A 67,295-nucleotide genomic window follows, 5' to 3' on the forward strand; every position below is an offset into this window, starting at 1 on the left:
ATTAAGTACCACAGGTAGGGCACTGCACTACATATTCAAAGGGATTCCAGTGAAACATTGTATTTGCATTTACCCTTAGATCCTAGGCAGTACCTCAAAAGGTCACCTAATGTACACAGGTTTCCTTACACCTCTTACGTGAGAGAAAGATCTCAAAGGATACATCCTGTTAATAATGGTTATCCATAGAAAGTGTGGTTAAGGTAGAATCTCCACATCTGAATTGTTTGAAAGTTTTAAATAATAAATACATGGTATTTTGTCATGAGTTGTAGAAGTTAGCAGCCTTTTTTTTACAGACTGAAACCAGAATTATAAAATCAAAGCCTTAATATCAAAGGATAATGATGCCTGGCCTAAGGAAAGTCTTCAAAGTCCTTTGTTTGCATTTGACCTATAAAAACTTTCAAAAACTATTTACCTTATTGCATAGTTTTAAATGAAACATCTATACTTTTTCACCTGGAGAGCACTTGCTTAGCATGGGTGAGATCCTGGGTTCAATTACCAGCACTATAGAAAAACAAGAGTTAATTTCTAAATTTTTCTTCATATACATAAATAGTGTAAAAGGATATAATTTTAGCACGTGAAAAATATTTTTTTTAATTAATTTTTATTGTAGGTTGTTCAAAACATTACATAGTTCTTGATATATCATATTTCACACTTTGATTCAAGTGGGATAAGCACTCCCATTTTTACCCCATATACAGATTGCAGAATCACTTCAGTTGCACAACCATTGATTTACATATTGCCATTTTGGTGTCTGTTGTATTCTGCTACGTGAAAAATATTGACATTTTAATATATTGTACATTTGAATCAAAATACAGTAGCAATCTGACAACTTTAATCATTCATTAAAGAACAAACTCTTCTTTAAAAGTTAAAAATTCTTCATCATTAATTTTCTCCTGTAGCTCTGACTGAGTCAGGGGTAAGTACAAGAAACAGAAACCACTCACGGCATTTTTAAGCAGAAAGAGATTTGTTATGATAATTGAATTCTTACAAAAAAACACCAGGCCTTCAGATTTAGCATTAAATTGTTTATGTGGGTTTTAAAAATGTAAACATTCAATACTACAGACTTTCCTTTTAGAACTGCTTTCATTGTGTCCCAGAAATTTTGGTATGTTGCGTCACCATTCTTGTTTTATTTCAGGATTTTTTAAGACGTCTCCTCTCATTTCTTCTAGGTGTACTCTGATACAATACTCTGATGATCCATTCGTCATTAACAGAATATTGTTCAATTTCCAAATGTTTATGTGGTTTCTGTAGTTCTTGATGTGAATTCTAATATCATATCATTATCATCTGATAAAAACAAGGAATTATATCAATATTTTTATATTCACTAAAACTTCTTTGGTAATCTAAAATATGGTCTCTTCCTTCAATGTTACACAAAATTATAAGAGGTTGTGAGGGGAAAGGGGGGTGAAAACAAGGGAGAGAATTGAACAACAGCAGAGGAGGTAGAGAGGGAAGATGGGAGGGGAGGGGAGGGGAGGGGGGATAGTAGGGGATAGGAATGGTAGCAGAACACAACAGTCACTAATATGCCATTATGTAAAAATGTGAGTGTGTAACCGATGTGATTCTGCAATTTTTATTTGGGGTAAAAATGGGAGTTCATAACCCAATCGAGTCAAATATATGAAAGATGATATATCATGAGCTCTGTAATGTTTTGAACAATCAATTTAAAAAAATAAAAATAAAATAAAATAAAATATGGTCTCTTTTGGTAAATATTCCTTGAGCTACTGAGAAGAAAGTGCGTTTTACTCAGCTTTTTCACTGCTGTGACTAAAAGACCTGACAAGAAAAATTTTAGAGAAGGAAAAGTTAATTTGGGGGCTCATGGTTTCAAGTCTCAATCTATAAACAGCTCCATTCCTTGGGGCTTAAGGTGAGATAGAACATTATGGTAAAAGAGTGTGGCAGATGGAAATGGCTCACATAATCAGGCAACAGAGGGAGAGACTACACTTGCCAGATACAAAATATATACCCCAAAACCATGCCCCCAATGCCCACTTCCTTTAACCACTTTCAAGTGTCACTCAATTAATCCAAACAGGTAATTAATTCACTAATTGAGCTAATGCTCTTATAACCCAATCATTTCTCCTCCAAACCGTGCATTGTCTCACACATGAGCTTTTGGGGGACACCTCAAAGCCAAACAATAACTTTCCACCTCTGGCCCACAAATGCTCATAATCATCTCACAATACAAAATATATTTAGTTCATTTCCAATAGTCCTTATAAACTCAACAGTTCCAGGATTGCCCAAAAGTTCAAGTCCAAAATGAGGCTCAAGGCAAGCTCACATCATGAGTTCCTATAAAAATCAGAAGCTATCTACAAGTATCCAATATATAAGGGTATAGAATAAACATTTTCATTTACAAAAATAGGAGCACAGAAAGAAGAGACGGGACCAAAGCAAGACTGAAATCCAGCTGGGCAAACAAGTCCTGTAGCTCTGTGTCTGGCATCTGGACATATGGCATCATGATGTTCCCTCCAAAGGGCTTGTGTAGCTCTGGCCCTGTGGCCTTGTAGGTTACAGCCCAAGCAGCCTTTCTGTTGGCTCTCTGCTCAATTCCTACAGCCTAGGATGATTTCCCACATTACAGGTATTTCTTAATCTTGGGGGTCCCCATTGCAGCTTCAACTTCCTCCTCATATCTTCATATTTTGCCCTCTCTGGAATCCCTGCAAGGACTCTGATCTTGCTGCGCTTTGCCTGGCCTCCCAGGTCTTCCTTTGAAATCTTGGTGGAAGCCTCCATGACCCCCTAACTCCTGCATCCTGCATTCCTGCAGAACAAGCACCACATGGTTGATGCCAAGGTCTGCCATGTTCTTGAGTAGTAGCCAAGCCTCCAGGTACCCTGAATTCAGTAGTCTCTGAGTTCCTGGATAGCTGAGCATATTGAAAACTTCCTAGGCCCTCTTATGCAAAAAGAGTACCTCATTGATCTCTTCTCAAGAAAACTTTTACTTTTACTTCCTTGAGTCTGAAATGGATATGATCATGCCAATTCCTGAGATGCCCTCAAGCCACTTTCTTATTGTCTCTGGGCAAAGACTTTAGCATTTCTTTAGTTGTAGTAATATCTTTAACAATTGCAACTTCCTTGGCCCTCATTTTCCTTCCACCTTTCAAGTACAAAGTTTTTCAAATTTTTCTGCTCTGCTTTCTGCTACTGAATATCACAATAAACTGGCTAAAAGCAGCCAGCAATATCCATGCCACCACCTGAATACTATGCTGTCTAGAAGTCTGTCACCTTTAAAATTAGCCTCACAGAAAGTCTCAGGACAAGGATAAATATGAAGACAATTTTTCAGCCAGAACATAACATAAATGGCCTCTACTCCAAATTTCAATGGAGTCCTCCTCTGAACCCTCAAGAGCACAGTCTGTATTGTGCACAGACCTGTTGGCATTCTGGCCTTCTGAGCTCCGGACCAGAATCAGTCATTAAGCTCCACTTATAAAAAATCAAAAGCATTTCCTGCTTGCACTGCTAAGCATCTCAAAATTCCTCCCACCAATTCCAAAAAGCTCAAAAAACTTCAGAACCACATGGTCAGGTTAGTTATACCAATGACCCTACTCCCAATACTAATTTTTGTTCTAGTCAGCTTTTCACTGCTGTGACTAAAAGACCTGACAAGAAAAATTTTAGAGGAGAAAAAGTTAATTTGGGGGCTCACGGTTTCTGTTAAAAGTTAATTTGGGGGCTCAATTTATAGACAATAGGCTCTCTATTCCTCAAGCCTCAAAATGAAGCAGAACATCATGATGAAAGAGTATGGTAAAGGGAAGTAGCTCACACGATGATCATGCAGCAGAGAGAAAGAGACTCCACTTGCAGATACAAAATATATACCCCAAAGCCATGTCCCCAATGCCTACCTCCTCCAGCCACACCATGCCTTCTTTCAATTGTCACTCAATTACTCCCATCAAGTGATTTTGTTTGTTTTAGTTTGTTCTCTTTTATTTATTTATTTGTATATGACAGTAGAATGCATTATAATTCTTATTACATATATAGAACACAATTTTTCACATCTCTGGTATTATACAGTATATTCACACCAATTCATGTCTTCATACATTTACTTTGTACAATAATGATCATCACATTTCACCATCATTAATAACCCCATTCCCCTTCCCTTCCCCTCCAACCTCTCTGCCCTATCTAGAGTTCGTCTATTCCTCCCATGCTCCCGCTCCCTATCCCACTATGAATCATCCTCCTTATATTAAAGAAAACATTCGGAATTTGGTGTTTTGGGATTGGCTAACTTCACTTAGCATTATCATCTCTAATTCCATCCATTTACCTGCAGATGCTATGATTTTATTCCCTTTTATTGCTGAGTAATATTCCATTGTGTATATATGCCACATTTTTTTTATCCATTCATCTATTGAAGGGCATCTAGGTTGGTTCCACAGTTTAGCTATTGTGAATTGTGCTGCTATAAAAATAGATGTGTTCTTTATATACCCTAATGATTAGTGCTCTACCTGATGTGTGAGGAGTAAATATTTGCTCCCAAGATTTAGGCTCTCTATTCACCTCACAGATTGTTTCTTTTGTTGAGAAGAAGCCTTTTAGTTTTAGTCTATCCCATTTATTGATTCTTGATTTTAATTCTTGCACCACAGAAGTCTTATTAAGGAAGTTGGGGCCTAATCCCACATGATGGAGATTAGGGCCTACTTTTTCTTCTATTAGACGCAGGGTCTCTGGTTGTATTTCTAAGACCTTGATCCATTTTGAGTTGAGTTTTGTGCATGGTGAGAGAGAGGGGTTTAATTTCATTCTGTTGCATATGGATTTCCAGTTTCCCCAGCACCATTTGTTGAAGAGGCTATCTTTCCTCCAATGCATATTCTTGGCAACTTTGTCTAATATAAGATAATTGTAGTTTTGTGGGTTAGACTCTGTGTCCTTTTCCTATACCATTGGTCTACCAGTCTATTTTGGTACCAGTAGCATGCTGTTTTTGTTACTATTGCTCTGTAGTATAGTTTAAGATCTGGTATAGTGATGCCACCTGCTTCACTCTTTCTGCTAAGGATTGCTTTAGCTATTCTGGGTCTCTTATTTTTCCAGATGAATTTCATGATTGCTTTTCCTATTTCTATGAGGAATGCCCTGGGGATTTTGACCAGAATTGCATTAAATATGTATAGTGCTTTTGGTAGTATGGTCATTTTAATAATACTAATTCTGCCTATCTAAGAGCAAGGTAGATCTTTCCATCTTCTAAAGTCTTCTTTGATTTCTTTCTTTAGGGTTCTGTAGTTCTCAGTGTATAGATCTCTCACCTCTTTCATTAAGTTGATTCCCAAGTTTTGTTTTGTTTTGTTTTTTTGAGGCTATTGTAAATAGAGTAGTTTTCCTCATTTCCGTCTCAGAGGATTTGTCACTGATATACAGAAATGCCTTTGATTTATGGGTGTTGATTTTATATCCTGCTTCTTTGCTGAATTCATTTACTAGTTCTAGAAGTTTTCTGGTGGACCTTTTAGGGTCTTCTAGGAATAGAAACATATCATCAGAAAATAGTGCCAATTTGAGTTCTTCTTTTCCTATATGTATCCCTTTAATTTATTTTGATTGTCTAATTGCTCTGGTCAGTGTTTCAAGAACTATGTTAAATAGAAGTGGTGCAAGAGGGCATCCCTGCCTTGTTCCCATTTTTAGTTCCCTTCAGTTTTTCTCCATTTTGAATGAGGTTGGCCTGGGGCCTAGCATAGATATCCTTTATGATGTTGAGATATGTTCCTGTTATCCCTAGTTTTTCTAGTGTTTTGAACATAAAGGGGTGCTGTATTTTGTCAAATGCTTTTTCTGCATCTATTGAGATAATCATATGATTTTTAAGACTTATTGATATGATAGACTACATTTATTGATCTGTATGTTGAACCAACCTTGCATCCCTGGGATGAATCCCACTTGATCGTGGTGCACAATCTTTTTGATATGGTTTTGTATTCGATTTGCCAGGATTTTATTGAGAATGTTTGCATCTATGTTCATTAGAGATATTGGTCACAAGTTTTCTTTTATTGATGTGTCTTTGCCTGGTTTTGGAATCAGGGTGATATTGCCCTCATAGAATGAGTTTGGAAGTGCTGCCTCTTTTTCTATTTCCTGAAATAAATTGAAGAGTATTGGTATTAGTTCTTCTTTAAAAGTCTTGTGAACTCAGCTGTGTATCCGTCCAGTCCTGGGCTTTTCTTGGGTGGTAGACTTTTGATGGAGTCTGCTATTTGACACTTGAAATTGATCTGTTTAAATTGTGCATATCATCCTGATTCAATTTGGGCAAATTATATGACTCTAGAAATTTGTCAATGCCTTCAATATTTTCTATTCTATTGGAGTACAAGTTTTCAAAATAATTTCTAATATCTTCTGTATTTCTGTAGTTTCTCTTGTGTTATTTCCTTTTTTATCATGTATGTTAGTGATTTGAGTTTTCTCTCTCCTTCTCTTCATTAGCATGGCTAAGGGTCTGTCAATATTATTTATTTTTTTCAAAGAACCAAATTTTTGTTCTGTCAATTTTTTCAATTGTTTCTTTTGTTTCAGTTTCATTGATTTCAGCTCTGATATTAATTATTACCTGTCTTCTGCTGCTTTTGGTGTTTATTTGTTCTTCTTTTTCTAGGGCTTTGAGATTTAGTGTTACGTCATTTATTTGTTAAATTTTTCTTCTTTTAATAAAACAAACTCCATGCAATGAACCTTCCTCTTGTAACTGCTTTCATAGTGTCCCAGAGATTTTGATATGTTGTATCTGTGTTCTCATTCTCCTCTAAAAATTTTTAATCTCCTCTTTGATGTCTTCTGTAGCCCATTGTTCATTCAGTAGCATATTATTAGTCTCAGATGTTAGAGTAAATTTTATTTCTTATTTTATCATTGATTGCTAATTTCATTCCATTATGATCTGATAGAATGCAGGGTAGTTAACTCTACTTTTTTATATTTGCTAAGAGTTGCTTTGTGGCATAGTATATGGTCTATTTTAAAGAAGGATCCATGTGCTGCTGAGAAGAAAGTATATTCTCTCATTGAAGGATGGAATATTCTATATATGTCAGTTAAGTCTAAGTTATTGGTTGTATTATTGAGTTCTATAGTTTCTTTTTTCAGCTTTTGTTTGGAAGGTCTATCTAGTGATGAAAGAGGTGTGTTAAACTCACCCAAAATTACTGTGTTGTGGTCAATTTGACTCTAGAACTTGAGAAGAGTTTGTTTGATGAACATAGATGCTTCATTGTTTGGGGCATATATATTTATAATTGTTGAGTCTTGTTGGTGTATGGTTCCCTTAAGCAGTATGTAGTGTCCTTCTTTATCCTTTTTGATTGACTTTAGTTTAAAGTCTACTTTATTTGATATGAGGATGGAAACCCCTGCTTGCTTCTGCAGTCCATGTGAGTGGTATGATTTTCCCCAACCCTTCACCTTCAGTCTGTGAATATCTTTTTATATGAGATGCTGAGGATGTTCTGTAGTGCACACTTTCTAGTTGTAAATTCTTTTTTTGTTTATCATGGAAGGTTTTTTATTTCATCCTCAAATCTAAAACTTAGTTGTTCTAAATATAAGATTCTTGATTGGCATTCATTTTCTTTCAGAGCTTAGTAAATGTTGTTCCACGATCTCCTAGCTTTGAGGGTCTGGGTTGGAAAATCTGCTGAGATACAAATTGATCTCCCCTTATGTGTGATCTGATTCCTCTCTCTTGCAGCTTTTAAGATTCTATCCTTATTCTGTATGCTAGGCATTTTTTTATAATGCTCTTTGGTGTAGATCTGTTGTAATTTTGTACATTTGGTGTCCTGTAAGCCTCTTGTATGTAGTTTTCCAATCCGTTCTTCATGCTTGGGAAATTTTCTGCTATTATCTCATTGAAGAGATTGTGCATTCATTTGGTTTGAAACTCTGTGTCTTCCTCTATCCCAGTAACTCTTAGATTTGGTCTCTTGATGCTGTCCCTAATTACTGGATGTTCTGTTCATGGTTTCTTACTATCTTCACTGTGTGATCAACCTTATTTTCCAGATTGTATACTTAGTCTTCATTATCTGACGTTCTTTTTTCCAAGTGATCTGGTCTGTTGATTATGCTTTCTATTGAGTTTTTTATTTGATTGATTGTATCCTTCATGTTAAGAATTTCTGACTGTTTTTTTTTCAGAGTCTCTGTCTCTCTCTTAAAGTAATCTTTTGCTACTTGTATTTGCTCTCTTATCTTATTGTTGGAGTGATCAATTTTGCCTGTATTTACTCATTTAGGTCATTCTTTAATTCATAGATCATTTTAATTATGAACCTTCTGAACTCCTCTGACATTTCATCAACTTTGCTGTCCATAGATTCTGTTATTATAGTGTCCTGGTTTGTTTGGGGCACTTTCTTCCCTTGTTTTTTCAAGTTGTCTATGTGTCTACCTTTCTTGGAGTGTGGATCTGAGATATTACAGTTTCTACCCTATATTCTTGTAGTACCCATGCAGATTGTCTGTACCTTACCTTGATGTTGGGCTTCCAGACCCTGCTGGTGTCCCTCAGTGAATGCTACTGCATCCTGGATCTGGGTCCTGTGTAAATTGGAGTGAGTAGATCTGGGCTGCTGGGCTTGACCTCCTATGGTGGTCTGCTGGTAGGAAGGGGCAGTCCTGGCAAGTCGCTAGGCTCTGGCAAGTGTCTGCCCTGCCAGGGGAGAGGTGGATCGGGCCTGCTGTGCACCTGGGCCCCACAGAGACTGGTGTGGGTGGATCTGGACCGCTGGGCTTGACCTCCCGAGGTAGTCTGCTGGTCAGAAGGGGCTTAAGTTTGTTCTCTTAATGTTGTTCCAAAGTTTATGTACATTCTGAGGATGATCTTTTATTTTTAACCACTTATGATTGTTCATGTTCATATATGCTATCTTCAAGGTCTGAAGCTCTGTTTTCTATGTAATCTAATCTGTTAGTTGAATTTTTATTTGATTTATTGAGTCTTTCATTTCTAGGAATTGTTTTTAATATTTTTAGTTGTAGATGGACACAATAACTTCATTTATTTATTTTTATGTGGTGTTGAGGATCGAACCAAGTGCCTCATATGTGCAAGGCAAGTGCTCTGCCACTAAACTACAACCTCAGCCCCATTTCCAGGAATTCTTATTGGTTTCATTAGATAATATCTATTTCTTTATTGAAATGGACTTTCACATCTTGTATTTGCTCTTAATACATTCCTTAGATCTTCTTTTAACTTGTTAATCATTTTAATCATCAATTTTTATAGTCTTTCTCTATAAAATTTTATCTCCTTCAGTGTCTGTAGGTTCTTTTGTTGTTGGATTGTAAATTGAGTTGGTGGGAAGACCTATTTACTTTTTTCCTCACATTTTCAGAGATGTTGGACTTGAACATCTGTTCAGATGGGATCCTCTTCCTCTTTTATGAGTGGTCCTTTGGTGACTAGTTCTCTATTTTGTAATGAGACCCGTGCTGTCTATATATCTTAGCTTTAATACAAAGGCTCAGTATAATTCAAGTGTTAATTTCAACCTTCGAACCTCTCAGTTTGACACTGCAGAACTGCTGATTTAATTCATTCTTGGAGAGTTGTTACAAAACTGTAGTCCCTCCAAGCCTCTGTCTTTGAGCTTCTCTGTTTTTGCTATAGGAGCAAATGTCCATGAGTGGGATATCAGGGCCTCCAACTGCTCTTATTTGTGGCCTGATTGTCAGTTTGGGGGGGTTGTCTCTCCAATTCTATGTATTAATATATCATTGAAGTTTGAGCAGGGTTAGTTTGTGCATGGAGCAAGATGCCTGCCTCTTGGATGGGTTGTGGGTATAGCTCAGGCATGGAGTTCCTACCTGTGAAGTCATAATATTTAGGTAGATTACCAGCACCTTTCAGAAAAGGTGGAAATTAAGATAACAGCAACAGCAGCAAACAATATACAGCATTAAAATAAATACCCAGTGCCTACTATGACATCAACAATATTAATTACTACAAAAGAGAAATATGAGGTCAGCAATAGACAACAACAACAATTTTTTTTTAAAATAACTGTGAACTAGATCTAGCCTTAAAGTAAACAACAGGCATCAACTATACCATACACAGTATAAATAACCACAACAGGCATTATACAAATTTAAATAATTCTAAAAGATGGTAAAATTATGAGTCATTAAGACAAAAGAAAATACACTAGGAAGACAAGAAAATTTAGAATATTCAAAATGTGAACAGAGATAAAGCAGAAGAGAGGTAGCAAGTAATTGCCACTTAAAAAGGAGAAAAATAGCCAGGTGTGGTGGCACACGCCTATAATCCCAGTGGCTTGGGAGGCTGAGACAGGAGGATCACAAGTTCAAAGCCAGCCTCAGCAAAAGCAAGGCACTAAGCAATTCAGTGAGACCCTGTCTCTAAAGAAAATACAAAATAGGGCTGGGGATGTGGCTCAGTGGTTGAGTGCAGCTGAGTTCAATCCTCACTTCCAAATATAAATAAGTGGATAGATAGATAGATAAAACAAATGGATTTTAAAAACCTAAAAGTGGAAAGAAAGAAAGTAAAAAAAAAATAAGAAGAAATGAGGGGATTGTCTCCCCTGAGGAATTCAAAATTACCAAGGATGGATGTTCACTGTCTATGCCATATTGTTCTCTTCTTTCTGTTTCTTTGTGGGCTATATATTACTTTGACATCAAAAGCTGGGATTTGTTAATCCCCTCCTCTTTTTGTGTTGCCAGCTGTAGTGGCTTAGAACTGAAGCTAGATGAAACAGCTTTGATCTTCCTTTCACACCAGTATAAGTTAGGACAAATGATAAGAACAATCAATTGAAGTTTTGTCATGATAGACTAGATCAATACATTCTTATGATAGGTCTGATGTAAATTGTAAATGGGAAGTTCTGGTGGCTGGGGTTTAGCACTGATCAGAACTTCAGAAACTTGTCAGGTGGTATATACTCCAGAGAAAAATATCAACATATCCTAGGGCTGGCGGATGCCAATCTCTACTGGGTATCTGGATCTCTGGGACATCCCAAGAATTCCACTTAAAGGATGGAGTAACAAACCACACATAGGATACACACAATTAGCCACCCATGAGTGTGGCCTTCCCAGGTTTGGTCTCTATTTTAATCAGATTTTTCACTGCTGGAACTAAAGGACCCGACCAACCCAATTATAGAGGAGGAAGAGTTTATTTGAAGACTCATAGTTTCACAGGTCTTAATCCATAGAAGGCTGCCTCCCTTCGTGGTGGGAAAGGGAAGCAGCTCACATTATAGTGATCAAAAAACAAAGAGAGACTCCACTCTCCAGATACAAATATATACCCAAAGCCATGCACTAATTTCCATCTCCTCCAGTCACACCCTACCACTTCAGTTACAACTCAGTTAATTCCTATCAGGGGATTAAATCACTGATTGAATTAAGACTCTTATAATCCAATCATTTCTCCTTTGAATCTTCTTGTATTGTATGGCAATGTTTGCTATTATCTCCCAGGTTCCTACAGCAGCAAGCTGCAGTGTGGCCTCTTAAAGATGTCTCCTGCCTCAGCTCTCCATTTGCCAATTGAGAAACATGGAGAACTTTACAAATACAAGTTTGCTGTGTAGCTTCCAATTCAGCTAAATTCAGACTAGTTTTCTGTTCAACAAATTTTCCTATAGTGTTTCTATCTCCCTGTTGTATTGTACCTCTTTCTGTGGCAAACTAATGCTGCTGCCAGTTCACCAGCTTGGCACCAATATACTCTGTTCAAAGCACTCAAGTTTCTGGGGCTCTATGACTCTCTGATTGTCTGATATTGAATTTCAGTGAATTCTCTCTGTCACCCACCTGAGAAGCAGTATTCCTGTTTCTTGAATCCCGAGCTCAGAGCAACTAGAAAGTGAATCCTGACTTCTAATTTGCCGTCTTTGATCTCTCCTCACCAAGTTATTTCTTACCGAAAAGAATTATAAAGGGTCTGGGGTTGTGGCTCAGCAGTAGAGTGTTCGCCTAGCATATACAAGGCCCTGGGTTCCATCCTCAGCACCACATAAAAAATAAATAAATTAAAAAAACAAAGGTACTGTGTACAGCTAAAAAGAAATAAATATTTTTAAAAAAAGAATTATAAAAACACAGAATGGTCCATCCTGTAGATTTTACAACTTCCCTCTTTAACTATTCTAATCAAAAAATGGTAATATTTATAGTAGGGCAGAAATTGCCTCTTTCACAATTATTTATTTACGAGAAGAAATTTTAGACATCAAGTTAAAAATCTATGGGGAACATATTGCTGTTTGCTTGCTTGCTTGTTTGTTTCCAAATGCTTGGAGAAGGCATGCAAGCACAAATATTTAAAGATCACTAAGCCTAAAGAAGAAAATCGTCTTTTTTCTTTTTTTTTCTTGGCACCAGGTATTAAACTCAGGGGCACTCAAACACTGAGCCACATGCCCAGCCCTATTTTGTATTTTCTTTAGAGACAGGGGTCTGAATTGCTTAGCACCTTGCTTTTGCTAAGACTGGCTTTAAACTCACAATCCTCCTACCTCAGCTTCTCAAGATGCTGGGATTACAAACATGCACTACCACACCTGGCTAGAAAGTCACCTTTGATTTTGGCAAGAACTCCAGGTGGATATACAACCTTTCCCCTGAAAGTTAATTATCTTTTTTTAATTGCTAAGGCATATAATGTCTCTGATCATTTGGTGTATTTTAGAAGTATTCAGAAGTAAATGTCTATGTACAGTTATATGTATAAGAAACATTCATCTCCAAACCACTTGGGGATTACCCTTGTGAAGCTATAGTATGATTTAGTAGATGGGTTAAGGGCCAAGATTTTTAATCTTTTTTAACAATCTCCAAAGTGATGCAGTAGTGCTGATCAACAGAGCACACTTGAGTAGGAAGAACTTAGATAACATTTTGAAAGGAGAGTTATTTCATATAAGAACTTTTCTAAATTTAAAAAAAAAGAAGAAGAAAGAAGACAATTTGATGATGCTAAGATTACCTAACTTAAGACAATCTCAAAAATCTATGTTTCTGAGCACTAAACTCTAACCAGTAAGCCAATAGCTTCAACTGATTTATTAGGGAGTGGAATTATTATTCCTCCTTAGAAGGGGGGAAAAAACCTACTACTATATAAACATACCAACCTTGAATTACATTCTCTTTTATACTTCAATAAAACAACACTGTTTAGGGGAATACCTCTTTAAAACATATGCTGCATTTTTCTCATGGCTAAGAATTCATGAGATTAGCATTATTCTCCACATTGCTTTTTAAAAACAATCCTACCACCAAGTGGACAATACAAAAATTAATTTATATGACATAATGTTCAGCTTTTTCTAGTTCCATTCTCCAACTTCACAGGTTAGTGAAGAATTATTAACTTCAGACTATTCTGAAGAGTCCCAATAGGACTAATAGAAGATGGAACATATCAAAAGATAAGCCATATAAAAAAGTATCTAGTATCATTCAAACTATGGCACCTGAACAGAAATAACACTGCTGATCTTAGAATGTATAATAGCAAATAAATGTTTCCTGCATGGACACCAATGACTAGAATAAAGGCTACAATTGTTTTCTGACATAGGAAATCATGCCAAGTATTAATTCACAACTTCAGAACATAAACGATGAAAGCAATATGCTTTTCACTGCTTTTATCTTGGGTTTTTGTGATTCTATGTCTACTTCAAAAGCAGAAAAACAAAAACAGGCAACATTTCAGGGAAATATAATACAGTGAGAGCACTAGTGCCTTCATACTGTAGTGTATGTTTGCCCCACCCCTTGCCTCTGGCACAGTCATGCAATGGAAGGTTAGCAGATGTAACACCTGGAGAAGACTAGAAAGAAGTAACTCAGATTGAAATTATCTTGCCCTTGATTTGCTTTTATTGTCACCAGGAGAAGATGCCCTAGATACTATGACAGGTACATGGAGCAGAGAGCTAAACTACCTCAAAAGTGCAGCCAACAGCAAGCTAAAACCCAACCTGTAGGCAAATGCAGCCAAGGTAACCTGAGTCACAAATGGGCCCTCCAATGAATCCAGGCACATGAGCAATACCTTTCTTATACCTCCAAGGCTTTCCTGATTGTTATATTACGTAGCATTGTTGTGGCAGTAGAGCTGATACAGTAAGATTAGACATATCTCAATGGTAAGATGTGTGCTCATCATGATGTATGGTTAGCTTAGCATAGTACATTCTACCCTTCAATGAACAGGGTATGTAATCAGGTAAAACCATCAGCTTAACACCTTCAGAGTTGAACCAGAAATAAAAGTACATTCAAAAACCATAGGAACCACACACACACACCCACACACACACAACATCAAAACAAAGAATTTGGTTGCCTCATTCAACTGGAAGGCTAGCTGACCTTGCCCTCACAATATTTTTGCATTGGCCTTCAAGTGAACCGTTCATGCAAATTCTGTTTGGGCACCCAAGATGAAAGAATGACTTCACTGAGTTTACAGGAACTAGTTATACTATATAATTGTTTTTGTGTTTCTAGACTATAAATGTTTGTACTTGAGACAGAATTTAATTCTGATGTTTACTTTCACCATAAAATACCTCTAGGTGCAAGGTTGTGGCAAAGAAACTATAACCTCTACCACTTCTAATTTTCAGAAGTAATATTTAGTCAGATTTTTGTCACTGTGACCAAAGGCCTGAAAAAATTAATTAGAAGAGGAAAAATTTATTTTGGCTCATAATTTCAGAGGTCTCAGTCCACAGACATCTGATTCCAGAGCTCTGGGCCTAAGGTGAGGCAGAACATCATGGCAAAAGGTATGATGGAAGAAAATAGCCCTAGATATGGCCATAGAAAGCAGAGAAGGCTCTGCTCACCAGGGACAAAATATAGACCTCAAAGTCATGCCCCCAGTGTCCTATCTCCTCTAGTCACACTCTGTCTATAGTTACCACCCAGTTAATCCATTTTAGTGGATTAATCCACTGATTAGATTATACCTGATAATTTAATCATTTCTCTTTTGAAAATTCTTGCATTGCAAATAAATGTGCTTTTGGGGGACATATAAAATGTAACAGGTACTAATATTTACTGAAAGAATCTGCCACTGATAATGGCCAACTGGCTTAGGTCAATTTGCAACACAGAATAATTCACAACTGGTAGAAGAATTATATTATATTAATGTGAATTATATCATATTAATTATATAATATATTAATGTGAATACCTTACATATTTGAAATAAATTTATTTCATCCACGTCAACTCCTTCAACTCTAAAGATAAGTAACTTGAAACCTAGGAAATCCTCAAATTTAAAGGAAATCCTCAAACTCACATCTGAGATTTAGTACAGATTTGAGTCAATTTTCCCGAACATATAAATAATTATTCACCCTCCCGTCAATTGATTTTTCATTCAATTTTGTTGGTCTTTTCAAAGAGTCAATATTTAGTTTCGTTAATTTTCTCTTGTTTTATATTCATCCCTGTGACCAAAATACCTGACAAGAGCAACTTAAAGAAGGAAAAATTTGTTTTAAGTTCATGGTTTCAAAGGTCTCAGTCTGTGATCAGCTGGCTTCTGGGCCTGAGATGAGGCAGAACATGGAGAAAGGGTATGGTGGAGGAAAGCTTCTCAACTCATGGCAATTGGAAAGCAGGGAGAAAGGAAGGGACCAGAGACAGATGTGGTGCCCAAGGCCATGCCCCCAGTGACCTACTTCCCCCAGTTATACCTGCCTACAGTTAGCACCCAGCAGTCCATTTAGCTATGAGAGGATTAATACAGAAAATGGATTTCTCTACTAATGAAGTCAGAGCCTTAACCATTATCTAAATGGTTAACCTCTGAACCATGCTGCATTGGAGATCATGATTTTAATACATGCACTTTGGGAGGAATATTCCAGAACCAAACCATAACACCCAACAAGTTATATGCTTTCAAAATATAATAGTGGGCCCAATGTGTGGCACACACCTGTAATCCCAACAACTTGGAACACTAAGGCAGGGGGATCACAAATTTGAAGCTAGTCTTCAACTTAGTGAGACTTCTCAAAATAAAATTAATACAAATAGGGCTGGGGATGTCACTCCACAACACATCACCCCAGGTTCAATACCCAGTACTGGAAAAAAAATTCCTATGTTGGAACAAAAATAGGATAAATATTCCCACTCCACAAAGGGATAAACAGGAAAGAAAGAAGGGGTACTAGGTCCCAAATAAGTTGAAAATTTAGTAGCAAGGCAAACTCCATGAGATTTTAAGGTTCAAAAATAATCATATATTGGGTTATTTGGCTCCATGCTCTGCCTTCTGAACATTCTAGGGTGGCAATATCACCTCTAAGACTCACTGGAGTAGTGGTCCTGCCTTCTAGACCCACTAGGGAGGAGATCCCACCTTCTAGATTCATTGGGACAGAGGTTCCACATTCCAGATTTGGAGCAACAGTCTTATACCAAGGACCCAATGAGGTAGTAATCCTACCTCCAAAACTCTTCTAGGCAAGGTTCTCCCATAGTTTCCCAGGGCTCCAGGCTGCTATCTATTCTGTTGGAATTGTGTTACTCAGCTTTCTAAAACACCTGATAAGAACAACTTAGAAAAGTAAAAGTTTATTTTGATCATGGTTTCAGAGGTTCAGTCCCTGATTGGCTGACTTCATTGCTCTCAGACCAAGATGAGGTAGAACATCATGGTGCAAGGGTAGCGGTGGAGGGAAACTGCTCAGCTCATGTCAGCCAGGAAGGGGGGGGGGTTACAGGGGAGGGTCCACAGGGAAGAATACAAATATTATTAGATTTCCTGATAATTGCCATCTGGCCAGAATGAGATGATACGTTAGTGTAGTTTTGATTAGTATTTCCCTGATTGCTACAGATGTTGAACATTTTTTCATATATTTGTTGTCCATTTGTATGTTTTGAGAAATGTCTGTTTAGTTTTTTTTTTAATATTTATTTTCTACTTGTACCCGATACCTTTATTTTGATTATTTGTTTTTATGTGGTGCTGAAGATCGAGCCCAGGGCCTTGCACATGCTAAGTAAACACTCTACCACTGAGCCACAACCTCAGCCCAAGAAATGTCTGTTTAGTTTTTTGACCATTTATTGATTGGGTTATTTTTTCTTTTGGTGTTAATTTTTTCTGTTCTTTATATCCTCTAGATATTAATCCCCTATCAGAGGAACAGGTACTAAAGATCCACTTCCATTTCTCAGGCTGTCTCCTCATGCTCATTTCCTATTGTTTTGCAGAAACATCTTAATTTGATGCCATTTCACTTATTGATTCTTAATTTTATATTTGGGCTTTAGGAGTCATGTTAAGAAAGTTAATGCCTGGGCCAATATGTTGGAGTGTTGACCCTATGTTTTCCTCTAGCAGTTGCTGAGTTTCTGACATAATTCCTAGGTCTTTGATCTGCTTTGAGATGACTTTTATTCAGAATGAGAGAAAGAGGTCTTTTTATTATTCTGCATATGGATAATCAGTTTTACCAGCACCATTTCTTAAAAAGGCTATCTTTTCTCCAACATATGTTTTTGGCATCATTGTATAGTATCATATAACTATCTATATGGGTTTGTCTCTGTCTATTCTATTCTTTTCTATTCTATTCCATTGGTCTGTGTCTGTTTTGGTGTCAATACCATGCTGCTTTTGTTAGAATAGCTTTGTAGTATAATTTGAGGTCTGGTATTGTGATGCCTCCAGCATTGCTCTTCTTGATCAGGATTGCTTTGGTAATTCTGGGTCTTTTATTCCTCCAAATAAATTTTAGAACTGTTATTTTTTTTCTATTTCTGAAGAATGTCATTGGTATTTTGATGTGGATTGCATTGAATCTGTATAATGTTTTTGGTAGTATGATCATTTTTGACACTATTAGTTTTGCCAATCTAAAAACATGGGAGGTATTTCCATCTTCTAAGATCCTGTTTAATTTTTTTCTTCAGTGTTCTATTGTTTTCATTTTTGAGGTCCTTCACTTTTCCTCATTTTTTTAGGTTATTGTGAATGGCATACTTTTCTTAATTTGTTTTTCAGCACATTCATTATTAGAGTATAAGAACACCATTTATGCAGGTTGATCTTGTATCCTGCTACTTTACTAAATTTGTTTATCAGCTCTAGAAATCTTCTGGTGGAAGTTTTGGGGTTTTCTAAATAAAGATTATGACATCAGCAGAGATATTTTGACTTTTTTTTCCCTATTTATAGCCCTTTAATTTCCTTCTCTTGCCTAATTGCTCTGACTATGTCAAATAGTAGCGGCAAAAGTGAGCATCCTTGTCTTGTTTCCATTTTTAAAGGAAATGTTTTCAGTTTTTATCCATTCAGGATAATGTTGGTCTTGGGTTTGTCACACGTAGCCTTTACAATGTTGCGATAAGTTCCTTCTATCCCTAGTTTCTCTAGGGTTTTAAACATGAATGGTAATTGTACTTTGTCAAATGCTTTTTCTGCAAAGTACTTTTTCATGTGATTATTGTTCTTAGCTCTATTTATGTGACAAATTAAATTTATTGATTTGCATATGTTGAACCAACCGTGCATCCCTGGGATGAACCCCACTTAATCATGATGCACTATCTTAATTCATTTTTGTAAGTTTGTCTATACCTTGTTAAATACTTTTTGCATCTATGTTCCTTGAGGATATTGGCCTGAAGTTTTCTTTCCCTGATGTGTCTTTGTCTGGTTTTGATATTAGAGTGATAATGGCTTCATGGAATGAATTTGGCAGTGTTTTCTCCTTCTCTATTTCATGGACTAATTTGAGAAGGATGGTATTAATTATTCTTTAATGGCCTGGTAAAACTCACCTGAGAATTCACTCAGTCCTGGGCTTTTCTTGAATGGAAGTCTTTTGATAGTTATTTCAATTCCATTACTTGATATTGATCTGCTTAAGTTTTCTCTATCTTCATGGTTCATTTGGGGTAGGTCATATGTCTCTAGGAATTTGTCAATATTGTCAAGATTTTCTAGCTTATTAGATATAAATTTTCAAAATAGTTTCTAATGATCATCTGGATTCCAGTAGTACTTGTGGTGATATTTCCTTTTCATCTCTTATTTTGTTAATTTGGGTCTTCTCCCTCTTTTGGTTAGTTTGGCTAAAGGTTTATCCATCTTGTTTATCTTTTCCAAAACCCAACTCTTTGTTTCCTGGTCCTTTGTATTGTGTTTTATTCTCAATTTCATTGATTTTTGATTCTGATTTTAATTATTTTTTGTCTTCTAGTGGTTTTGGTGATAATTTGTTCTTCTTCTTTCTAGGTCCTTGAGGTACAATATTAGATTATTTATTTGGTATCTTTTTTTATTAATGTAGGAACTCGGGGCTATAAACTTTCCTCTTATAACTACCTTCACAGTGTCCCAGAAATGTTGATAGGTTATATTACTATTCTATTTTGTTTCTAAGAATTTTTATTTCTCCCGTGATTTCCTATGCTATCCATTTGTCACTCAAGAGAATATAATTGAATCTCAGGTATTAGAGAAGTTTTTGTTTTTTATCTTGTCATTGATTTCTAATTTCATTCCATTATGATCTGATAGTATACAAGGAATTATCTCTATTTTTTGTATTTGCTAAGATTTGCTTTGTGCTCCAAAATGTGATGTATTTTAGATAATGTTCTATGTGCTGTTGAGAAGAAAGTGAACTCAGTTGTCTATGGATAAGATATTCTGTAGATGTTTGTTAGGTCCATGATTAATAGTATTGTTTTGGTTTTGTTTTTGTTTTAGTTCTGAAGAATCTTTACTTAGCGTATGCCTGGATGACCTATCTAGTAGTAAGAATAATGTGTTAAAATCACCCAGTATTGTAGTAGTATGGTCTATTTGATTCTTTATATTGAGAATGGTTTATTTTATGTACATAGATGAACCACTGGTGCATAAATATTTACAATCATTATATATTGTTGTTGGATGATTCTTTAACCAGTATGCAGTGACCTTCTTTGTCTCTTCTGATTAATTCTGGCTTAAAGTCCACTTTTTCTGATACATGAGCAGCTAACCCTGCTTGCTCTTAGCTACCATATCATGGCTATGCTCTTGTAAAGTATCTTTTCCCATTTTTTACCTTCAGTCTGTGTATGTCTTTGTCTGTAAGGTAAGTATCTTGCAAACAACATATTGTTGGGTCTTGTTTTCCAATCCAATATGCCAGTCTATGTTTTTTGATTAAGGAGTTTAGACTGTTTTTATTCAATGTTATTATAGTGAGATGATTTTTTGTTTCCTGACATTTTATTTATAATGCTTAATTCAGACTTAATTATCCTTTGTTCTTCTAGTGAAATTCATCACTATGCTGGTTTTCATTTTTATTTTTTAAATATTTCTTGTAGGGAAGACCTACTAGCAATCTTATAGTTCTTGTTCATTTCAAAATATCTTAATAATTCTTTCATTTTTGAAGAATCATTTTGTCAGTACAAAATTCTTGGTTGACTATTTTTTCTTTCAGCACTTTGAATATGTCATCCAATTGCCTGCTGGCTTCCATGATTACTAATGAAAAATCAGCCATTCATGTAGGTGAAGATGCCACATATATAATGAGTCTGTTTTCTCTTGCTATTTTCAAGATTCTCCTCTGTCTTTTGACAGTTTGTACTATGTCTTCACGTGGGTCAGTTATCTTGCTCTCTCTCACTCTTGCTCTCTTTCAATTCCAGTGAAATGTATTAAGCCCATTTTAAATGAGACAGAGCTAAGAAATGCCTCTCTGCCATTTGTGTACAATTCACAAAACCTGCCCAGTGTAAATGCCCTGCTGTTTCTCCTCCGATGGGTACATCCCATGTTTCACTAATTTTCTATAGATCCATGTATAATTAGTTATACATGATAGTAGAATGCATTTTAACAGAGGTACACAAATGGAGCACAACTTCTCATTCCTCTGGCTGTATATGATGCAGAGTCACACCAGCAGTGTAATCATATATGTATATAGGGTAATAATGACTGTCTCATTGTACCGTCCGTCCCATCGGTAGAGCCCCTCCCCTCCCCTCTCTCCCCTCTGCACAATCTAAAGTTTCTTCATTCTTCTCTACCTGCCTCCCTACCATGGATTGGTATCTGCTTATCAGAGACAACATTTGGCCTTTAGCTTTTTGGGATTAGATTATTTCACTTAGCATGATATTCTCTAGTTCCAACCATTTATCTGCAAATACCAGATTTCATTTTTCTTTAAGGCTGAGTAATATTTCATTGTGTATATGTACCACATTTTTTTCCCTTTCATCTGTTGAAGGGCACCTAGTTTGGCTCCATAGCTTAGCTATTGTGAATTGAACTGCTATAAATATTAATGTGCTGCATCATTGTAGTATGCTGATTTTAAGTCCTTTGTATATAAATCAAGGAGTGGGATAGCTGGGGTCAAATAGTGGATCCATTCCAAGTTTTCTGAGGAATCTCCATACTGCTTTCCATAGTTTGCCCCAATTTGCAGTCCCACCAGCAACATATGTGTGTGCCTTTTCCCCCACATCCTTGTCAACACTTTTTATTGCTTATATTCTTGATAATTGCCATTCTGACTAGAGTGAGATGAAATCTTAGAGGAATTTTGATTTGCATTTCTCTAATTGCCTGGGTTGATGAACATTTTTTCATATATTTGTTGATTGATTGTATTTCTTCTTCTGTGAAGTGTCTATTCAGATCCTTAGCCCATTTATTGATTTGGATATTTGGGTTTTTTGTTTGTTTGTTTGTTTGTTTTTTGGCTTTTTGAGTTCTTTATATATCCTGGAAATTAGTGCTCTGAGGTACATGTGTAAAGATTTTCTCCCATTCTGTAGCCTCTCTCTTCATGTTATTATTTCCTTTGCTGAGAAGAAACTTTTAAATTTGAATCCATCCCATTTATTAATTCTTGATTTTATTTCTTGTACTTTAGAAGTCTTGTTAAGAAAGTCAGGACCTAAACCTACATGAAGAAGATTTGGGCCTGCTTTTTTCTTCTATTAGGTGCAGAGTCTCTGTTCTAGTGCCTACATCTTTGATCTACTTTGAGTTGATTTTTGTGCAAGATGAGAGATAGACATTTAAGTTCATTTTACTACATATGGATTTCCAGTTTATCCAGCATCATTTGTTGAATAGGCTATGTTTTCTCCAATATATGTTTTCGGCACCTTTGTCTAGTAGGAGATTACCATATTTATGTGGGCTTGTCCCTGTACCTTCTATTTTGATTCATTGGTCTACATATCTTTTTTGGTGCCAATACCATGCAGCTTTTGTTACCATTGCTCTGTAGTATAGTTTAAGATCTAGTATTGTGATGCCTCCTGCTTCACTCTTCTAAGGATTGTCTATTCTGAATCTCTTATTTTTCCAAATGAATTTCATGATTGCTTTTTGTAGTTCTATGAAGAATGTCATTGGGATTTTAAAGTTTTTCATCAACTTTGTGAAGTTTTCAACCATTATTTCTACCCTCTTTTTTCTTCTCTGTTACTCTCATTATACTTTTGTTGGTGCATTTTAGAGTATCCTATTGATTTCTGAAGTTCTGTTCATTCTTCTGCAATCCTTTGTTGTTTTATTTTTTTTTCTTTTTGGTTCCCCAGACTGGATACTATTGACATGTTTGTATTCAAGTTTCCTGATTCTTCTTCCCTGCCAGCTTTTCTAGTGGTTTTTTTTTTTCTGTTTTAGTATTTATATCTTAAACTCAGAAAATTTTATTTGTTTCATAATCTCCTATTTATGATATTCATAATAGACATTTTCATAATTTCTTTTATTCTCTATCACACATTAATTCTTTAGACAAGGTTTGATTTAGCTCTTTGGACATGTCTTAAATAGCTGATTTTACAGTCTTTGTCTAGTGAAGCCAACATCTTGGATCCTTAGGTATAGTTTCTATTGATTGCTTTTCTTTGCTTGAAAGAAAAATTTTGTTTCCATATGTGAGTCATATTTTTTGTTCTTAAAAACTGGACATTTAGGGGCTGGAATTGTGGCTCAGCGGTAAAGCGCTCGCTTGCCTAGCACAGGCAGGACCCGGGTTCAATTCTCAGCACCACATAAAAATAAAGGTATTGTATTGTGTCTATATACAAAAAAAAAATTTCTCTCTCTCTCTCTCTCTCTCTCTCTCTCTCTCTCTCTTTAAAAAAAAGCTGGACATTTAAAATAATAGAAGGTAGTAAATTTTGCCCTCAGATCCCCACTCTATATGCATGATTTGTTGCTGTCTATCTGATTATTTGTTTGTTTAGTGACTTTTCTGAAATAATTCTGTAAAGTCTGTATTTCTGTCATGTTCATGTCTCCAATTGGGTAGTTTATTGATGAGCTACTGAATTTCTTAAATACCTATAACTAGTAAGCCTCCCAGACTTTGCTGAGTGATTTTGTATAAGTGTTAATACATGCCTTTAAAACACCAAAAGTTTATAACTCCACTTTAGCATTCATTTCCTGCTTGCATATAATCTCAAGATAAACCATAAGTAAGAGCTTAGGGCCTTCTTAGTTCTTTCCTCAGCATGCTGACAGCCCTTCCACTTACATGGCCTTCTGGATTACTAGAGCCCCTCCAGACATCTCATGCTCCTCCTAGTTAGTTAGTCTATTGTTTACCCAACTCTTAACCATCACAGAGATCTCACACATCTAAAAAGTTAAAACACTTGCCTATAATTTTTTTTGACAATGTCCCCCTGTGGAGGAGAATGAGCTTTAAATCAGCCTTGTAAGTGGAGTTTTCTAGGGAACCATCAATTAGATCAGACCAAAACTATTCTTTAAGAATGAGGTTTTGAAAGAGTTACAGAACCATTCTACTCTCTGCAGTGGTTGTCAATCTGCTCTGCAATATGGATTATTGTTTTTTAAGGCTATTTCATGGCTAAAAGTGGTAAGCAGAAATAGAGAAAGTCAAATGGCATGGTTTTCAATATTCTTATATTTAGCCATTTTTCTTTAATTAAAAATCCCTAGCTTACTGCAAACCTTTTGTTAATTTCTAGAGTTCCAAAAAAGTTAATTCTGAGATCTTCTGACAGGTTTTCATTGCTCTTATGGAGGGGCAGTTTTATAGACCTCCTTACACCTCCATTTTTGCTGATATTCTCCCATAAACATTTTCAAGTGTCCTTGTCCCAAATCCAAATAATGGCAAAGTACAAAGGCACTGTTAGCAAGACACCAACATCATAGAAACGGAAACCTAGAATTGTGAGGTGATGAAGACATACTGAGAGTCAGTGTTTTCTGTGAAATTGCCCCATAAGGCCCATTCAGAATATGCAAAAATTTCTTACACCACTTCATCCTCATTTAATTAAACCTTCTTTTCCTTAAACACCAGCACCAAGATAAATGAGAGTAAGCTAATTTGGTCTTATTGATTTCCTGTTTTGTTTGCTCACTAGAATTACTGATTTATTTTAATTACTGGAGATTGTTTTCTATCTTTTCTTAATCAAATGTACCTTTACTCAGCTACAATTCTTCTACAGAGAAATGTGCTCTACATTCCAAACCACTAACTTATAAATTTTTGAAACTCAACAAATTTGTTAACTAAGAATTGGCTGAATGCAATTAATGGCTGAAACCAATAATGTAAAAACAGTAAGTGTAGGTGTAGGTGTGGGTTACAGGAGACCTTGGTAGGAAGTGAGACTTAAACTGGATGGAAGTGGAATTAGGAGAATATGGGAAAGATTATATAAACAAAATTTTCCAGTCTATAATTAGCATAATACAACCTCAGATAATTTAGCAGACTAGATTGCTATGATGGTAGCTCATGTGGAGAGGAGAAGGTTGCAGATAGGAAGACAACAGCAAATCTTGAACAACCAAGAATATTAATCTCAACCCCTAGGACAATGGTTTACAACTTTTTTTTTCTCCTCCAATACAGATGCAATCATTCCTATTCACAGCAGAAGTTCTCTATTCAAGAGATCCTCAAATACAGGAGTTAGTAAAAATGATATCAAAATCTTGTGTAGGGGAAAGGTTTGTGAGGGACACAAGAGATTTTTAAAAGCCCCACTCAAGATTATGAAATGACTTCCTTCACCAATCTACACGTCTTTCCACATCTCCCTCAATGGGAATGAAAATCAAGAAGAGACGTTAGAAAACAATCTCCTTTGAGAGAAATAAAGCAGAAAGTGGCATTCCCTCCATTGTCCAGAAACCCCACTCCTATGACACATTTCATCCAATTCATTTGCCTTAATTCCTCATGCCAGAAGAACTAATTTCAGCCCTTTCTCTTACCCTTCAGGACCCCAAGTGGGATGGAGAATCAAGGTCCCTGGGTTCCTGCATATGTTTCTGTGACCTCACAATATTTATCCCCTGAATATGAGTTATGTAACTAGCTGGGCCAAGAGAAGCTAGCACAAGGAACAAGATGGTACTTGTGGACCTTCTTGTGTAACTGAACAAAGGAAGAAGAAAGCTGTAGAAAGCTGCAGAGCAAGGAACAAAAGAAAAGACTAGAACAGGCCTGTTTGAACCTGAATATTTTACAAAAGAGAGCACAGCACATGAGAATGAAGATGACAAATGACTTTCTTCCCAGATCTCATTTCTCTCCTCTGTAAAAGCTCCTGAGTGGCCTTTTTGATTCCTCCTCAGTACAGCTAGTTTGCTCTCCTTCAAAGCTGTGCTCTGTGCTCCCTCTGCTGGCTCCAACTTAGCAATTAGATTTAAAATCAACTACAGTGTAATGCCTACACACCTCTCTTAAATTTAGCTAAGCTTCCTAGCAAAGATGAGAATTCTTTCCTTCTGCATTAACAAAAAAGAGAAAAGAAAAGAAATGGAGATAGGAAGGGAATTGTTAAATAAGTTATTGAATAAGTTATTGTACTTCATTCTATGAAATGCAGTCAGCTAAATTGTGTCTACCATTGTGTGAGGTACTAGGGGAAAAAAGATCAATCTTTGGTCTCGGCTCACAGGAACTTTACAAGCTAGAGAGAAGAAACTGACATATAACATCTCTCAGAATGTATACTTTTAGGAAATTTCTGTAACATATGCCTTAAGTTATAATTCAAGTATGTTCACTAAATGTATAACATGTATAAAGAGGCACCTCACACAGGGCCAGACCAGGCTTTCTTAAATGTGCTTATAATTAGATATATTTGGTTACATGACAATACAAACTCATAATGATCACAACAGCCATCCATTCAGGAACACCCACTGGAGGCCCATCACAATATGTTTTATACTTTGTACACTTTAGCTGTTTTATGAATTAGATTCAGAGATCCACCTAAAGAACAAATCAAAGTTTAGAGATGCCACATTTATATAACAATGTCAGAGTTCAAATCCAGGACAGCTTAACTCCAAAGTCACTTTGGTCCCTTCCCACTATACTACCTTGAATCATCCTGGTGCCACATACCATCTTTTTACATGAGGTTCTGGCTGCTGAGAGTGGGAGAGAAGCTTAATATAACAATCAACAGCAATATCTTGTGTCATGTTCACATTGAGGAAAGTCCTATGCACTCTATGGGAAGCCCAGACTTAAGGAAAGTATAAGGTAATGGAGCAGGGGCCACATGCAAAATAAATTAAATAGAGCAATAGGTTTTCTACATGCAAAATAAGCCAGTTTAAAAAACAATAGGGAACAAATTCCATTAATAAGAGCAGTCACAATAACCCGGAATAAACATATCAAAAACTTGTCAAGTCCTCATGAAAAGACTTATAGGGCTTTAACAGAAAGACTGTATGAAGAATAAATAGAAAGACAACCATATTCTTAGCTAGGAAGACTCTACTGTATATTTTTTCTCTCTACTCTGTTCATTTTAAAGCAATCTAAGTTACAATCACTGAATCACTGTGATATCAGCACAGACAGACATATAAGTCAACTTTAAAATGCAATTAACAAAGCATATGGAGGCATTTAGTTATGGTAATAGTGGCATTTCAAATTAGCAGGAAGAGAATAGAGTACTTCATAAGTGATATGAAATGAAACAATTCACTGTCCATTTATGAAGACACAAATTCCTACCTAACCAAAGTCACAAAAACAAATTTCTAGTGGGTTAAAGATTTAAATAGTAAAACAAAGACAAAAGTAATTGAAGAAAAATAAATGTTTTTAAACGAGGATAAGAAAAGAAGCCTTGCCTAGTAGAAAACTAAAGTCCAACATCATAATAAAACAGACTGACATGTTTGACTATGCAAGAAACAAAAACTTCTTCAAAAGAATAGACATCTAAAGAAAAAAGGAAAATCAAATGATAAACGTAAAAGGAAAACATCTGAAATATACATGATGGTCAAAGAAAACAACATACTATTAATTTAAGGAACAAAATTTTAAAAAATAGGTTTCATAAAAATATGTTTTAAACAAAATATATAAAAAGAAGCATAAACATAGATTACTGGCAGGGGTTATTTTATGGGATAATAAACATAAGATTTTACTCTCGATTTTTACAGTGATCACACAAATAAGAAAAAATGTAAAAACATATTTCCATTTTGAGCAGGGCACAGTGGCACATGCCTGTGATCCCAGTGGCTCGGGAGGCTGAGGCTGGAGGATGGGTAGTTCAAAACCAGCCTCAGGAAAGGTGAGGCACTAAGTGACCCTGTCTCTAATTAAAATACAAAATAGGGCAGGGATGTGGCTCCATGGCTGAGTGTCCCTGAGTTCAATCCCAGTACCCCACCCCACCCCAAAATATATATGTATATATATACATATATATATATATTTCCATTTTGAATGACAATAAGAAAAAAGAACAGTCACAGGAGTGTTTTGCTACTTTGTAAGAATCATCCTGAATAAGAGGGTGCTTTAAGATCTGCAGTTGACGAAGTATTTATAAACTCTAGTGATCTAAGAAGTCACATGATTCAAAAATTAGTGACCTTCCTTCAGAGAAACTGAACTATCTAAAGCAATGCTCTGTTAGTCAGCAAAAGTAATAATAAAGCACAAAAACACACTAAGAAAGAAGAAACCAGCTTCTCCTTCTCAGGAATCCTACTTCCCACCTTTCTTTCGGTTCCATCCTCAAGATTTTGACAAATTATCATGGGAATGGTGGAAATACCTGTGAAATTTTAAATGTCCTCCTTTGTTTTTTTTAATTCTGTTTTCCCTTTTACACAGAAAGAGAGAGAAAAAAAGAAAATGGATATGGGAGAGAGACAAACAGAGGAGGAAGAGAAGATGAAGAAAATTATTAGCTTTTAAAAACAGATTTTTGAAAGTCCCAGGAGAGTATGTGGAAAGAAAAGGTCTGAGCCAGCAGAAGCCAATGTTCATGGCAACAGTTGGGAAGAAAGTCTAGGGTTGGTTCAAGGTTCCCTACTATGACTCTCTAGAATTTCCACATGCAGGAGGAAGGCAAAGTCAGAAGGAAGCACTCCATTAGCTACCAAGGTCCCTCTAGGAAGCGAGGGGAGAAGGTTGCAGTGATGAGAAGACTCACAGTAAGCAGGACCCAAGGACTTGCTTCCCTATGAGGTAAGGTCCAAGAATAGCTCCTCATATGACAACCAAGTGACATAGCAGACAGGAGAGGTGGCAGCATAGTATGAGACCACCACAGCCTCAGAATGGCAGGAGGGAGCAGCGGAAAGTTTTCCTTATCCTGAGAGAGCCACAAAAGCGGCTGAGAGCACGTAAGGAGGCCTTGAGGTTCCAAATGGAGGGTGTGATTTGATGATCAGAGACAGAAAACATTAGCAGCAGATGCCACCTTACAAGGATGAAGGTCAGACATCAGAAGATCCTTCTCCCCACAGAGATGCCACCCTGGAGAAAGTAGGGAAGGAGAAAATCCTGAATCAACCTTGGTAAGCTGGTATTGGCTAGAGAAAGTCACAGGTATCAAACAGAGTATGGCAGGCAGGAAGGTAGGAAAGTGAAAAAGATGGAACAATATGCAATTGGAGGAGAGGATTAAAGGTGTGGAATGACCACTGTGCTGAAAGCTAAGCAGGGAGAAGAGAAAGAGCTTAAAAGTAAGAAAAATTTGTATTATAAATTAAATTTCATATTACTGTGGTCCTGCATATGTGGGTTCTGCCAAGTAAACCCAATACACATGCTTCACAGGATTGTTTTAATAATATAAGGTGACACCAAAGTAGTGAAGATCCCATGTATATCTCTCCAACTATCAGATGTTTTTGTTATTAACTACAGCTCGTGGTTTTTTTGTCCAATAGCTTTCAACTCTACTATTCACTAAAAAGAAGCTCACTGCAATGTGGCCAAGTTTATTCAAATTATTTTAATATAGTATACCAAAGCATTACCTCATACTTCATTTTCCAATATGACCAGTGTTTTTATTGGGTCACCTTACCTATAACAGACAATACCCCTAAACTGATGAGATTCAAAATTTCCTTTATAGAGGAGGACACATGATGCAACAGGACCTACCGTTCAGACCAGTTTTGTAGCTGTCTTGTCAAGTCCACTTCCTGTCAGGCATTCCAGAAGGACACTGTCTTTCCTTTAAGGTTTTATTACTAGGATCAAGAAAGTAATTCTCATTAATATACCCATCACAATCAGGAATGCAATAGTGTTTGTACAATTCACTTAAACTTGACAACTGTTCCCATTTTATAGATTAGGACACTGGATCTCAGAAAGGTTAAGTCACAGTAAAGGCACAGAGTAAATGGCAATTCATACACTTGAATCCAAGTTCATCTTATTTTGAAGGCTATGCTCTTTCTACTCTACCACAATATCTTGCGGATGAAATCATGTTATCTTAACTGATAACTTGAAAGTTTATAACTTGTCAAGGCACCCAAGGTATAGTGTATCAAAGGTCATTCTACCACTGCTAGGACCGCCATCTCCTACCAACTCTCCCATACACCTTTTCTCTGCCTCCCATCATGACTTATACCCATTCCCAAAACCCACCATTCTTCCTTCGAGCTTTTACAAAAGACTCTGCTTAGATTTCCTCTTTCCTCCCCACCTAGAGAAACCCACTCATCCACTATGTTGGGCAGTGACTCTGCTGCTCTCTCAAAGAATATTAGCAGCCTCCACCTCAGTCCTGCAATACTGTGCAATACTTTCTATCACAGAACACACATATGGCTGGAGAGTGGAATTTGTCTGCATGTTCCTCTAACGATTACTAGAATATAAACTCCTCGAAGTTAGGGTCTTCATCTTTGCATACTCGTGAACCTATGTAGTCTATATCAGTGCAGTAGAGGAGTTCAACCAATGTTTCTTGAATGAATTTTATTTTAAACCATGATCTAAGCCAGGTGTGGTGGCACACGCCTGTAATCCCAGCTACTTGGGAGGCTGAGGAAGGAGGATCGCAAGTTCAAAGCCAGCCTCAGCAATTTAGCAAGGCTCTGAGCAACTAGCAAAACCTGTCTCAAAATAAAAACTAAAAAGGGCAGGGGATGTGGCTCAGTGGTTAAGCGCCTCTGGGTTCAATCCCCAGTACCAAAAACAACAAAAAACATGGTTTACTTTTCCATATCCTAGACTGCAAATTAATCAAAAGTAAGGCTTTTGAAGTAAAATTAATTGTTTGGTTGTCGGATTTTTTTGTTCTTATTTTGTTTCTAGAAGGGATTGACCCCAGGGGCTCTTTACTACTGAACACATCCCAGGTCCTATTTATTTTCTGAGTCAGAGTCTCACTAAATTACCGAGGCTGACCTCGAAGTTGGAATAGTCCTGCCTCTGCCTCCCTAGTCGCTGGGACTACAGGCGCAGGCACCCAATAAGTGATTTTAAAGACCACCACGAAGGCTTCGCCCACAACACAACAGATTTCTCCAGAAACCTGGAAAGGGTCTCGCACTCGCCTCAGCTCAGCCCACAGATTGTCCCGCCTCCCTCCCTGCCAATCAATCACCCCACGCGCCTGCGCAGGCACCGCCTCCTCAGGGAGCCCCGCCCCAAAGCCTTAGCGGGCAGTTACGACCGGCTGGATCTTGTCCTTCACTGGCCCTCCCATTATGACGATTACCTACAGCTGCATTGCTAATGGGCGAGCGGTCCTAGCGGAGCTGGCCTTGACTGGAGGCTCCTATCAGGTACCTGCAGGTCCGCGCTTCCGCGGGGTTCGCTTCTGGAGGCTAAGGGCTGTGAAGCCCTTTCCTCAGGACGCGGCGCCGCGGGAGGGCCCAGAACTCTGGGGGCGCAAGAGGCCGGGACTCCCGGGCGGGAGCTGTAAGTGCGCCCCCCAGAGGTTGTGGTTGGCACTGCATGTGCCGCGTTTGGCACCATTATACCATTATTAACCATTATTTGTACCATTGTCCGATTAAGTAGACCTTAAAGATTTTCTTTCCCTTGTAGAGAAATGACCTGCAATTAAGCACACATTTAGTGAACATGTTGTAGTTGCCAAATTCCGGAGTAAAGAATGTGAGGGATGCATAGATAAAAATGAACATGACGTTGGCCCTGGAATCCTTATTTAACCTTTGTCTTCAGAGTGTAAAAGGTATTTCAGTGGAGGTAGGATGTGATTGTTCCTGTAGCACTCAGGATGGCTGTCTGTGTGCTGGCTACAGAGAAGATGGTTAGGCTACAGATGAGGCTGCTTGGCTGGTAAGCCTTATAAGAATTAGTCCTGTCCTGGTATAGAGCAGAGGGATGAGAACACCCTGCAGAGGGAATAGCATGGTGTTTGGGGATCCCCAAGAAACCCAGTGTAGCTAGAGCACAGGTTCCCAATGCTTATGGGCTGGAGATGAGGCCCTGATTGCCCGGTAGTATCAAGTATCAGTTCTTTGTCCCGAGTATATCTTGAATCCATCTTTTTTTTTTTTTTTTTTTAACCATGTCTTCATCCAGGCCCTGATAACTTCTCACCGAAGCTTGCTGAAAACGCCTCCTAACTAACCTCTCAGAATTCAGAGCCTAGTCCTCCTCAAAACTCACATTGCTGCTCAAGTGATCCTTCCTAAAAGCAAACGTGATGCTTCAAATCATTTGATGCTTCCTTGATTATATTCAGAATAAAGCTGATACTCCTTCATTTGGCAGTCAGAGTCCTCCCTGAATGGAAGAGCTTTTCCAAGACTGCCTCCTTCCCTTCTCTGGATGTTCCTGTTCTCTATCCTGAACTTCCTGCTGTTCTCCAATCTCATCAAAGTCTCCTTTTCTCTTTCCTGCTCCCTCTATGGAGAGACCACTTTCCTCCACTTTGAGACAATATAAGCTCTTCTGTGCTTTTGAGATGTTTCTTAATTCCTTCTTGAAGCCTTCTCTAGCCCAGACTAATTGACAACCCTAACTACCAAACTACTTAGGCTGAATGGAATTTTCTCTTATTTACCTACCTCTGCCATTGAACTTCAAGACAGGGACTATCTTCATCTCTGTCTTCCCAGTATACAATGCTGTGATTCATAGATTCTCAACACACTTTTTTTTAAAAAAATTAGAGCATTATAATTATACATAGTATTTGGGTTCATTTTGACAAAAATAATACATGCAAGGAATTTGATTTCAATCTCTATTCTCCTTCTTTTCCTCCCCCTATTCTCCTTCCTCTACTCTATTGATCTTCCTTTCACAACTTTTTTTTTTTTTTTTTTTTTTTTTTTTTTTGGTACTGGGGATTGAATTCAGGAGCACTCAACCACTGAGTATTTGTATTTTCTTTAGAGACAGTTGCTTAGCACCTCACCATTGCTGAGGCTGGCTTTGAACTTATGATTCTCCTGTCTCAGTCTCCCGAGAGACTGAATAATTTTTGATTGGTATTTTCTAAATATACATAAAGGTGAAATTCCCTTTGATACATTTATACATACATATGTATATATTATACATATTATATATATATATATATAAAACATGATTTTGTTAAACTCATTCCATATTTTGTTCCCTTTCCCCTTCTTTTCCTCCTCCCTCTCATTCTCCTTCTTCTACTCCTCTCATCTTCCCTGTATCTTTATGATATCCTGTACCATCCCTCACTCCTTATTTCCCTCATTTTGCTCTAGCTTTCACATACAAGAGGAAAGATTCAACTCTTGGTTTTCTGGCTTATTTCACTTAGCATGATTTTCTGCATTTCCTTCCATTTACTGGCAAATGCCATTTTCATCTTCTTTATGGCTGAGAAAAAACTCTATTGTATATATGTACCACATTTTCTTGATCCATTCATCTAGAGACAGGCATCTGGGCTGATTATACAATTTGGCTATTGTGAATTGTGCTGCTATAAATATTAAAGTTGATGTATTGGTATAATATGCTGATTTTAGTTCTTTTGTATAAATACCAAGGAGTGCAATAACTGGGTTATAGTGTGGTTCCATCTCTAATTTTTTGAGGAATCTCCACACTGCTTTCCCTATTGGTTGTACTAATTTACAGTCCCACCAAAAATGTATGACTATACCTTTCCCCACATCCTTGCCAGCATTTATTACTATTCATGTTCTTAATAATTGCCATTCTGACTGAAGTGAGATGAAATCTTAGTGTACTTTTGGTTTGCATTTCCCTGATTGCTAGAGATGTTGAACATTTTTTCATGTATCTGTTGGCTCTTTGTATTTCTTCTTTTGAGAAATTTCTGTTTAATTCTTTTGCCCATTTATTGATTGGGTTACTGGGTTTTGGCATTGAATATTTTGAGTTCTTTATGTATTCTGGATATTAAACCCCTGTCATAGGAACAGATGGTACAGATTTTTTCCCCCCATTTTGTAACTTTCTCTTCACTCTTTTAATTGTTTCTTTTGCTGTGCAGAAGTTTTTTTAATTTGATGGCATCCCACTTATTGATTCCTGGACTTATTTATTGTACTTTGGGTGTATTCTCAAAGACATTTATTAAGGAGGGAGAGAGGAATTTAAAGACTTTCAGAAGCAGGCAGGAAGGTAAGAATTTAGAAGAGAGCAGGGTTGTCTACAATTGCAGTTGAGGTGTGGAATTACTGCAGTGCAGAAAGCTGACCAGGGGAGAGGAAAGGATGGCAAGGAGCTTTAAGGAACACTTCAGGTTGAGAAGTGGGAGAAAGATGTCATGGTTTCCCTCAATGTCAAGGATTGTCACAAAAACTTTATATTGGGGGGGGGGGCGTTGGGGATGTAGTTCAATGGTAGGATGCTTGCCTAGCATCCTTATGGGCCTGTGTTCCATTCCCAGAACTGCAAAAAAATTAAAAAAATATATTACTTTTTTGAAAAATATCAATACTTACACTTAATCACAAGATCCAATCAACTGCAGTTACAGGGTTCTAGAGCTGACCAAGATCCTAAAGATCATCTGCCTGCTCTCTTCATTCTTTCCACAAAGAAACAGGCCAGACAAGTCCCTGAGTCTGCAGCATGTGAATTCCAGAAATACACCTTGAACCCACCTTGTCACATTTCCTACTGCCTCATGTTGTCATTTGTTTTGGTTTTTGCTACAATAGCAGTGTTTATATTCTCCAAATGTGACACTTGGGGGAAGATAGAGGAATATTTTCCAATTCTAATAACAGAATAAAAGGAAGTTTACGTATGCCTTTAATGTTCCAAGTTTCTTAGGAAATCCTTTCCTAGAAAATACTGCCTTGATGTTTTAGACAATATCAAGAGTTTTTGAGTTTTATTTTCTACAATTAATAAGCTTTACCCTTTCATAAAAGTTTTAAAATATCATTTTGCAAAAATAGGAGTAGATCTATCCAAAACTTCTTAGATAATGTTCACATTCCTTTTATGCTTCTAAAGTAAATTAATGAGACTCCAAATAAAAGACTATATATGTAAAGTATTCTGGATAAGTGTAGTATCTTGCAAATTTTTTCCCCAATGAATGATCCTTACATGGAACAGGAATAAAAGTTCTTTTAGTTTTTTAAAAAGATAAATGACAGTGGTACATGACTGTAATCTCAGAAGCTTGGGAGGCTGAGGCAGGAGGATCATGAGATCAAAGCCAGCCTCGGCAATGGCAAGGTGTTAAGCAATTCAGTGAGACCCTGTCTCTAAATAAAATACAAAAAAGGGCTGGGGATGTGGCTTATTGGTTGAGTTCCACTGAATTCAATCCCCAGTACCCCCCCCCCAAAAAAAAGAAAAAGAAAAAAAAGATAAATGAGTAGTAAATATAAATTTTTATTTGGAAAAAGATAGAAGGTATTGCTAAGGGTATTCAGAGAAGAAGAGCTGAATATATAATCCATTAACCTTTTAATTATACTGGACTAGTGTTCACTAAAAAGATGTTTAATCAGCTAGTGCTTTCTATGCTTTCTAGCCTTGAAGCCATATATAACATTTGACTGTAAAAATAAAATTATCTAGGGCAGCCTACATTTGCACACTTATATGTGCATATATAAATTATGTGTATATTTATATATGTTTAGTATTTTCATCCAAATTCATATGAATATTTTATGACTTCTTGCCTCTTACCATACTTTATGAATAATACCCATTAGATCTTCTAGGAAAAAGTTTTTCCTTAATTAACTAATCATAACATTTGTAAAATTTAGGAGGAAAATAATGAAAATACAATAATCTTCATAAAGTAAATGCTGACTATTTATTTTTAGGAAGCAGCAGCAAAAGTCCTTAGACTTGTGCTTCTTAGAGGTGAAACAAAGACCATAATTCAAATGGGAAGGTAAGGAGTATCCTAATGAAGTCCATTTAACAATTACCAACTAATGATTCCAATGATGAATGAAAAAAAAATAACAATTGCACATACACTTGATTAAATCTGCAGAAAAGGAGACCTACATGTAAAAGTATAAAATACGAATGGGAATAATAAACACCAACTTCAAGACACTAGTCACCTCTAGCCAGGTGTGGTGGTGCACACCTATAACACCAGTGACTCATGATGCTGAGGGAGGAGAATCACAAGTTCCAGGCCAGACTCAGCAACTTAGTGATACCCTGTTTCAAAATAAAAAAGAAAATGGACTAGGGATGTAGCTCAGTGGTAAAGTGCCCCTTGGGTTCAATCCCCAGTACCAGAAAGCGAGAGAGAGAGGGAGGGATTGTTACCTCTTTAAAGGGAAAGGAAAAGAATGAAATTGAGGAAGGATATGAAGGAGATACTAATTGTATCATTTTAACTGAGAAGTGGGCCTAAAAGTGTTCCATTATCTTATTCTCCATCTTTTTGGTATACCCAAAGCATTTCGTTAATTAAAAAAAAAAAAAAAGGAAACTTCTATTAAAATCACTTTAATAACACTACGAATAGTAGCCACAACTCTTAAGCTTTTCTTGGGATATTACATGTGATGATCTTAAACCAATGATGAAAACACTTGCTAGAAAAGGAACAAGTAGGGGAAAAGAGCTTTTGTTTAGTCCCTTCATATTTTTTTTAAAGAATAAGCTTTAACCTTTTTTTTTTTAAAGTAAAACAGTCTGAAAAAAAAAAAAAAAAACTGGGTGTGATCGTACGTGCTTATAGTCTTAGCTAACCAGGAGGCTGAAGCAGGAGGACTTGATTAAACCCGAAGAAAAGGAGAACTTCTACATGTAAAAGTATAAAATCACTAATGGGAATAATAAACAAGAGTAAACAATAATAAATAAGAGTTCCATACCAGCCTGGACAACTTAGAGAAGCCCCATCTAAAAAAAAAAAAAAAAAAGATAAGTGAAATGTATAGCTTTTTTGAAGAATTATAAGGGATTCTATCCAATAGCAATTGCTACCTAAGCCAAAAAAATAAAACCCTGCCAGCAACCCCCAAAAACTCCCCATCTTGTGCTCTGGTGTCCCATTTATTGCTTCTTCTCTTTCCCCCAAATGGACCGCTATCTGAACTCCTATAGTATTTGCTTTCCTGTTTGTTTATTGCCTCAGCACCCAAATATGCATCCTCAGATGAAAGCCCAATCCTACCCATTTTTAATATGTCTTTTGAGTTCCTTTGAATCTATACTCTCCCTCTCCACTCCTTTCATTTTGTTACAGTTTACTGTTAAGGAATCTACAAAATTTCTCACATTCTAGGTTTGCTGATTGAGTACCCAAAATGCATTTCACCATATTCCAAGTAACTGATCCAGAGTCTAGAGTCCAATCCCTTTGGCAAGACTATATGAGTTTTTTCTATCAGATGGTGCTTAATTCCTTTGGAGATGTTAGCAACCATCCTTATTCATTACTAAGTTGTAGAGCCATTAGTTTATTGGTGTTTGCAAAATGATGATCTAGTTGTGTTTTCACTGAAATAATTAGGTGAAATGATTTTAGAAACAGGTACCTTCCTATTGGTTATTTGCTTACCCATACTGTATATTCAAATTTGAGTTTTACTCTGAGGCCTCTTTCCTGAACTCAAGACTTATTTTCCAACTGCCTGTTCCACAGTTCAGATGTCTAACCCTTCAGTCTTCACATCTACCTTTCTAGTTCCTTGGGTCTTCAATCTTGTTATCCTTGACTTTTATCGCTTTTACACTCAAATCCATTAGCAAATTCTCTTGCCCTTCCTTTCCAAATAGTAACCAAGCCACCATCATCCCTTGCTTTATATAAATATATTTAAATATATTGATTATATATAACATATGTTTTCAAACGTTATATGTTTTGCCTTAAATGTTTTATGCCTATGTATATTAATGTTATTTATATATATATATATATATATATATATATATATATATATATATATATATTTATATATAAAAGATATATATTAAAGATAAAAAAATGAAAAAATGACTCTATATATTAATACAATCAAAATAAAAATGAAAAGGACTGGTGATGTAGCTCACTGACAAAGTGTCACTGGGTTCAGTCCCCAATACTGGAAAAAAAAGTACCTAAATGTTACTCACTAGTAACATACTAGGCATAAATTTAAAATATCTCTCCTTTTCACATCTAGTGTCAATCTCTTTCCAATCACATATATAACTTTCATGTAGATAGTAGAATTAGCAACTCTTCCCCAACCCACTCTTCCAAATTTAGGAATAAAAATATTTTCCAGGCGGAGATTACATTTATCAATATCATCATTAAAATATTTTAGCATGTTGTATTCATGATATGATATGAGGATTTATGTTGAAATGACATATACTTTAAATTTTGTGCCTCTAGGATTATCCTTTCTACATGTTTCTGAACATGATTTAACATTTGACAAGGTCTGTTGCCTGTTAACTATTTGGAGATAGAGTGTTTAAAAGACTAATATTTAATGATGGAGGCACTTTACAAGAGTCATCTAGCCTCCTAATATATGACTCTGAGAAAGTAGACAGGTCTAGATGTTGGAATGCTCAGGATAAGCACACTTCAGCATAATAGGAGTATAATTCTCCTCTCCCCAACTCATCCTATTCTCCAGAATATCCTTATCCATCATTAAATTCTAATCTATTATATTAGAATTCTAATCTATCATATTAGAAAGTCAAGTGCCAAAATTAAATATGCCTACCTAAAAATACAGGAATAGGAAAAACCAGTGAACATAGCATTTTCTATTCTGTAAGAACCTTGATTGTTACAATTTGACTTCTATCAAAACCATTTCATACACACACACACACACACACACACACACACTTATAATCAGGTTATTAAATTCATCTTCAGTGTAATTTATTAATGCAATTTTAAATACATTTTTAAATACACTTTTGGTTTAACATTATTTACTTTAATATCTCAAACTGATGAAAGCTCTTCCAATTATTCTGATTATAAAAATTTAACCTATATAGTTTTTATACCACTAATGACAACTTGAAAATGAAGCTAAATTTTCTATATGGGTACTTAATTCCTTCAATATTTGTAAATGAATGCATTCTTTCCAAAGCTATATCTACCATACTCTCTTTATCAACGGAATCACTTACTTATGTGCTACAGACAATGCCTTGGATAAGGTGGCACCATCTGCATTTCTTAAGAAAGTAAGTAACTTTGGGGGCTGGGGATGTGGCTCAAGCGGTAGCGCGCTCGCCTGGCATGCGTGCGGCCTGGGTTCAATCCTCAACACCACATACAAACAAAGATGTATCTGCTGATAACTAAAAAATAAATATTAAAATTCTCTCTCCCCTCTCTCACTCTCTCTTTAAAAAAAAAAAAAAAGAAAGAAAGTAACTTTTTATACTAACACAGGACTTGAAAGTTTTTGAAATTATAAAGTCTATAATTTATACTTTGTACTTTATTTAGTAATAGTACACTAACAAAAAGCATATCATTCATATCCTATAATATGCAGACTCATGGTCATTAATGACCTTCAGAGACCTTATAATCTCTTCCTAATCTGTATACTGCTTCCATACTTCCCCTGACTCTCAAGCAATGTCTGCAAAAAAACATCTACTCAGATCTATTGGAACCTCATAACCACCATGCCTGACTAATATTTTTTTTTTGTTTCTTAAATTAAGAAAGAGCTGGAATCACAATAATTCGGAAGGCTAAGGCAGGAGGATCACAGGTCCAAGGTCAGCCTCAGCAACTTTGTTAGCCCTAAGCAATTTAGTGAAACCTTGTCTCAAAAAAAAAAAAAAAAAAAGAGCTGGGATTTATTTCAGTGATAAAGCATCCCTGGGTTCAATTCCCAGTACCAAAAAAGAAAGAAGAAGAAGAAGAAGAAGAGAGAGAGAGAGAGAGAGAGAGAGAGAGAGAGAGAGAGAGAGAAAGAAAAAGAGAGAAATGGGGGGAGGAAGGGATAGGGAGAGAAAGAGAAAGAAATTAAAGTAAAATGATATTTAATATACTTAATATTTAAGATATATTTTAATATATGTGGGAAATGTATTTTATTTGCAAATAATTATATGCATGGGGAAATAAGTGACAAGAAAATTTTGAGACCAATATTGTAAAGACATTTCTATGAGCATATATAAATCAACTATTAATAGTTAAATAAAAAGGAATATTATTTTAAGCTGAGCATAGTGGTGCATACTGTAATCTCAGCTACTTGGGAAGCTGAGGCAGGAGGATTACAAGTTTGAGTTCAGCCTGGGCAACTTAGCAAGACCCTGTCTCAAAATTGAAAATATAATATAAAAGGGGCTGGTGATGTAGCTCAGTGGTAAAACACCCCTGTATCCATTCCCAAGTCCCCCTGCTCAAAAAAAAAAAAAAAGCCTTGGGAAGTAGTTCAGTAGTAGATTGCGTTCCTAGCATGTGCAAAGGCTCTGGGTTCAATTCCCAGTACCAGGAAGACATGTATATATAGATATAGATAGGAAATATAGATATATATGAAATATAGATATATTTATTTTTAAATACATATTTTATGTTATATATAATGCCACTAATATACACTTATAATAAATATATAATATACAACATAAATATAATAAAAATATGTGTATATATTTTTAAATATGTAAACATATTAATGTACATAGTATATATACAACATATTTAAGGTAAACATGTTTGTAAATATATATTACAAATATATTTAAATATATTTATGTAAAACATATATAAATTTTAAATATATATGATTTTAAAATCCAGACATATTATCTCTAGGGAAAGTTTTAACTGAGAATTTCCAGCAAATATAAATTATGGTAGATAGAGTACTTCTTTTACATGCTTATATAGATACAGGAGATCTTATAAATTTCTGAAAGACTAATTAACTTCAAGAGGTATCACCTGTTGTTCCTATCACCCCAAGTTTGATCCCCAATCAAAAGAGGAGATTTCAGGAAAGGTAATCTAGAGACAGGCTAGAACTCAACCATCATCAGAGTAATTTTTATGTTTGTTTCTTATGTTTAAAAGTAAATGATACTGGGCTGGGGTTATATCTCAGTGGAAGAGCACTTGCCTAGCATGTGTAAGGCACTGGGTTTGAGTCTCAGCACCACATAAAAATAAATAAAATAAAGGTCCATTGTCAACTAAAATATTAAAAAAAAAAAAAGTAAATGATATGGGCTGGGGATGTTGCCAAATGCTAGAGCTGGAGCACTTGCCTGACATGTGCAAGATCCGTTTGATCCCCAGGACCACTAAATAAGTAAATAATAATAATAAATAATAATAATAGACTTTAATTTTATTTACAAATATATAATTCAAAATATATATTTATATATTTTTATTTATAGATTGGGGGGCAGAACCAGGGATTGAACTCAGGGGTACTTAACCACTGAGCCACATCCCCAGCCCTATTTTGTATTTTCTTTAGAGACAAAGACTTGCTGAGTTGCTTAGTGCCTTACCATTGCTGAGACTGACTTTGAATTTGAGATCCTTCTGCCTCAGTCTCCCAAGCTGCTGGGATTACAGATGTGCATCACTGTGCCTAGCTAGAACAAATATTTTAATAAAAGACACTGATGGGGATGGGGTTGTAGTTCAGTGGTGGAGTGCTTGCCTAGCACATGTGAGGCACTGGGTTCAATCCTCAGCACCATATAAAAATTAAATAAGTAAAATAAAGGTATTGTGAGGATATAGCTCAGTTGGTGTAGAGTGCTTGCCTCGTTTGTACAAAACATATGCACAAAGGGTTTAATCCCCTGGGTTCAATACCTAGCACCTCCCCCCCCCCCAAAAAAAAAGAAAGAAAGAAAAAGATATTGTGTCTATCTACATCTAAAAAACTAAAAAAAAAATTGTTTTTGAAGATATTAACAGAAAACTCAACTTTCCTATAGTTACTAATAGTTATTCTCTAGTCGGGTTCATGTATCATATGTTTATTTTATCTGTTCAATGTACTAACTTGTATTGACCCAGCTCAAACTATAACCATATTGTAAAGTAAAAGATTATAAGGGCTAAATATTGTAATTTATTCTTCAGTTATGCCTACATAAATATTGTAATTTATTCTTCAGTTATACCTACATAATTGTCCAGCTGCTGAACACTGTTAGCCATTAAATGAATATAGTGTATTTTTTTTAATTATCTCTCCATAATGACAAAACATTCCACTCTACCACCTTTCCAAAACCAGGTGACACAAAATTGCTAACCACATAATTTTTATCACTGCCTCTGAGAAAAGCAACATTAAATACATTTTTTGACTTTTTTTTTTTTTTAGATTTTTAAATGTCCGGGAACTAGGGTTTGATAGAAAGTCACAGTATAGTTACTGTTGAGTAGATTTTGTTGGTAGGGGTAAAAAGGGAAAGTTACAGTGCTATTTAGGAAGTATCATGGGCCCCCAGCTTTCTTTATCTGCCACAGCTAAATGTCTGCTCTTTCCCTCCAGTCCTCAAATGTGCTGAAGAAGGAAGGCAACCTCTGCAGTTGTATTGAATGAGTTTCTAGTCGGTACAGACAGGATAAGCCTGGGGTAAACTAAGTTTTCATAAATACTGCATCTTAAAGTAGAAAAGGATGCCCTGCCACAAAAAAGCCAGAAATGTTTGGGTCTCTTTAGTTTCTAGTTTCTGCTAGGCTTTTCTTCAAATGAATGTTTGCTCTCTTAATTCTCTAGTTAAAATTATCTATAGTTACATATTTCCATTAATTTCCCCAGGTTAGTGAAACTTTACTAAGAAATCCTTTGATGTCACAAGACTATTTTTCTCCTTCAAATGCAGTTGCTGCAGATTTTCAACAAGTACTAGGAAACTATATGGTATGTACTTCAAATTGTACTCCTAAATATTATTACTATTATAGCTAACAAATGAGTTTTAAGATCAGTAAAAAAGAATAAGAATTATATATAATGATAATGAATGATATTATGGTAAAGTTAATAAAGCGAGAAAAAGTATGTATTTATATACTATTATGTATTTACCATGCTTATATGTGAAAGAGGGAATAAATAAAAATATATATTTCCTTAATTATTGTTTAAAAATAAAAGGGAAGGGGAAGGATGTACCAAACACACTTAAGTGGTTACCCATGTGGCAACGGGGGAAAAAAAAGGATTAAAGTGAATCCAGGCCTATGAAACTTGTACTTTAAATCTGACGTTGGTGTCAGGTAAATGTTTATATAATTATGAAAAACTATTAAGTTAAAATATAAAAAATAACCCTTACTAACTGATAAGAAGTCACAAAAGGACAAATACTCTATACTTTCACTTATTGAAGTACTGAGAGTAGTCAAATTCTTGAGAGAAGGTAGAATGGTGTGTGGGGATGGAAAGAGTGGGAACAGCAGTCAATGTCTGATGTGTATAGAAATTAATTTTGAGAAGACGAAAAGTTCAGCAGATGGATGGTGATGATAGTTACATAATGTAAATGTAGCCGTGCACTGTGGTGCACTCCTGTAATCCCAGTGGCTTTGGAGGCTGAGGCAGGAGGATTGTGAGTTACAAAGCCAGCCTCAGCAAAAGCAAGGTGCTAAGCAATTCAGTGAGACTGTCTCTAAATAAAATACAAAATAGGGCTAGGGATGTGGCTCAGTGGTCAAATGCCTCTGAGTTCAATCCCCAGTAATAATAATAATAATAATAAATGTACTAATGCTACATAACTATACACTTAAAAATTGTTAAAATGCTAAATTTCATATATATATATATGTATGAGTGTATATATATATGTATATATATATATATATATTATTGTAAACATTTGTTAATTTTTAAATAATTTTTAAAACTTAAAGCAAAATGAAAAAAACTGTATGTTGATTAAAGGCTTAAAAGATAGTAAAAATTTATTTCAAATGACTCTAAAACACAGTAATTTGTATATTCCTAGTGGAATTATACCTTAATGAAAAAAAAACTAAAAATAAATTTACTGGGGCTGGGGTTATAACTCAGTGGTAGAGTGCTTGTCTGGCATGTGTGAGGCTCTACGTTTGATCCTCAGCACCACATATAAATAAATAAAATATAAGATCCATTGACAGCTTAAAAAATATTCAAAATACATAAGCAAATTTACTTATTTATTTTCAATAGTCACATTGTTAATAATAATATTGGCATTGCTATTCTGAATTTAGTTTACATAGATATAGATATATTACTTTGAATAACTGAGTTAAGAATCAAGAATCTCATAAGATATACAAATGTAAAATCAAAGAAGTAAAACCTAATCTCAAGTTAATTTTTTTTTCTTTTTAAGTTCCTTACCTATACACTGGAAAAGGCTAAAAGCAAAGACTAACCCAATGTTTATGAGCCACCCAAGTATTTATGTTCTAGTCTGTAAATACCATTTTCCACTAAAAGAAATCAGGATCAATTACAGATATGGGGCAGAAAATTTAAGCCAGAAATATTTTGTCATACCTACCACAAAGACGCTCAGGTCAAAAGATAGGAACCAACTTGAAAAGGCTACTTACTGCTAATGATGAAATATTTCAAGCATCAAAAGCAATATTAAATGAGCTGGGCATTGTGGTGCATGCCTCTAATCCCTGTTAATGGGTCCTGTGATGCGGCAGGAGATTTGCAAGTTCGAGGCCAGCCTGGGCAAGGTAACAAGACCCAGTCTCAAAATAGAAAATAAAAAGGATTGGAATGTAGCTTGATGGTACAGTACCCCAGGTACAATTCCCAGTACCATCAAAGAAGAAAGGAAGAATGGGAGGGAAGGAGGGAGGGAGGGAGGGAGGGAGGAAGGAAGGAAGGAAGGAAGGAAGGAAGGAAGGAAGGAAGGAAGGAAAAACCTAAATTCAGTGGATTATAACACATTGAATATGTTAAATTTGATCAGTTCCTAGATACTATCAAAGGGGGAAAATCCCTCACTAGCATTTTGGAAAATACTCTAAATATACCCCAGTACTCCAGAAACATATAGGAAAGGGTCAAGCACTTATTCTTGCCTATATAAACTGTTCTTAAAAAAAAAAAAAAAAAAAGTTGAGGGCTTGGGTTGTGGCTCAGTTGTAGACTGCTTGACTAGCATGTGTCAGGCATTGAGTTTGATCCTCAACATTAAATAAATAAATGGTATTGTGTCTATCTACAACTAAAATAAAAATTTAAAAAAATAAAACAGTTGATGGGGAGAAGTGTTTTTCTTTATGCAAGTATCCCAGCGAGTAAATGATGAAGTAAATAAAATATTATTTTGCAATTCCTAATAAAATGATAGACCTAGACAATATTAATAACCAACCAAAAATCAGTGAAAAGCTTCTGAGGAACTTCATAATGGATGAAAAAGACTCCACATGCCAAAATCCACTGTTTTCTAGCCTTAAAATAAGAGATAGTGATGTATTTTCTGATGTCACACAATGAGTAGTATATAGCAGGACTGAAATTCTCTTACCAAGAAAGTCCATGGCAAGCAATTTCAAGGGGAAAAGAAAGGAAAATCCATGGATTAGAAGAGACCTTTTTTTTTTTTTAAGAGAGAGAGAATTTTTTTAATATTTATTTTTTAGTTTTCAGTGGACACAACATCTTTGTTTTGTATGTGGTGCTGAGGATCGAACCCGGGCCGCACGCATGCCAGGCAAGCACGCTACCGCTTGAGCCACATCCCTAGCCCCTAAAAGAGACTTAAGAGAAATTTTAATCAAATGTACTTTTTGTGCCTTATTCAACAAAAGGACTATAAAAAAATGACTTGTTTTTGATACATTTATGTATGAGCCAGGGGTAGAGCTCAGTGGTAGAGCACTTGCCTACCACATGCAAGGTTCAATCCCCAGGACCAAAAAAACATTCATATACAAACTAGATATGTAATGATATTAAGAAACATTTTTAGAAATGATAATGCTATTTGTGGTTCTGTTTTTAAGAAAAAAAATGAAGCCATATCTTTCAGAAATTTAAATTGAAGCATTTCCAGATTAAAATGGTAGAAAGTCTGAGACTGGCTGTAAAATAATATATTTGGGTAAGGGGTAGCAGTATAGATGAAACAAGATTGACTATGCATAATTGCTGAAGCTAGGTGATGAGTACATAGGGATTCATTAAACTATTTCCTCCACCTTGATATGTGAATAAAAATATTTTAAGTATACTTCTATTAGTTCCCTATTTGTATATAACAAACTTAGCAGACTAACACAACAGCCATATATTATCTCAGATTTCCATGGATAAGGAATCCAGGTAGACTTAACTGAGTTCTCTGATGAGGGTCTCACAATACTACAGTCAATGTGTCAGTCTGTGTTCTTAACTGGAAGCTCTGGGGAAGAAATGGCTTCCAAGCTTGCTCAGGTTCTCAAGATCTATGGCCCTATAAGGATAGAGATTTCTGCCAGCTGGTGGCTAAAGGATACTCTCATGTCTTAGAGACTGATGGCAGTTTATTCCCATGGCTGCTTTCTCAACATGGCTGCTTGCTTCTTCAAGGCCAGCAGAGGAAGCTCTCACTCCAGTCTAACAAGTTTCATATACGTGACATAATCACAGGGATGACTTTTGTTCCTATTGGATAGAAGCAAGTCACATTCAAGAATAAGGGATTATATAGGGATGTGACTCATTGGGGATCATCATGCAGTATGTTCAACAGAATGCTAGTCAAAATGACCAAGGTTATATGCTTTCATAATGAAATTCATATATTTTATTTTGAGGAATTCTGCATATTAAACAGAAGCAAAATATATTATTAGCACGGCTACCTAAAAACTAGCTACCATGTGAAAATGTTAAAAAATTAAACATATTTTAAGCAATTAACACATCTAAATCAAATAAATTTCTATTTTACATTTGTAAACAAAGTTGGCAAGCTTTAAATTATAGAAATTTTTATGAAACATTAAATTTCTTATAATTAATAAAATCTACACAGGCCCCAAAATGTAGTTTTTAAATTGTGAAAATGTGTATAGATGTACCAAGTGTCATTGAATAGATGATGAATACTTTATCTTAACAGAGTTTAGATATTTCTCTTATATTACAATAAACTATTAAAAAAGAAGAAGAGAAAAGGAACTAAAAGAAAACCAAGTATTAGCTATTTGTCTTGATTTGCTTGTATATACAAAGATACTATTTCCAAATAATGTCAAATTCATCAGTATCCACAGTTAGACCTTCAGTGTAGTTTGGGGTGATACATAATTCAATTCAGAACCCTCCCTTTTTTACATCTAAATGGTAAGCCCCTCATAGAACAGCAATCAAAAGACACATGGCTCACTGACCAAGAAGATCATAGGTGTGTTTAAAGTGGATAAGATCATTTTCCTAGAACAGGGTTTGATTTTGTTTTGTTTTTGTTGATTTATTTTTATTTTTGCAGTGCCAGGGATCAAATCTGGCCCTTGGACATGCTAAGCAAGTGCTCTACCACTGAGCTATAGTTTCAGCCCTGAGCAAAAGTAGTAGCTATTAATAATATGTTAAAAGAAATACAAATATGTTAAAGAAATACAAATCTCTATAATCTGAATCAAAACCTCTTAACAATTTGGTACATAATATTCCAGAATATTTTCTGTGTGTGTCTGTAATGTATATAATGTAAGTTTATACATACTTTTGAAATAAAGAAAACTGGGTTTATTCATACAGTGGGTGAAGTTTTAAACTCTGGTACTTCTTGAATCTAAATCTGTTTGGTTTGTTTGTTTGTTTGTTTGTTTATGATGTTGGGAATCAAACCCAAGGATTAATACCAAAAATCCTAGCTAATGAAACAAGATGAAGAAAAGGAAATAAAAGGTATACTGTTTGAAAGAAAGCAATGAAACTGTCTTTGTAGATGACATGATTGTCAATGTAGGAAATCCAAGAGAATTGGTCAAAAAACTCCTGGAACTAATAAGCAATTATAACAATGTTACAGAATAAAAAAGGCAGTTGTCTTCTGTGTACCAGCAATGAATAAGTAGAATTTAAAGTTAAAAACATAATGCTACTTACAATTTCAACCCTCCAAAATGTAATGCTTAGATATAAATCTAGAAATAAAAGTGTAAGATCTATTGAAGAAAAATTACAAAACACTTGTTTTAGTCAACTGTTTTACTGCTGTGCCCAAAAGATTTGATAAGAACAATTAGAGGAAAGAAAGTTTATTTGTGGGGGGGATCACAATTTCAGAGGTGCTAGTCCATAGATGGCCAACTCTATTGCTGTGGACACAGGGTGAGGCAGAACATGATGTCAGAAAACTGTGGCAGATCGCAGCTCAAAACATGAAATCAGGAATGAAAGAGAGAAAGAGGGGAGAGGGGTGGGAGAGGGAGAGAGGGAGAGAGCACATCAGCCAGCTTCAATATCCAGGGATAAAATATGTATCCCAAAGGCATGCTACCAATGACCCACCTCCTCTGGCCACATGTTACCTGCCTACAATTACCACCCAGTTAATTCTTATTAGGGGATTAATGCACCTATCAGGTTAAAAAAAAAAAAAACTATTCTAACCCAATCATCTCACCTCTAAACTTTCTTACATTGTCTCACACATGAGCTTTTGGGGGTCACCCCATAGCATAACCATAACAATACCAATGAAAGAAATCAATGAAAAACTAAAGAAATGGAAGGATATACCATGTTCATGGATAGTGTGACTCAAAATCAATCAAGTTCTTCCCACTTGATCTATAAATGTAGTGCAGTCACAATCACAATCCCAGAAAGATATTGTGTGGGTGTTGAGAAATTGGTTCTAAAATTTGTATCTAAAGGCAAAAGACTGACCCAGAACAGCTTTAATTAAAGAAGGACAAATTTGAAAGGCTAACATTACCTGACCTCAAAATTTACTATAAATCTGCAACAATCAAAACAGTATGGCATTGGTGATAGAACAAACAAATAGACCAATGGGACCAAATAGAATGCCCCAAAATAGACCCATATAAATATGGTCAGTGGAACTTTGATAAAGGAGCAAGGGCAATACAGTGGAGAAAAACTACTATCTCAACAAATGGTGTTGGAACTACTAGACATCCACATTCCAAATAATGAGTCAAGATAGATCTATGCCCTTCACTCAAAATGAATCACAGAACCTAAACATAAAATACAGAACTATGAAACTCCTAGAGGATACCATAGGAGAAAACCTAGTTGGCCTTGGGTATAAAAATAACTTAATAGAACACCAAGGCATAATTAATTTAAAAAATTATAAGCTGGACTACATTAAAAAACTTAAAAAATTAAAAGAATCTTTGATATATACTCTCAAGGGAATGAGAGGACAAGCTAGACTAGAAAAAAATATTTGCAAGAGACAAATCTGATAAAGCACTGGTATCTAAAATATATGAATAACTGTTAAAACTCAACAATAACAACCCAACTAAGAAATAGGTAAGCCAGGTATGGTGGTATATACCTTTAATTCCAGCTGATTCAAAAGATGAGGATTGCAAGTCCAAGGACATCCTGGGCAACTTAGACTAACACAAAATTTAAACATTTTTAAAAGGACTAAGGATATAGAACATTCCTGGGTTTAATCCATAGACGAAAGAAAAAGAGGGAGGAAAAAAAGAGAAAGAAATAAAAGATCTCAACAGGTATTCACCAAAAAAGATAAAGATTGTAAATGACATAAGAAAAGATACTCAATACCATATATCATTGGGGAATGGTAAATTGAAACAACAATGAACACAATATTAAAATAACACAATGATTAAAGTTGCCAAAATCCAAAACACTGACAATACCAAATGCTGACAAGGATGTGGAACAACAGTAACTCTTGTCCATTGCTGGTGGGAGTGCAAAAATGGTACAGCAAATTTGGAATACATTAGTTTCTTAAAAAACTAAACATACAGCCCAGTGCAGTAGCACACACCTGTATCCAGTGAATTTTGAGGCTGAGGCAAGAGGATCACAATTCAATTCCCACCAATGCCATACTGTTTTGTTGTAGATTTATAGTGAAATTTAAAGTCAGGTAATGTTAGCCTTTCAACTTTGTCCTTCTTTAATTAAAGCTGTCCTGGGTCAGTCTTTTACCTTTAGATACAAATAGCTTCAGCAATTTAACAAGGTCCTAAACAACTTAGTGAAACCCTGCCTCAAAAAATAAAATAGGGCTGGGGATGTGGTTAAGTGCCCCCTGGGTTCAATCCCCAGTACCAAAAACAAAACAAAACAAAAAAAAACTAAACATATTCCTTGATATTTTCCCAAATGAGTTGAAAACATGTCCACACAAAAACCTACATATGGATACTTACAACAGCTTTATGATTATCAAAACTTGGAAGCAACCAAGATGTCCTTTGGTAGGTGAATGGATAAACAGTGATGCATCCAGGGCTGGGGTTGTGGCTCAGTGGTAGAGCATTTGCCTAGCACATGAGGCCCTGGGTTGGGTTTGATCCTCAGCGCCACACAAAAATAAATAAAAATAAATAAAGATATTGTGTTCAACTACAACTAAAAAATAGTGATGCATCCAAACAGTGGAATATTATTGTTGCTAAAAATTAATGAGCTATACAGCCACGAAAAGACTTGGAGGAAACTTAAATGTGTATTAATAAGTGAAAGAAACCAATCTGAAAAGGCTACAGACTGTGTTCAAATAATATGAGCTCTGTTACTCAAATTATATGTAGCTCAGTGGTCAGGTGGTGGCCTAGCATGCTTGGGGTCCTAGATTCAATCACTGGAAAGAAAGAAAAAGGAAATGAAGGAGGGGAGGGGGTAAGGATGGAAGGTAGGTAGGTAGGTAGGTAGATGGGGGGGGTGTGCAGGGGAGGAGAGGGATCAGTTTTTTAGCTGGGTACAATAATACACACTTATTGCCCCAGTTTCTCAGGAGACCAAACCAAGAGGATTGTTTGAGCTCATGAATTTGGGAATAGCCTAGATAACATATCAAGACCCTATTTGAAAAACAAAAACTTTTATATGACATTCTTGAAAAAGCAAACTCTGAAGATAATAAAAATATCAGTGGTAGTCAGGGCTATATGAAGAAAAAGGTACAAGGATCTTATAGGCAGTGAAACTATTCTGTATGATTCTGTAATAGTGGATACCTGCCATTGAACATTTGTTGAAACCCACATGAAGTACAATACCAAGAATTAACCTAATATAAACTAGAACTCTGGGTGGTAATGTGTCAATGTAGGGTTATCAGCTGTAACAAATATACCATTCTGTATTAAAGTCTATTTTTTTTAAATAAATAATTAAATAAACCCTCTGCTGATTGAATACATTAATGTACTTCCTGAACTTTTGTTTTTTTTTTTCTGAGACTAAAAGAAAATTTGAGTTGATTCCTTACACAGTGAGATTTGCCTTTGACACTTTTGTTTCAATTTGTATAATATAATAGATTTTATTTTTAAAAATAAAATTTGTAGGTTGGGGTTGTGGCTCAGTGGTAGAGCATTTTCCTAGCATGTATGAGACACTGAGTTCAATTCTCAGCACCACATCCAAATAAATAAAGATCCATTGACAACTAAAAAAATAAATTAAAAAATAAATAAATAAAATTTGTGTTATTTCACTTCTATATAGATGATATACAATAAAAATCAAGATGACAGCACAATTCCCACTATCAAGAGTCAAGTCACTGATGTAAAAAATGTTATGATGCAAAGTATTGATGTAATTTTGGAAAGAGACGAAAGATTGAGCATCTCCCTCAATAGAACAGATGATCCCCAAACAACTGTAAGTGATTCACATCTGTGTTGATGTTCAAACAGTGCTCCAGGTCATAAGATTGCTGCCTTTAAGACAAATTGCTATGAAATAATCCTGTCACAAATCTGTGGTTTTTATACAAAAAATTCTTGGCCAGGGAGTGGGAAGAGGTGAAGGGAGGGAGTAAGTGGTAGGAGTCTTATTGGCCAACTCATATAACTATATTGTGTGCATGTACAAATATGCAACAACAAATCCCATCATTATGTACAATTACAATGTACAAATAAAAAATGTAGAAAACATTCTTAGAATACAACTAAAACATTAAAAGATTAATTATAAAACAATTTAAAAATAAAAACCAAATTAATTAGGAGGTGGTTGTATCTATAAAAGAAGGATTTTTTTACATTATGAAACAGAATAGTCAACAAATAAATTGCAAGGGAAAAAAAGAGGGAGAACTTATAAACAAATGGACTTATAGTTATATCAATTGAATGTGATTCTTATTTAGATTTCAATTCAAATAAACTGTAAAAATGAAAAATTATAATTTTTTAAAATAATTAGATATTGGAATTCTGGATAGTAGATGATATTCAGGAATTATTAATTTTTAGGCATGATAATGGTATTGTGGCTATGTTTTTTAGAAAGACATTATTTGAGATTTGAATTAAAATGTTTATTATTGAAATTATATGTCCGACATGTGGGTATAACAATGACTTAATTTATTCAGAATAACTGAGAAGCAAAGTATAAATTTAATAAAACTGGTCATCAATTGATAATTGCTAAAACTGAATGTTGACTATATAGGGTATATAGATGTTCATTACATCATTCTTTATTTTTGCATGTAAATACACATTTATTTATTTTTAGAATTTATTTAAATCCAAAATGTTTCCTTTTTTTCTGAGTTTAGGGTTTGATCTTGGGGAGGCAAACCTAGAAGATTTCTCAGAGATTTGGTTATTTAATTAAGATTGCATGATCAAGCATGGGTGCGTAAGAACAATAGTTTATAATCAGTACAATGTCTTATTACATCTTTCAGGTACAACATTATATTTCTCATTACATCATTCTATCAACTTTTGTATACCTTTGAACTTCTCTATTAGAAAATATTTTGAAAACTAGTTTGGAATTGGGCACAGTGGTATACATTTGTATTTCTAGCAATCTGGGAGGCTGAGTCAGGAGGATTACAAGTTTAAGGCCAGCCTGGGCAATTTAGACCTTGTCTGAAAAAATGAAAAGAGCTAAGGGGTACAGCTTAGTGGTATAGCACCCTTGAGTTCAATCCCCAGTACCAAAATGTAAACGCCCCCCCACCCAAAGAAAAACTATGTACAAAAATGCTATATGCAGTCTCTCTCTTTTTTTGGGGGGGGGGTCTCTCTTGTGTCTATTGGCCTATTGTTAGTTTTATTTTCTCCTAAACTTTGAGGCCACTAGGTTTGAAGAGGAAGGCTATATAATCTAATCTTACTATAGGGCAGAATCTTTTTTGAATGGAGTTAAAATTCACAAAACTTAAAATTAACATTTTGAGTGACAATTAGTACATTTACAATGTTATACACCCATCACCTCTACCTAACTCCAAAATTTTTTCATCATCCCCAAATAAGGAACCTCCACATCCCTCAGAAACTCCCAGCTCTGGCAGTCAGTAATCTGCTTTCAGTCTGTATAGACTCACCAATTGAGGATTTTTCATGCAAATTGAATCATATGTGATCTTTTGTATCTGGGTGCTTTCACTGGGGCTATAGCTCAGTGGTAGAGCACTTGCCTAGCACATGTGAGGCACTGGGTTCAATCCTCAGCACCACATAAAATTACATAAATAAAATTTAAAAAGTATTATGTTCATCTACAACTAAAAAAAAAAAAAGACAACAGACCAAAGAAGTTCTGAACTCAGACATCATCAGGTGCCGTTGAGAACAGAGTGATCAGCATACTAAAATCAGATGGACTAAGAATCCAGCGACTACTCATGAACCTCTCCCCCACTGTTTCATTCATGCAGATGACTAAACCAAGAAAAAAGATCAATGGATATCCCCAATTAAATGGTCAGGTCCATACCAGATTTCTACAGTGAAGTCCACCAATGTCAGACCTTATTCACAAGGAGTTCCCAGTCAGTGTTTGGTAAATCAACAAGTCATGAGTTATTTGTGGAAAGTCTTAATAATAATAATAATAATAATAGACCAAAAGAAATGGGTGGGGGAGAACTAGACAAAATAGATAATACAGGAACAAAAGGAAGCATAATTTAAAAAATTCTCTAACATTTTGAAAGAAATAATAGAAGATAGTATATTCCTGAAATGCCAACATAAAGCTATATAAAAGTACTCATAAAAAACAGTTTTGAAGCTAATTTCCAATCCCAGCAGCTCAAAGGCTGAGGCAGGAGGATCTAAAGTTCAAAGACAGCCTCAGCAACAGTGAGGCACTAAGCAACTTAGTGAGACTCCAGACAAAATAGGCCTAGTGATGTGGCTCAGTGGTTGAGTGCCCCAAAGTTTAATCCCTAGTACCAAAAAAAAAAAAAAAAAAAAAAAAAAAAGTTTTTGGAAATTAAAATAGTACTAAAAATGCAAAATTCAATATACAATTACTGTAATATAAAGTTGAGATATTCTCTTAGAAAAAGGATCTTAAAGAGAAAGATGATGAAGTCAGAGAATCAATCTAAGAAATATAACATGAATAACAGAAAATTTAAGAAAATGAAGACATCAGAGTAATACAAGAAAAATTTCTAGAACTAAGTAATATGAATGTCTAGATTCTGTGAACAAAGGTCAAGATCATAGCTAGACATGTTATCTTGAAATAATATAGTATTAAAAAGGAAAAAAGTGATTCTAATGGCTTTCAGAGATGGGGCAAAGCAAAATCACAGTTAGAATGGCATCAGATTTCTCAATAGCAATACTGAAAACTAAAGAAAAATGGAAAACCGCTTTTAAAATTCTACTGAAAATTATTTTTCAAACTAAATTTCTATACCCAAACTACCAATTCAGAATAAAGGTAGAATAAAGACATTTGTAGGTATGTAAATTCTCAGAAACATACCTCCCACTCACCAGTTTAAGGAAGTTTTTGGAAGATATTTTCCACCAATAAGAGGAATAAGAAAGCAAAATATGTAAGATTGAAAAAACAAAAAGACTCAACACAGAGAAGGATTATCCTAGGATACTGGAAAAGCAATATTCCAAGATTAAAACTGTATAAGAAATCTGGAGCCCAGCAAAACCAGATTACATAAGGTCAGAAGGCTCTGTTTGGATCCTATATATCCTATTATATAACTATAATAGGAATATAATTAGCTTCAGAGAAGCCAAAGTATTAATAACTAATCAACAATAGTTGTATTTTTTAACTCCAAAGAAACCAAAAAGTTTTACATTGAAGTCATTTGTAATCTATGGCTTAACAAATATTTACAGTTTTGATTTAACAGAAAGAAAGAATAGGGAAGGGGAAAAAAAGTATATTTGTGAAAAGGGTTTTGGGGGTATTATAATAGTTAAATTCTTTGCAGAAATGCAAATCAAAACTATACTGAGGGCTGGGATGTAGCTCAGAGGCAGAGCACTTGCCTAGCATGTGTGAGGCCCTTGGTTCAATCCCCCAGTACCACCTCCCCACCAAAAAATAAAGCTGGGCGCCGTGGTGCACACCTGTAATCTCAGCAGCTCAGGATGCTGAGGCAGGAGGATCTCAAGTTCAAAGACAGCCTCAGCAATGTCGAGGTGCTAAGCAACTCAGAGACTGACTCTGTCTCTAAATACAATACAGAATAGGGCTGGGGATGTAGCTCAGTGGTAGAGTGCCTGAGTTCACTTCCTGGTAGCCAAAGGAAACAAAAAGCCAGGTGTGGAGGCCCATACCTCTAATCCCAGTAGCTTGGTAGGCAGAAGCAGGAGGATCATGAGTTCAAAGCCAGCCTCAACAAGAACAAGGCACTAAGCAACTCAGTGAGATCCTCTCTCTAAATAAAATACAAAGATGGGCTAGGGATATGGCTTAGTGTCCAAGTCCCCAGAGTTCAATTCCCAGTACTCCTCCCACTCACAGTTTTTCTTGTATTACTCTGATGTCGTCATTTTCTTTTCTTAAAACTACACTGAGATTTCATCTCACCCCAATTACAATGGTAATCATTAAGAATATAAGTAATAAATGCTGGTGGGGATTTGGGTAGAAATGATACTTGTACACTGTTGTTTGGATTATAAGTTAGTACAACCACTATGAAAATCAGTATGAAGTTCCCTCAAAGACTAGAAATGGGGAAGTACTGAGGAATGAAATTGACCAAATTATACTGATAATATTGAGTGTATTACAAATATGTAACAATAAATCCCACTATTATGTATAAGCATGATGCACCAATAAAAAGGGGAAAAAAAAGAATGAGGAAAAAAAAAACTAGGAGTAGAACCACTATATGACCCACATAGTCCACTCCTTGGTATTTATTCAAAAGAACCGAAATCAGCACACTATAGTGACACATGCATTCCAATATTTATAGCAGCACAATTCAAACAGCCAAGTTATGAAACCTAGGTGTCCATCAACAAATGACACGATAAAGAAAATGGTACCGTATTATGTATGTGTATATGTACACACACACAGTGGAGCTCTACTCAGCCATAAAGAATGAAATTATATTATTTGCAGGTAAATGGATGGAACTGGAGAAAATGATGCTAAGTAAAATAAGGCAGATTCAGGGCTGGGATTGTAGCTCAGTGGTAGAGCACTTGCCTCGCATGCGAGAGGCACTGGGTTCGATCCCCAGCACCACATAATAAATAAATAAAATAAAGATATTGTGTCCATCTACAACTAAGAAGATTTTTAAAAAATAGTAAGGCAAACTCAAAAAGTCAACAGTCAAATGTTTTGCCTCATATGAGGAATCTAGAGAGAATAAAGAATGTTTTTGTTTTTTTAAAGAAGGAAGATCAATAGAGGGGTGGTAGAGGATCAAGGGGGAAAGAAGGGAAAGAAATGGGAAGAATTGGGGGACAAAATTTACTAAATCATACTATATGCATATATAAATATATCACATAAATCTCACTTCTACATATAATTATAATGTATGAGTGAAAAAGTTATACATATAACTAGGCACAATGGCACATGCCTGTAATCCCAGCTACTTAGGAGGCTGAGGCAGGAGGATCACAAGTTCTAAGCCAGCCTTGGAAACTTAATGAGACCCTGTCTTAAAATTTAAAAATAAAAAGCACAGGGAATATAACTCAGTGGTATAGTTACTGGTTCAATCCCCAGTGCCAAATATAAATATGGTGAATAGGGAGGCAGGGACGGAAAGGGGAAGTACTAGAGAATGAATTGGAGTAAATTATACACATATATATCACAATGAACCCCACCATTAACATATAATTAGAATACACTAATCAAAAAATTTTTGAGAGCTAAATGTTTTTCCTTCATCAGAAACAATGAAAAAATGTGTATATGTATGTATACGTGTGTGTGTGTGTGTGTGTGTGTGTGTGTGTGTGTGTGTGTATACCTTCTAGAAATGCACAGAAAAAACAAACTCTGGGAGAAAATAAACAGTTAAATGAGATACATTCAACAAATACTTAGAGCCCACTATATATCAGATACCTTTCTAGGACAGGATTTTTCAACCTCAGAACATTTTGGGTGGGGTATTGTCCTGTGTATTGTAGGACTTTCTCAGCAGCATTCTCGATTCTCTCCACTAGATGCTATTCACACTTCCTCTAATCTGAAATAAAAAATGACTATAGACATTGCCAAATATCTCCTGGAGGGCAAAAATTGAGCACCATCTCAGTTGAGAACTACTATATTAAGTAATAGGGATTCAGCAACAAAATAAAAACCCAAGTAGTTACTTCTGAGAAACAGATTTAGGAATGGATGGGGGTAGAATAATAAACTATCATTAGTCAAATTCTGACTTCTCAAACTATACACATGCATAATATATATTCATTAAAAAAAGGGAAAGCAGATTATTTAAGAATATAAAATCCATTTGTACCTTAACTAAATTTTTAGCTGGGCATAGATAGTGGTGCACACTTGTAATCCAAGCTATTTGAGAGACTGAATCAGGAGAATCTCAAGTTGAAGGCCAGACTCAGCAACTTAGTGAGACCCTGCCTCAAGATGAAAACTAAAAGGGCTGGTAATGTAGCTCAGAGGTAGAAATGCCTAGGGTCAGTCCCAGTTTGTGTAACACACACACACAATAAATTCGAAGCAGGCAGTATAGTCATGTAATTCTAAATTTGTATCCTGGCTCCACCACTTACTATCTATATAACTTTAAACTTTTCTGAGCCTCATCTTCTTTGACTGTAAAATAACAATACTGACAAGATTATTACAAGTAATGCAGGTTATTGGGTAAAAAATATATGTAAATAAATGACATGTAGTACCCGTTTCCAAAGCATTCAGTAAATTCTAACATCCTGAAAAGTACATCCAGAGACCTGCTTCCATATGCCACATCCTTAGGTATAACCAATAGTATTTTCAGTATATAAACCCAAGATCCCATAACTTATCTTACATTAGAATTGTGAGGCTATTTGAGTGGTACATTGTAATCATTACACTGACTTTGCTTTTGGCAAGTCACCATATATACTGAGAGTAAAAACTAACCTGATAATAAAGTTAATTGAAACATGTTTCAAATAATTTATTCATCTGACAGCAAAAATTTATGTAAGCAGCAAGTGATTTATTAATATAATGACTATTTGAGAACATTAAGAGTTAAATGCAGCTGGGGGCGCTGTGTTGCACACCTGTAATCCCAGGGGCTTGGAAGGCTGAGGCAGGAGAATCATGAGTTTGAGACCAAATTTAGCAATTAGTAAGACCCTGGGAGATGGCTTAGTGGTTAAGCAAACCTGGGTTCAATCCCTGGTAGAAAAAAACAAAACAAACAACAAAAATCCTTCATTGATTACTTGAGAAACAACAATCCTTATAGTAATGGCATGATTCTCACTCATGGCAATCTGGATGTACTATGGTCAGTTTCTCAGTGAATCCTCAGTCTGTGATTCTGCATGGTAGGTTGTCTCATTCCCATCTTATAGATTAATTCATTCATTTAACAATTATTCATTAAACTTCTGCTGTATGTCTGCACCATCCCATGCTGGGAATATATCAGTGAGTCAAACAGACAAAAATCTTGCGTCCATGGAACTTGTTATCTGCACAGTACTTGTCCTTATGTAATGCTACGTAAATTTTACTTATTGTCTAGGATGTGAAAAATTGAAATAGAATGTCTAGAATGGAACTTGAGTAGCAATTTTAAGTAGATTGTAAGGAATGGTGGCCTTTAAAATCATGAAGGAAGTGAAGATGAAGAAACTGAAGCTCAAAGAATTAGGAACTTCTGCAAAATCACAGTCAATAAAGTTAATGAAAATAACAGCTAAATACAAGCACCTAGAATCTTAATACATCACTTTATAAAAGCTGCAGGGTTCTGTTATAACTCTCTTGGAATTGGTTAAAACCAAACTAGATCTGTTCTTTCAGACAGCTCTCATTAAGTATTAGAGTGAGCCCATTAATGTAGAAATGAAAATAAAACATTAAATTTGTGTTTATTTTTATTTCAGGCCAAAGAATTCCAAAACACAAGAGAAATTCATAGGAGGCTATGGTGGAAATTCTTCAAAAAGATTATAGTTACCAGCATGGTAATTCTCCTTTCAATTATCATCATTCTCTTAAGTACAAATGTAATACCAACTTGACACTTCTCCCCACCCCAACAGGTACCAATAAATTGTTATATGTAATTAGAGTCCTACAACAATTAGGAAAATCTTTCTCTAGTTGGAGGAAAGTAGTAGTATTTCCTTGTCCCTATGGTGCCCTTTGACTGTCTCTGTACTTCTTTCATTTCTGTAACACTGTTTGCTCTTTGCCACCATTCTACTTCTCCAGCATCTCTTCCTTTGTAAAGATTAAGAACATTGGGGCTTAATTAAATTTTCAGTTGGGCATAGTGGTGCACACTTGTAATCCAAGCTATTTGAGAGACTGAATCAGGAGAATCTCAAGTTGAAGGCCAGTAACCCCAGCTACTCAGGAGGCTTAAGGCAGGATCACAAATCTGAACCCAGTCAGGACATCTTAGCAAGACCCTGTCTGAAAAGAAGAAAAAGGTCTGAGAATACAGCTCAGAGGTAGAGCTCTGTACTCCTGGGTTCAATATCCAGTACCAACCTCCCATTCCCTGACGACCCCCCTACCCCCGCAAAAAAAAAAAAAAAAAAACAGAATCACACTGCCAAAGTTCAACTCTTAGCTCTGCCACATACCATCTATGTGGCTTTGGACAAGTTAACCTGTACCCCTTTTCCCTCACCTGTAAAATGGTATTGATACTTATTGAATAGTTAACTACTAACAGGAAAATGACTGCATTAATACCATTAATAAATACCTATAATTGTCCCCCTCAACCTGAAGAGAAATGATCTTGACCTTAAAATACCCCTAGAAACATGAGGTCTGCCCAGAAATGTTCACCTCTTCTACATATTTATCTGAAATGAAAATTCAAGCCTGTTTTAGATGAAACATTTCTTTGTGTAAGGTTCAAAAACTAATGAACTGTATCATTTTCTCTCAATCCTGTCCATCTATCTTACCAATCTACAGTCTTTGTTGTTTTTTTAATATACCCCCATTCAGTAACCTTACATCACCATGCTTTAATAATATATAACTTTACAATTACAAATAAGGTGTGATGAGTTCTATTTCCTAAGTGGGAATATGAGGTCTGAAGTCAGTTTTAAAAATCATTTAGTGATTCATGAGGAACAGGAGATCCTGACTGCAAGATAACTCATTTTAACTGTGGCAATGATCAAACATCAGTAGTTTAAATAGCCACCAAGCTTCTTATTCCTCCCACATATTATTTTCCATTCACAAAATATTTTTAAGAGATTTGAAATGTTAGAAACTGTGTATACAGTTTCTGTGGTTTTCACAGGAAAAGGGAAGTGGTTGGATATCGACTCTGATAACAATGTTCTAAGTGCTTTGGGAGAGGGTTATCCTGAGTTTTATAAAGACACTAAGGCCAACATATAAATGGTATGAGTTCATATTACCATCTTTACTTTGTACATGAGAAAACAGCCAAGTTGATGACATATTCAAGGTCACAAAACTAGAAAGCTGCAATTTTATTAAATACTATGGTATATAGCCACAAAATTCATGTTTAACTTAAGAATATGCTATCTAACCTCTTACTTGTGGGTCAGATACAACAGTACTGCTTTGCTTATTGTCAGTTTGGTAGGTTCTTTTAGGGAAAAGATAAAATTTGAATAGTAGTATGGATGAAGAAATTAATGTATTTCACTTGCACTAATGTATTTCACTGAGCCCAGGGACTTGTACATACCAGACACTCTACCACTGAGCCCCCAGCCTCCCTGCTGCCATTATTTTTATTTTAACATTTCTCTAATTTACAATCATGTACAAAATAATAATTTGTATGCTGATTGAGTACTACCATAATTACTGCTAGACAATCATGAACTTCAAAGATAACCTTATCTGCCCCCTCATCATTTTATATATTAGGAAGCCACACCTAAAATAGTAAGCTTTTTTAAAGTTCTTTTTCAACTTGCAGCATATTTTAAAGTTATCATCCTAGGTTCCAGGCAAGAGGTCCCATAATATTTGTTTTCATATACAATCTTAAATTTTAAAGAGTTTAGATTTATGAGCTGCCTGGAAATAAGAAAAGCAGTCATTTACCAGTCTTTCCCTATTATTTGTGCTAGAGATGAAAGAAACATACTAAGACTGTCCGATTTTTCATTCACTTGTGCAAATATTGTTGAGCCCCTACTCTGCACAAGTCTTAACAATTAGGATTTATTCTAAGTTACCACATATATAAAAATAACTAATGTTTGAAAAACAGAATAATATCTGTATACAGAAATATAAGACATGGCCCTAATCCTCAGGAAAGCTTACATCCCAGTTAAAAGGAAAGTGCAACAAAAATACACGTTAAAACAGCAGCATTGTGGCAGGGTGCATGGCAGAGGAAGAATCATCATCTGAGGAATATGATCTACACAGGCTTGAATCACTTCAGGAAGGTTTCACAGGTTATAAAGGGCTGAATTTGGATCTTACTAGAAAATCAATTCACGTCAATAGGTAAAGGCAGTGAATAACATATAGATATTTTTAACATTTATGATGTGCTAATAACTGTTAAGTATAGATATTTTTAAATCCTCTCAACCACACTGAAATAGGTTCATTTTCATTTTAAACATAAGAAAATCAAAGCACAAGTTTTAACTTGCCTGAATCCCTGGTTTAGTGAGATGAAAGTGGGTCAACAAATAAACACTGCTTGCTGATAGGGGTGCATAGATAGCATGATAGCTATCATTCATTCATTCATTCAAAGGGCCTGCAGCGTCCCTCTCCAGGATGCTTTCCTTCACTCCCATATTGTCTTCTCCAGTTCTAACCTCTCTTCTGAATATCAAACTATTTTCCAAATATCTATGGATATTCCCATTTGGATACCATGCACACACTTCCCAAACTCAATCATATATTCATCCTCCTTTCTTTACAAAACCTACTTGTTTTACCATATTTTCTCTATAAATATCAACACGGCTATCCTGTAACCTAGAACCATGTTAGCCTACCTTGACTCCTCTTGTCATTTCCAAACAAGCCACCAAAAGCATGGGATTTCTCAAAGCTTCTGAAGATTTTTAAGTCAGGAAAGCCCAGAAAAGCTACAGAATCAAAAATAGGGAGTCATCTGAGTGCCCAGGCAAGCTTTGAGAAAAAGCACTCATTTCCATCATAGTTAACATACCCCACCCCTACAAGCCTGGCCACATCATACTACTCTTTGTATCATCTACCCATCTCAAATAGGCATTTAATATCTAGTACCTTTTCATATTCTTGATTTCCATATTCACTTAAATACAGTAATAGAATATAGTAATAGCAACAAATGTAGAAGCTTTGAGTTTTTATCTCAGCATCAGAATCACCTAGAGATCTTAATAATACGGATATTTGGGCTACAAAACCCTAAAAATTCTGCTTCACTATGGGATGGGGCTTCAAAGTATGTTAAACTTTGTAATAAGGTTTAATAATTACCAACCTCAAAGCATTTTAACATGCCAATCATTTAATATCCATGCTTGAGGAAGATAAAACTTTACAGTTGGAAACAAACAGTGGATTTCTGAACCATTCATTTGAATTATTTTATATTTATTTAAAAATTTTAAAAATCTTCTAAATAGAAATTGTCCCATACATTTTAACAGATCTAAAAAGATATTTGGAACTTCTTTGGAAAGTCTGTATTACCCCAATATAGAATCAAAAGTCTCTCAGAGAAATCTCATTGTAGAATTATGGCAGAAACTAGAATTTATGAAACCCATCGTTTAATTCTGGCCTCTGATGTTTTTTGTAGAACAAAAAGGCAAACCACAAGCTGGTTACAAACACAAAGAGGTCATTTGTTGGGGAGCAGAAGACCTGCTTGGCACTGCACCATGACCCCACATATAATGTTTGCCTTGGCAGGCAAACACTAGGTGACCCACATTCTGTTAAACATTGTCAACACACAAAATGAAATGGAATAGTCAAAACAATACTATTAAAGACTTTTGAGCATAAACATTTTTGCTATTACACTTCTAACTTAATTTACCATTTCCCAAAGGGTTTGTAAACAAATGAAAACAGTAAATGCATATTAACACTTTGAGTGGTCTCACTACATTTGACAGCAAACCCAGCAAAAGCCAAAGACTAAACATCCCCATACAAAATCTTCCTGTTCTCAATATCCCACCTCATGCACGTTCTGGAGACAAGAGGAATTGCTTTTTCTTGTATCAAATTCAGTGAATCTTCAACTTGCAACACATTTTGACTTATTGTACATGAATTAAATTTTAAAAGGATCTCTTTTAAAATTCTTATGTCATGTTTCAATATTATGGTAGTTGTCCTGTCAACTAAAACTAAGACCTATGTATTTCAAGATATTCATCCAAGAGAAAGCTTGTTTAAAAAAAGACAATGCGAAAAATGCATGAGTGCTATAAGAGTTTAATCGTAAGACAAAAAGCACTTCTACATTATAATTTGAACATAAGTAATCTTTCATAAAAGAAAATTTAGTGCAAATTAAAACCCCATGAAACCCCACTATAAACTTCAAATAAAGACTCTATATTTCTAGAAATGGAAACACTGGTTCCAGTGGAATTTGCTTGGGAAGAGTATGTCTTGAAAATGCTAAATGGTACAGAAAACATCACGTAATTTAAAATCAAGTCAACCAGGTTCTAAGAAAAAAGACATGCCGATAGGTCTTAATACATAAAACTAATCGATTAGTAGTAGCATGCTTTATATTATCAATGAATGTAGAGGCAATTTACAACAAATTTATGAGCATTTCAAAGTTTAATTTACTGCCTTAATCAACCTCTTAACTACACTGTAATAAAATCAAAAAAAAATTTTTTTAGTTAAGGTTCCACTTCATTAGTCTCCTACTGATATTTTATAAAAACATGAAGGTGTGGAATCCAAGGCCATCCATTAAAAAAAAAAGCAATCACATTAGTCCTTGTCTCAAGTATTTATTCAAAGCAGTTTCCATGACATGTTAAATGTCACATTTAGGTACTGGCAGTAACCAACCTACCAAGTTCTGTCCCAACACTTGTTTCTAAGAGAAATTTTGAAAAGGTCAGAATAATCTTGATCTCAAATTTTAGAATGCAAAAGGAATACAGCTATCTGATACAAAATAAGATATATACAAATTAACCTTGAAGTAGATTCTCTTCCCAACATCAAGGGAGTTGTTTCCCCAAACAGAAACCTATAACCTCTATTATCACTAAAGAATTAGTACCTATCTGTCTTATTTAAATGAAGACTTTTAACAGATTTGGACTGTTGTAACAAGAACACCTAATTCCTCTGAAGAATTCACCATTTTTAAATAAGTACAGTAATTTTGTTAAAATCCTTTTCCCATTCCCTTGTTACATCTGTCATCCCAAATTTTCAGCCTTTACAGGACTTACTGGTGAAAACTTACCAACATTTAGTAGTTAGGATCTGCTCTAAATTATAGTCTACCAGGTCCCACATTCTTTACCTAAGTCCACCTATGAGAGGCTGCTATAACCACACAAATTCTCTTGAGATCTTAAAGGGGTGCTAGGGTCAAATATATAACCAGCTCAATTCAAAACAACAGCAAGTCAATTTCAGTTACTGGTTACACATTTATAATGCAATGGATGACTAAGATCAGTGACAAACCAAAGGTACAAAGAATCAGGATATAGAAGATAGAGAGAAGGAAAGTGCATTGCCTGTAAAGAATGATAAAACAAAAATTAACCCATGTTCTCAAAGCTATAGCAACCCACACCACCTCTCTTCCACCACTCAGTAAGCCACCTAATACACTCATTAGAATGCTAACAATCTTGGGTGATGTTCATGCTAGACCATGATTAAAAACTCAAAAGCTTATGAAACAAACTGTTAACTCTCACCATCTTAACGTTAGGGTAGTTAAGATAACTTGGAATATGTAAAAACAATCCCAGTCAACACCAATAACAATTGATTAATTCTAATACAAAGGACCTTTAGGCCTCTTTGAAATGCCAACCGGATTATAATCAATCCTTCCCCAATTTACCAGATTATAGGCAACTGAGAATTAAAGGCCAGGTAAACGAAGTTTGCACGATGAGATATTTATCATGCTATAATCATTTTACTCATGGAACTTCTCAAGACTATGCTAAACCACAATAGCTTAAACGTGACTGGTAATGAATGATGTTACGTTCTCAACTTTGTTAAAAGTAGTTTAAAAATAATCACATTTAATGAATAATTCTTCAGTTATCACACTGACCAAATAAATTTTCTTCACTGAGATTGTGCATTTTGACAGTATCAAGTTGAACTAACCCCAAACCTAATAAACTCATACATATCAGGATCAACAAAGATACTGTAGTAGACGGTGGATTTAGTCCTTGTTGTTTACAAAATTCCTAATACCTTAAAACCCCAAACAAAAAAAGCAGTCCCCAAAATAAACCCAGCAATAAAATAAAAATAAACTGAATTTCTAATATACAAGATGCAAAGGCCTAAAACTGGATCTTAATGTAGTTGAGACTATCTCAGTGTAAACTGGCACCTGAACAGATGTTCCACCTACAGTGGATTAGAACTCAGGCACCACAAAGTACAATGAAAAACTACCATCACAACGTGGAAAATAATAATATAGTTTAAGTTTTGCAACCTTATAATACACACTGAAGTTTAAGAAAGGAATAAAAAGATACAGAACCCCAGGAAGAGAAATGAACTCACCTCATAGTAGATACCTAGTAAACCAAAAGGGATCAAAATTTGATTCAGGACCAGTCCCTGAAAACTTCATTACCTGAAAATGTAGTTGGTAATTTCAAGTGGATCAAGTAAGAATTGAAATCAAAGCTACATAACAGTTCATTAATAAAACAGGATGGTTCTATAATCATCTAGCCAACTACTTGTGAATGTTGTTGGCCAAATTCTAGAAAGATACTGAGCTAATATTTTAATTTATCTGCTGCCGTTTGCCTAAATCTTTTTTACCAACCACCCCAAACTCAAACACCCTTCTGAAAACCTACTAAAATCTAGCAATTTCAAAGAAAAGGTTACAGGAAAGACATTTAAAAACATGCAAAGCCTATTAACAAATGCTGACTAAATGCTGAATATTCTCAGCAGTGAAGACATGTCTCAAAAAAACAGGAACAGAATTCAAGCAGGGGTCAATAAATGGCAGCCCAAGTACCAGTACAAATATAGGTATAAGAGGCGTAACCAGAGTTGGTTAAATATCTAACAATCTTGATCCTCAGTATTGCCAGACAACTGATTCCTTCATACTCAAGAAATTTAATATCAGAACCAGGTGAGAGAGCATTTCTTGGACTGAATAAGCAGTGATGAAATGGGGATCCCTTAGCCTTCCCCCTGTAACCTGAGGATCAGAATACCGGCAGACCAAGTTTTTATGACTTCAGACAGGATAGAAGACTTCTCTGTTGAGCCTGACTAGCTAGAGAAAACAAAGGATATTTCTAGGGGTTCTTCAATAATCACTATAAATGCAGATCGCTCAGTGAGCAATAAACGTTGCTGAGTTCACAAGCTCTCCTCCAACCAGACAAATGTTCAAAACATCCAATTAGTTTAAGTGCTCCACTTCTGTGAGCCTCAAATCACCAAATATCTGAGGAAAATCTCTAACATATAAACTAGAAGAAGCCAAAGCAACAGGAAAAACAAAGCATCTTGGAGTAAACTCTTAAATATTAAGTAC

At 35.5% G+C, this 67,295-nt stretch overlaps 1 protein-coding gene and 1 non-coding gene across 2 annotated transcripts; both read left to right on the forward strand.

Moving 5' to 3' along the window:
- The first annotated feature begins 31,174 nt into the window (after nt 1–31,174).
- On the forward strand, nt 31,175–59,574 carry LOC143406169 (uncharacterized). The gene is made up of 6 exons (XM_076864792.1): nt 31,175–31,252; nt 35,747–35,817; nt 39,008–39,104; nt 42,686–42,787; nt 51,578–51,736; nt 59,437–59,574. Exons 1-6 carry the CDS (start codon nt 31,175–31,177, stop codon nt 59,572–59,574), a joined length of 645 nt encoding a protein of 214 aa, XP_076720907.1.
- Nucleotides 56,509–56,581, forward strand: Trnaa-cgc (transfer RNA alanine (anticodon CGC)). The gene has a single exon. It is a non-coding gene; the product is annotated as a tRNA-Ala (tRNA).
- Nucleotides 59,575–67,295: the final 7,721 nt, after the last annotated feature.

The sequence above is a fragment of the Callospermophilus lateralis genome, chromosome 8 (assembly GCF_048772815.1).
Source record: "Callospermophilus lateralis isolate mCalLat2 chromosome 8, mCalLat2.hap1, whole genome shotgun sequence".
NCBI classification, from domain to species: Eukaryota; Metazoa; Chordata; class Mammalia; order Rodentia; family Sciuridae; genus Callospermophilus; species Callospermophilus lateralis.

What these genes read in the sequence shown, in the direction of transcription:
- LOC143406169 (XM_076864792.1), top strand. Translation starts at nt 31,175, where the DNA reads ATGACGATTACCTACAGCTGCATTGCTAATGGGCGAGCGGTCCTAGCG. An exon ending in CATCTGCATTTCTTAAGAAA is followed by an intron (nt 39,105 to 42,685) that starts GTAAGTAACTTT and finishes TAATTTCCCCAG; the next exon opens with GTTAGTGAAACTTTACTAAG. An exon ending in CAGATGATCCCCAAACAACT is followed by an intron (nt 51,737 to 59,436) that starts GTAAGTGATTCA and finishes TTTTTATTTCAG; the next exon opens with GCCAAAGAATTCCAAAACAC.